The sequence below is a fragment of the Poecilia mexicana genome, unplaced genomic scaffold (assembly GCF_051168715.1).
Source record: "Poecilia mexicana isolate PSO_F unplaced genomic scaffold, ASM5116871v1 scaffold_5, whole genome shotgun sequence".
In the NCBI taxonomy this organism is placed as follows: domain Eukaryota; kingdom Metazoa; phylum Chordata; class Actinopteri; order Cyprinodontiformes; family Poeciliidae; genus Poecilia; species Poecilia mexicana.
The window spans coordinates 33,260,283-33,332,371 of NW_028263374.1; the positions used below are offsets into that span (position 1 = coordinate 33,260,283).

Below are 72,089 nucleotides of genomic sequence, written 5' to 3' on the forward strand. Positions count from 1 at the left end.
TCTGTTCACCTGGAGAAAGTTTTGGCACATCCACACATTTATCTGTTCTAAGCATCTGTTCAGTGATTGGATGGGTTCAGAGTCACCTGGTGACATCGTGATGTAGAGCTGTGTTTCTTTCATGATTTCTTTGGGGGGGACAATTCTAGACTTTTCCAAGATTGGGGGGGGGGTCTATTATCGCCTATGGCTTCATGGGCAGTTGCTCTTGGTGGCATAGACATGAATATGTAGATGCCTCACTGAGTGCTGAGTCCTACGTTACATCACCGCCATCTTGTATGTGGCAGCAGAGCGGTCTGAGCTCCTTAAGTTCTGGGCTGTGTGGACTTGTTTCAACCTTTTTACAATACAAACTGGATTCATTGGCATTACCTTTCACAGGTAAGGATGAAAAAAAATATTAACGTAATTTAATATTACTTGACTTCTCAGACAGAAACTTGCTTCTAAACAACCGAGAAATATTTCCTATGAAGCTAATTTGGCCCCAAGTAACCACTGATTGTTAGCGTAGCAGCTAACGTTTTCACACTGTTTTCTAATGAGAGAGAGAACTGATGAGAAACCGCTGTTAGAGGAGAAGTTAATTAAAAACCAGAGGATTTAGTGAGGAAAGATCAGTCAGGATCAGAGCTGGAGCTGCTGTTCTTCAGTCTGTTTCCAGCTCAGCTTCACCATGTCGGTATTTAGCTATAAAGATGCTACGAGTCAGAGCCCAACATGCTGAAAATGTATTATGAATGTGAAGGAAACATATTTTCTATTACACTTTTGGATAATTTCTCTTTTATCCTTGGCTTTAGCCTGTGAACCAGGACGTCTCAGAAGTCATTGAGTTCTCCCAGTGAGACCAGCAGACTGAAGCCCTGCCTGTGACCAGTGTTCCCAGTATAATAAATGTTTTATTCTTTCACTTCTTGTGTATTTTTAATTATCTCAATCTGAAGTATTAGTGTATTAATACAGCTTACATAATTAAATAAAAATAATTTACTCTGTTAGAATTATTTTCACTCTTTGCTGTCAATAGCAGAGTTGACATAATGTAATAAAAAAAAATTCTGGAAAAAAAAGTAAGAAAAAATGTAATTTAATGTTTGACAATGACTGATTTATGAATCAAAAGTCATTTATCAATAATGTATAAAAAATAGAAGATTTTCTTTTTCTTGTCTTGAAATGTTAAATTATGGCAATGGTTTCCAAACATTTTCTGCGCCCCCCCTATGGATTACTAATGGCTGTCTGGTTGAAACGACGCGTGTGAGGGGGGGGCATCGACTTTTTTGGGGGCAAAATGAATGTACGTAGCTGAAAATAGACACCAACATTGGTAGCCTACAAGGTACTTGTTAAGCTTAAGGTTCTGTATTGATATTAGCTAGTCATCTTTTAGCTAACATTACCTGCATCCAACAGCTTTACTCAACTCAGTCGGTTAGTTTGGAGGGAAAAACTGTGAAAAGTTCTTTGCGTTTTGCTGGTTTGCTGCCGTGATTCTAACTCAAACCTACGTAGCTCCGCCCAGCAGCAGCAGGTCTCCTTCACAGGTGGAAACCCAGCGCGAGCGTCGTAGCGCTCATGTTGCGTTTAAAGGCGGCTCGGAAAAACAGGTTACAACATGTTAACGGATTAAACAGTTTTAACTGCTGATAAAAGTGACAGAGGACACAAATATGGGAAGTGTGGAAACCTCTACTGTATCCAATTGACATAGGAATAACAGAGAGTTGCCCATTGTAAGGTAAAAACCCAGCGCATACAGTGTTCATGTTTTGTTTTGTTTTTTTCATCCAGACGGCTTCCCGCGCCCCTCCCCCCCCTAGGGGGCGCGCCCCACAGTATGTTCTTTAATGAAACACCGTAAAAGTGTGTCTGTTCATCAATGCCAATATAAAAATTATCAGAATAATTTCAATTAAAACATTGTGCTCTTTATTTACAATTAAATAATCACATCAAAAGTTAGAAACTCTGTCTTTAGTCATTTCTTTGATAACCAAATATATTAATGTGTGTGAGAAAATGTGTCAATGACAGGTATTAACTTCAAATACTTTGTAGAACGGCACTTTATCAAGTTTGGTCCATTTACTTGTATTAGCTTACTGGCACATATTCCACATTCACAGCGGATGCTGTTATGTATCGCAGCAACAGGCCGACCCGCTCCATGAGGGTTCTATGTATTCATGTCTATGCTTGGCGGTATCATAAAAGGGTTGGGCATCCAAGAACTAGAAAATAAATAGATCTAATCAAATAATTCTTAGTTGGTTCCTGAACAAGTTTGGTACCATTTGTATGCATGTGTAGTAGATTTCTCTTAGTTGCTATTGAATATGGGAGACTACAAATGCAAGATAATTGCTTGGATTTTAAATTGTTGGCATGCAGCAACGGGGTTTGCACAGCTGTGTGCATATTTATATTTCAAGCTTAAAAAAATTAGGCATAGTGATTAATTGTGATTAATCAGCCAGTGCCAGATTCTGCTATGGGTGACATGGGTAACCGCCCAGGGTGGCATCTCGTGGGAGGTGACAAGACTGACCCCTCACCCCTCTCACCGCCCCAGATACTCCAACTGTCTGTGTCTCACTGTAACTTCCATCCTTCTGTCTATAAACGGATGGATGGAAAACATTGTGAGATATTGCCACCTCACTGTATCTGCCATCCTTAGGTCTACAGATGGAGGCACAGGTGTCTCTGTCTGCAAGCATAGTATATGGATAGAGTCAGAGGAATGTATCTGTCTATGGAAATGTCTCTCTGTACCTGAGTATTAAGTTAAAATTAAAACTAATATCACTGAACATTGTTTTCAGGAAACGGCATCAAGGGCACAAGCGGGCAGCGCCTTTTGCAACCTAAAGTATTTTTTCATAGGTGAGTGAGAACTATGAGAACTATTTCAGTAATGCCTTTGGTAGATCACAGTCATCTAATCTAAAAATGTAATATGTACTGAAAAAACAAAAGGGTCATTTTAAACAGTCTCCCATCTGTTTCTAGGCGATTCATAGGCCTCAACCCAGAAAGAAGAACAAAAGCTGCAAAAGGAAAAGTAACATCAAAAACAATAGGACGACTTATGCAAAACACAGCAGTGAACCCGTGTGTCTCCATTCTCCTCCTTCATGGACTACCAGTGGAACTTTTAAAATGGTAAAATTACACATTTACACACAATCTTACTCCATCTTTCTCCCTGTCTGTCTTTTACCGACATAAATCCAATTTAATGTGCCGTTAATCTCGTGTATTAAAACATGTTTTTCTTTCTTTATCTTCTAGCAACCCTTTGATGATTTCTGGAGAAGTTCAGGACTGAGTCCAACTCAGAACTCATCCATGTTGGTTTTGCTTGGCTGTTCACTAAGTCTTAAACTTGCCCAAATGTTTAAGATGTGCTGTTGGGGTTCCAATAAAGTTTTGAAAAATATGTAATTTCAATATTTGACATTGCTGGATCCCTTCCTTCCTTCGAAGGAAGAAAACGACAAACATTTAAAATTTTGGCTGCAAGTTTTACATGAAAAGCTGGTAAAGCATTGTTTTATGACTTTGACATGCAGTTTGCTTGGAAACTGACATCTGGGAACTTTTGTTTTAGTAAAGATTATTTAATTCATTGTATTCAATGTAATGTTACCATGAGGGTAAATGTATCAGTTTTGTTTTTAGATCAGAGTATTTTCACTTTGGTTGCAATACTTTGATTTCTATGTAAGAAGCTGTTGCAAATTCACATTTAAACTTTTAAAGTATGCAGTTTTATGAACTACTGTAAAATGACAACTTTTTGTAATTCTACTACATGACTGTTGTGATTTTATTATGAGAGAAATGTGATGAAATCACAGTAACCATGTTATATAATCACTGTGGTATTTTAAAGAAATTACAGTAACATAAATCAAATTACAGTAAAACTGCAATAAAACTACAGTAAAATTGTAACAAACTTACAGTAACCTTGCAATAGAATTCCAGCAAGGCTACTGTAAAGTTACCGTAACCCTGCTGCCAGTAAGTTACTGTATATTCTACAGTAACTTTTTTTACAGTATATATATGTGTGTGTAGAGAGAGAGAGAGAGCAATTATTGCAAAAGTGATTAAATAAAGAAGTCAATCATATGCTAATTGTGGCTGAAATGGTTCTCCACATGTAACGACTCAAAACGTATTAAAAACGTACCTATTTTCTTCTATTTCACCGTATCGAAGAACATACGGTCCCATAAACTCCTATTATAAATCTACAGAATAAGTAAGACTTAAAAACAAATATAACAAAAGAAATAAACGCGCACTGCTTTTAAATGAAGGAACCTGCAAAATAAGAAAAACTATTTGTCGGTGAAAATGGTTAAAAAAAAAAAAAACTCCTGCAACGCGCATTAGGTCGCCATGATGAAGTGTAATTTAACAGCGTGTGCGTGTGTGTGTGTGTGTGTGTGAGAGAGAGAGAGAGATGGCAGCGGGGAGGCCTGCGGCGGCCGGCCACACGCGCGCGCCCCGCAGCGCGGGGAAGGTTAGCGAGCGAGACTAAAGAGATCCATTGACCTCGTCACTAGTCGCAGCCTCGGCAGGAAGCTGCTCCTGCTTCAATTTATCATGACCCGCAGCGAGTCGGCGCAAACAATCTGCAACAAGTTCCAGAAAAAAAGAAGCTCGCTTTACCAGGTTGCGTTGTTCTCCACACCCCGTTCTCCTTGTGTTTGCTGTAAATATCCCCTCTCCGCCGCTCCCACCCTTCCTTCCCAAGATCCACACTCGGATTCTTTTGCCAGAGGATTATTGGACGTTAATTACATTAGCATTTTCTCACTTTACAACAAGGTGGCTTTTTATCTGCGATCTTCAAACTGCGACTGGGAACTATTGATCCGGGGCCGTGTTGTCATTCAGATGATAATTAGGGGCACGTGAAGGGGTCACCTCCCAGTCCCTTTGAACACCTGGATGAGAGTTCCTCAAGGACAATGGGATCGGCCGCTCCGCCGAACCCCGCTTGTCTTTATGTGCCGGAGTCCATTACACAAATGGTCTAATTAATTTACACATTCCAGAACAGTGGGGGCCGCAATCAACGAGAGGACGAGCCCACTGTTGCAGATACAACCAACGTACAAAGTATTCACATTCAAACTGTTTTTCCCCGTGTTTTGCCACTTTACAACCCTAAAATACAACTTTTCTTTTTCTTTTTTTTTTTGATTGAAGTATTAAAAAAGTGCCGTGGAGTGAAATGAAAATGGAAGATCTGAAAGGTGTTGCGTGTCCGTTTACTTTGATACCCTTAAATAAAATCCAATTGAAAATGTGAGGCAAGACTTGAAAATTGTTCATGGAAGCTCACGATGCAACTTAACTGTATTTTCAACGTAATTTTGTGAACTGGTTTATCACATAAAATCCTAGCAAAAACACAGTTCTGCAGTTGGGCTGCATTTACTTTTCTGTTTTTTCGAGGCACTGTGACTGACATCCTTTGCAAAAACACACGTGATGTGAATCTCCTGCAAGGTGCCACTGTTCCATGTCATTCCTAAATAGCATTTTAAGGATAAATAACAGACACTACACCTCACAATTCTCCGCGCAGTACAGGGACAGAAACGAAAAAGAACCGTTTTACAGACAGTTTTCTTAAAAATAAAATAAAATAAAAAAGTAGTTCAACATATTCTTTCCCGTGTGTAAATAAAGGTAATCTCAACTGATGCATTAATTTCTGTCGCGGCTGCAGTTATCATTAATGCGGTGAATAATGCCATTTTGCACGCCGCTAAACAGCGCTTACAGCAGAACTTTGGAAGGATCAATTAAACAGAGAGAAACAATTTTTCTCCTTAAAAGCCGAGGAGATCTACATCACGCACGACCAATTAAAATAATGGCTCAAAGATAAACGGCAGAGATAAAGCAGTGCGTGTTTTTTAAAGTGTGTGTGGAGGCTTTTCTGACTTCTTTTTGGCCAAAAACTGTGGTCCATTCGGAGTGTGTGAGCTGGGTGTCTGTTAACATGCTGCAATCTAAATGAACAGCTGCACTCTACTCGGTACAAATGTGTTAATGCAAAACATAAATGTAAATCAGAAGTTTCATCAGAGGTGTGTGTGTGTGTGTGTGTGTGCGTGTGTGTGTGTGTGTGTGCGCGCGTGCGTGTCCGTGTGTGCCTGGGGAGGATGCACACAAACAATGTAAATAGTGCCCCCTTGTGGTTTCATTTCTTTCATGCCTTTTAATATCGAAGGCAGAAAGAAAAGGATTTATTTCTTTTTTCTCTTTCTTTTTATTTTTAAAGAGAGAGACAAATATGCTGAAAGTTTGAATAACATAACGATCCAAGTCAGTGTCTCCTCTGTCATTAGAGCAAAGGAAATTTCAATGTCACTAAAGTCGCAGCTGTAATTTATTGGCTCCTCGGCGGTGACGGACAAAGGTCAGGAGCGGCACCGTGAGACTTTCTATCAGCTTTACTTTATCGGCGCAGGTCGTTAACCTTCACCTGCACTCCGGTCCAAGAAGGTGGCTCTTCCACCCTCCCCCCTCCCCACTGCCCCTGTCCTGCGCGCCCCCAAGAAGTTTCTCCAGCCGGCGACAGGAGCAGGAGGGCTAATTTCAAAAAGAAGAAAGAAAGAAAAAAAAAACTCGCCTTAATTGTCATGTGGCAGCCAACACCACTTTCTTAATTGATCTGACCTTTCGCGGCGCTTTCTAATTTTCAATCCCGCTTTCATTGTTCCATCTGGCACTTTTGAGGCGACATCTGCTTGACTGTACTTCAGCCGGTGATCTTTTGCACACATATTATTTAAACTTAATGTATGCCTCAACAGATGTTGGTTTTAATAGGTGAGTGTGGAGCCGGACTGCTCCCTCTCCGACCCTCTGCAACAATTCACCAGACATTACAGTAGAAAAAGAGGGGGAATCAATGTTGGTGAGTATCAGATGTTATAGATTAAAGTCAAACATATTATTTCAAACATTTGATCATAAATAATGAATATGTTTTGTGTTTTCCATTCTGCCAAAACAATTTCAGTAGCGTGATCTTATTTCTTCTGTACTGTCCAGGTTTTGGTGTGATAATGTATTATGGGTCCCAGGATCTGTACTACAGTAACAAAATAAGTCTAACTATACAGAAAAACTGCAACAGTGAACACAATGTGTAGCATTTGTCATCCAGTGTGCGTCACTTTATTTTGCAAAAACTTATTTTATACACACATTTCCCTGAGCTCAGTCTCTAATAACTGAATCATGAGTTCTTTAAAATGTCCAGACATTCCAGAGTCTTCAAATAAACCTATTCATAACATCCCAATCTGTAGTATCTTGTACCACATTCTCTCCAATAGAGCTTTAATATCAATTGAACACTGAAAATATAAGAAATTAGACTGCTATGTTGACAGATCAAATTAGAGTAGACTTAGGCTGTATTCAATTTTAACAATTGACTCAAATGTAATGTTTAAGGACTTTAGCACTTAAATCTTGGTTTTATTTTCACTCTGGGAATAAAAAAATAATCTGCAAACTTTAAATAATTAACCTTAGACAAATGAACATGCTTTGCAAATATACTTTACCTTAACACTTATTTCTTTGCAATTAGTTATCACACTGAATAAAACACTAAATATAGCTTCACAAACTTCTGCAAGTCTGGGCCTCAATATCCTTTATTAATTGATTGGTAATAATCAAATATGACGGATCACTGTCGGTCAAATGACGGACAACAAAAACATCTAGCACGACCTCTGACACAGACAAAAATGTACTGAATTACAAATTTATTTGATAACTCTGAGCCAATACAGCACATTTAAATCTACAAATAGTTTCACAAGCAAACTTTTAATGCAAAGTTGGCTTTTCATAGACTTTCAATGTAAGTTTTAATTCAACTTTACATAAAAATGTCACTATTTACCGAATAATGATTTGTTGCATTAAAAGTTGACATTTTTAATGCAGCTTTTACAAATCATGATAATAGTGTATTAACAAATGATGTTAATTGTGTATTAACATGTTAATACACATATTAATAGTGTATTAGCATGATTTGTATGTATGTCTTTTTTAAATAAAGTGAAAAATATTATCATTCTAGAGCAATTGCTTGAGGTAGAGTTGAGAAACTACAATACAAAATTATAATATAATTTCAAGATGGAATCTGAAACTAAAGTATCAATCTTAGTATGCTACTATCGATTCAGTATCAACTTTATTATGATTTCAATATTTTTGGATGCTCACCTCTACTTTATTACTGTCCTGTTCTCTATATTATTCTGACTTAGAATAAAAAACTGGTAGAGTCGGTGCCTCATCTATGAAGGTTATTTTTTCCTCGATTCTGATTTCCAGTATTTGTTATTTTACTGGAAGTCATTTTGAACCACCTCATTAGGCTTTACTGAAGAGAATAAATAAATATTGTAATATTAATAATGTTAATGTCATTAACATTGATAGTAGCATTGTGTTCTTGAACATGTTTCATATTTGACAATGAGTTAAGAAAACTTTAGCTTTTTACCAGCTAATTGGCTAACATAAATAATGCTAGCGATGTTCATTCTGACTAAAGAACTTTTTTTTAAAAATCACTAAAATAAGTTAAATTATGACTAAATTTTATTTTTGAAGTTCAATTGTTTAATAAATCAGATTTTATTAATAATAATCTTTATTGTCATTATAGAAACCAAGTAATGAAAGTATTTAGCATTTAGTTCATGGTGAGATGTTCACAGTAAGGATTTTTTTTTTATTGATTTTAGTTGCCTATGCGATGTACTCTGTGCGTAAGGTTTAAAATATTTAAAATATGTGTGCACTTGTGCACCAGTCAGGGGTTTGAATTATAACTTGTCAAAATGATGGAATTCAAAATTTTCAGTTGTTTTTTTTTTTTTTTAAGATTAAATATGGAAAATATTTTGTTAATGCAACGTGCTGTTTTTCTGTATCAGGTTCTTATCAACACATACTAAACCTCAGATATCAGTATCAGAAGTGAAAAAAGTGGATCAGTGCATCCCTACTGTATAGTGGATTGAAATTTGACATCTGATTAAGATACTTGGAACTTGCAAAACATTACTTGTGAACATCTTTGAATAGTAGAATATCACTATGCAACACATTTTGTTCATTCAAGATTCTGAAAATGACTTGGATTGCTTGTTCCGAGCAGTCAAGCTAATATACTTACATCTATGATTAAATGCTTTGTGTTTTTACAATTTCAGTCCATCCGAGTTGCAAATAGGGCAGTGTGTGGTAGTCCCTCCCCCTCCGATCTTGGGGATGCAAGGATTGACATGTGGTGGGCTCAAGGTCAGAGTCTCCTGCCACTGATAGACATGTCTTCCTCTTAAGTTGCGTTGGAGCGAATGCACAGCAGAACATCTGTTCACAAACGGCCCTGATGGAGCCGTACTGACACCGAGCGTTTGCCCGCTACCTAATTCCCCGGCCGAGGCCAGATGGCACCCCCCACTCTCCATCCCTCCAACCTGGGCAAATCAGGAGGAAGGAAGGCCCGCAGGTACTGCCCCAGGCATGGCTCCGCTGTTCACCACTGACCACCCTCTGGTGGCTTCCAATGTTTCCTCCTGTCAAAAGACAAATTGTCCAACAGACTCCTCTTTTATGAATTCACCCTGCGGTCCATTTCTCAAAAAAGGTTAAGGAAAATCCTTGGCTTTGATCTGCTCAACTTTGAGACTTAAAAGTTAAGAGCTAAGCAATAAAAGCCAGAGTACCCCAATCCCCACATTCTCTTTGCCTTGCTGTTTTTAACCCTGACTTAACATACTCTGTTGCAATCAAAAACTTGAACAGAGGCGAAGAATAAGAGAAAATGGAGAAGATCATTTTCTTCTGAAAGTACCAGTTTAAAAACACCCAGGAAACCAGAATACAGGCCATTCATTTTCCCCTGAGTGGTGTTTACACAGTGTCTGTTGTGGGAAGTTGTGAGGATTTTAAACATAAAAAATGTTGTGTTTTTCTTTTCTTAGTCCACAGAAGGCTCACAGCTACACACATCAGTCACAATAAACGTCCAATATGGCCTTGCTAATGTCTAAAACTATTGAATATTGACTTCTGACTTTCTTTCTTCAGTGCTAATTTAATTTAATTTTTTAAGGGATAAGCTGGCCTCTTGCCAGTTTGATTTTTTGTTGTTGTTTTGTTTTGCAAAAATAAAACACAGTACATAATTCTGATGGCTATCAGTTTTTACACAGCATTTCATTCAGCAAAGAGGCGTGGAAAACGATACATGGTATACATCTAATATATACCATTAGATGGTATGGTAATACATACCATCAAAAACAGGGATTTTTTTCCTTTTTTTGATGAGTTTGTTATGGTTTCCTAGACATTGCAAATTGTAAGCAAACAGAGTTGGGTCATTTTACTTGGATTAAAGTAAAGGTAAAAAAATTATATTTCTCTGCCTTGGATATATGTTAATCAGTCATGGCTTAGTGAGGGAGAACAACATCACATTAGCATCATTTGTCTAAGAAACTTCACTGAAGAACACTAATGTTAGGATCTGGGTTGTTTAAGTTGGATTGTGGGTTTTGTCATTTTTTTGTGTTCCTTACTTTTTTTTACTAGTTCCTTCTTGTTTCATTTCAACTTTAGTTCTTCCTTAGTGATTCTAGTTGATTATGTTTATTTCTCATATCTAGATGTTCTCTCTCTACCAGCTCCTGTCTGCGTTTTGATTCTTTCTCCAAGACACACATCATGACAACCAATTCTGGTTGAATATGAGACTGTCCGCATTTAGAGTGAATTGTAAGAGAATTCACTCTGCTTCAACTTTGTTTTATTAAAACCACACCTTTCATCATACTTTATATAATAAAAACTATGTAATGAGTAGTTTATGAAGTAGAATCAAAGTAAGACATTGTTTTAAAAATCTGATTAATTAAAATCTAAAAAGTACCCTTTCAACCCCCTTTATTTTCTACTCTAACATTCCAGTTGCCCTCTGCTGCCAAGCAGATACTTTATGGAACCACCTAAGTTGCAATAAAGTCAGTAACAATGGTTCCGGCCAGAACCTTTGTAATCATGCGTTTCTGGTACACCCGTAATTCTGACGCACAAGTAAAATATGTTCTCTCAGCCTTCTTGGGGTTCATTTTTGCTTCAAAAAAACAATCTGATAGGACTTGACGTCCCTATTGCTAATGTCACCATCAACATTCCACATTTCTATAGAAGTTCCTTTAATGATCAGGGCTTCCTGAAACACTGGAAAGCTCAATGTAATCTGATGCTTATAAACAGCTTAAAAATAATAAATATCTTGTTGTGCATATATGTCTATTTATTTGATAATCAGCAAAAAGGGGTTTTCTTTTTTTATTATATCTTTATTGATTCTCGAGAAAGTATCATTTACATGACATTAGGCATCACCAAACTAACTTCCACATTTGAAATAAGATTCACATGTAGACCATTGCCTTATAACAGTCAAATCAAAAATATAACTACACTTCTCTGAGAAAGATTATAAAGTGATCATAAAGAAAAGAAAGTGTGAAAGAAGAAACTAAGGAAAAGAAAAGAGAAAAAATAATTAAAAAAGAAAAGGAAATACAGTAACAAAAAATATAATATAAAATAACTATAAGGTATGGCTATCATAGGAGAGTGAATTGTCCAGGAGATTTAATAAGTTTGGTCTTTAAAGATGAAATCAGGTCTTTTAGGTTTTACATAATCTACCCAAATCCTCCAACACTGATCAAATTGTTCAGTCCTGTGATTGAGAGAGGCTGTTATTTTTCCCATTTCATATATGTTAAATGTTATGTTAATCCAGTCATCTAATGTTGGTTTGTCATGTGACAACCATTTTCTTGTAATGTTTTTCCTACTTGCCATTAATAAAATAGTCATCAGATATTTGTTTCTTTTTGTGGCGTCTTGAGGAATTATGCCTAAATACATAAGCTTGAACTCAAAAGGAATGTTTTGCATAAAAATATCTTGTAAGGCACTATTTATCTCTTTCCAATAATATTTTATAATTGGGCAGTCCCAGAAGACATGATAATGGTTTGCATTTTAATTTCTACATTTTCTCCAACATGCGGGACGATTTCCATCATAGTGACATTTCTGAGCAGGTGTGATAAAGAATCTTACCAGATTTTTCCATCCATATTCTTGCCAATGTAGTGATTTATTGTATGTCCATTGATAGTTCCGTATTATTGTCCATTCCTCCTCTGTTATCGTCAAATTGCCCCCTCTCTCCCATCTTGCTTTGATATGTAGGGTTGAATTGTTTTTTAGATCTATTAGGGTTTTATAGATAAGGGAGATAATTTTCCCTTTAATTTTTGATTTATAGGCATTAATAAAAATTTCCAGTAATGTTATATTCTTGTCAGTAATTGGTTTAAATTTTAAGTTAACAAAATTCCTTATTTGCAAATATCGATAAAAGTCTTGTTTGTCCAAAGAGTATTTTCTCTTGAGTGTTTCGAAATCATTTAAGATGTTGTTGTTCATTATTGTGCACAGAGCAGTGATTCCCTTGGATGTCCAGTCCTTAAACCTGGCGTCCAGTATGTTTGGTGTGAAGTCTGAATCATATGCGATCCATTTTATGATTGTCAAATCGTTCTCAAGTGCATTTTCTTTAACAATAGTTTTCCAAGCTCTAAGGGTTGTTTTCATCCACCGGTTATCTATGTTATTTATGAAACCTTGTAGATTTGCATCTGCCAGAATTGCCTGTACAGGAATGGGTGTCGCCTTTGTTTCAATGGTTTTCCATTGAGCATCATATGTTGGGTTGCAACAGTATATCAATGTTCTTGTTTGTGCTGCTAAATAATAATCTCTTAGGGAAGGCAATCCCCAACCTCCCATTTTCTTTTCCAGTTGTAATACCTTATATCCAATTCTAGGTCTTTTACCTTGCTAAATATATCTTGATAATAGTTTGTCCCATTCATGAAAAACTTTTTGATTTATTTCAATTAGCAAAGTTTGGAATAAATATAACAATCTGGGCAGTATGTTCATCTTTATCGAGTTAAGTCTTGAGCTAAAACTTAGAAAAGGAGTGAGATTCCATCTTGTGATATCCTCTAATTCTTTTCTGAATGGGAACATAATTATATTCGAATAGTTTTTCGAGGTCCTTTGGTATAGTAATGCCTAGATATTTAAAGTGGTCAGTGTGCCAGGTTAGGGGGTACCTGTTTTGGATTTCCTGAGTTGGAGTATAATTATAAGACAGCAACTGAGTTTTGTTAATATTAATTTTGTATCCTGATAGTTGACCAAATTGTTTGAATAATTGCAGCAAAGCTGGGAGGGAGTGGGTCGGTTGTTCCATATAAATTAATATATCGTCCGCATAACAAGCCAATTTATGTTCTAACCCTTGGATAATTATTCCTTTGATGTCCTTATTTTGTCTTATCGATTGGGCTAATGGCTCTAAATATAAAGCAAAAAGTAACGAGACCATGCACACCCTTGTCTTGACCCTCTTTCTAAAGTAATTCTGTCTGATAAATGACCATTAACTTTAATTCTCGTTGTGGGATTCTCGTATAACGCCTGTATTGTTTTTATTATTGTATTATCTAGTCCAAATCTATGTAAAACCCTGAAGAGAAAATTCCAGTCCACTGAATCGAATGCTTTTTCCGCATCTATGCTGATAACAATGGCTTCTAGTTTATTTTTTTGTATGTGATCTATAACATGTAGTGTCCTTCTTATATTGTCCTGTGTTTGACGTTGTCGTATGAAACCAGTTTGATCGTTATGTATTACGGAAGGGAGAAATTCTTCCAATCGTCTGGCCATTATAGAAGTAAAAAGTCGATAATCAATATTTAAAACAGATATCGGTCGGTATGATCCACAATCCAGTTTATCTTTGCCCTCTTTATGTATTACCGAGATTATTGCCTCCTTCCAGCTTGGTGGTGTTTGAGCTTTTTTCAGAATCCAATTTAGTGAAGGGAGGAGGATTGGAATCAACTCTTTCTGAAATTCCTTATAAAATTCTGCTGTGTATCCATCTGACCCAGGTGATTTACAAGGTTTTAATCTACTTACTGTGTTTTTTAATTCTTTTTCTGTAATGTCTGATGTCATTATACTATTCTGTTCCTCGTTCATAACAAGTAGCTCTAGTGAGTTCAAATATTCATCAATTTCTTCTATAGTTCCTCCAGAGATTTTTGAATATAAGGTTTTGTAAAATATTTCAAATGCTTCCAGGATGTCATTTAATTTGTTCTTTAACAATTTTGATTCGGGGTTTCTGATTCTATGGATCGTATTTTCTGCTGTTTTCTTTTTTAGTTTCCATGCTAGGACCCTCATAGATTTTGATCCGCCTTCATAGTGTCTTTGTTTAAGAATCATGAGGTTTCTCATAATTTCCAGTGTTGCTATATCATTTATTTCGTTTCTAATTCTTTTTAAATCTTCCAGTATATCTGGTGTACAGTTTTGTTTATATTTTTGTTCTAGATCTTCCAATTTTTTATGTAATTCCTCTGCTCTTTTTTTCTTAGTTTTTTTTTAGGTGCGATGACATTGCTATAATTTTTCCCCTCAGAACAGCTTTAAGAGTGTCCCATAATATTGGAGGAGATACTTCTCCATTGTCATTGAGATCTAAGAAAGAACTAATTTCCTTCCGTATCTCCTGTTTGAACCATTGGTTATTAAGCAAACCTGAATTTAGTTTCCATATATTATTTCTTTTTTGTAGGCCAAGGTCCACTGTTAGGTATACAGGTGAGTGGTCACTCACATCTATTGTTCCAATCTCACATCTGTCCATTTTGTCCCTGTCTTTTGTAAATGTCAAAAAATAACCAATTCTTGTGTATACTGAATGAGTGGCTGAATAGTGTGTATAGTCCTTTTTATTGGGGTAAAAGTCTCTCCATATGTCTATCAGGCCAACTTCCTTAAATAGTATATTTATTTTTTTGTATTGTTGTTCTTTCTGGTAGGCTTTCTCCCTGGAAAAATCCATCTTTGGTTGCAAACGAATGTTTAAGTCTCCTCCACAAATCAGAACACCTTGTGTTTCTTTTACCATTATATTAGTTATTTTCTTGAAAAAATCAATATCGCTCCCTAGAGGAGCATATATATTAAATAATGTAACCGGGTTTCCCCCTACATTGCCTCTCACAAGCACAAACCTGCCTTCTTTATCCGCCAGTTCGTATAATTTTTCAAAATGTATCTTGTTTGAGATAAGAGTAGCTACTCCCCTTCTATGTCCTGACTTGTATGAAGAGAAGAACAATTGGTTGAAACCCATTCTTCTTAGTTTTTCATGTTCACTTTTGTTTAGGTGGGTTTCTTGTAAGTACACTATGTGGGCATGTTCCTTCTTCATTTTTGACAGGATTTTGCTTCGTTTAATTGGAGTGAGTAGACCATTAGCATTAAAAGTAATTATATTTATCTTGTTGTTAGCCATGTCTGATTGTCTTGTTGATCATTTTTAGACGTCTGATATCAAAGCTTAACCAATCCACTCTCCGTGCAAATGTAAACAATAACTTAACCATAAAGAAAAGAAAACAAACTTGAGATTCCAAGGTTGGGGTCCTGAACAAATGATCCTGAACTTGGCTAGGAAAACCATCTAGCCCTGGGGGAAGACCTCCCTTGGAAAAGAGGGGAGGGCCCCCCACTACTCTAACGCTGTTTCTGTCCATTTTCTTTGCATTCCTCCTCGGTACATTTATTATTTTTCGTCTAGGTTGGGGCTAAGGAATATATTCAATACCACAACGATAAAGTCCGTAATACAGAACAGTTGAACAAACTGAGATACATTGTCCTCATAGTTTATATCCCATTGATTACTCGGTGATTATTTAGCTTATCGATTATTAATGCATCTCTTCAGAGCTCCTCTTGGAGAGAACTAGTTTATCTTCTGAACTCACTCAGTCTTTCTCTGATGCTCATCTCTCGCTCTTCTCCTGACACTCGTTGTTTCGAGCCGATTTTCTTCCAAGCGGTGCGGGACAGCTGCTCTGCCAGGCTCTCCTTTGGCTTGATCAGGGGGACAGGCAAACCACGCTTCTTCATGTCCTTCGTCGCCTCTGCCGCTGTCTGGTAAAGCCGTGTTTCCCCCTCATAAAAAATTCGTAGTTTAGCGGGGAAAGGAGATTGGAATCGGATCTTTTTCTGCTTCAGGAACCGTTTAGCCTCCGAGTATTCTTTGCGTTTCTGCAGCACTGTGGGAGGATAATCATGATCAAAATATATCGGTTTGCCGTGTAGAAGCACACCTTTCTTCCCCCACGCTTTCCGTAAAATCTCTTACTTGGTTCTGCTGCGGAGAAACTTAACAACAATGGATCTTGGCCTGTTGTTTCTGTCCCCAGCAGGTGGCGGAGCCAGCGCTCGGTGGGCTCTCTCAATGTCCAATTCCATACTTGCTTCGATCTCTAGGGTGTCCTTAAGTAATTTATCCACAAAATCTCTCACCGATGATCCTTCTGCTCCCTCTGGCACGTTGTATATCCGAATGTTTTCTCTTCGTGATCTCCCTTCCTGGTCGAGCAGTTTTTCTTGTTGCTGGCTAATTAGTTCGGCCATCTTGCTCAATATCTGCTCCATGTTCAGTGCCCGCTCCTCCATCGAATCAACTCGGTCCTCCGTCTCCTTAATTTTTCCGTGTACGTTGATGAGTTCTGACTTAATGTCATCAAACTGTTGTTTCATATCTTTTCGGAAGTCCCGTAACTCCCCCAGAATTTGCGTTAGTCCTGTCGCGTCAGTGGAAAGCGGATTAGCATTAGCTTCGTCGAGGTGCTGATGAGTTGGTGAGCTAGCTGCTCACCAACTCATCTTTCTTTCTTGTGCTAAGTCTTCATTCGTGGTTTTCCTGTTCCCGTCCCTTTTCCCCATTCTAGACCCCCTTACAGACTCAATTTTACTCATTTTTCGTTATATTTGGCAAATAATGGGGGTCGAATTAAGATTTACCGGAGGAGTAGTCAGCTCAAGCAGCCATCTCGGAAGGTGACGTCACCGGAACCCAAAAAGGGGTTTTCAATAGAAAATGTTGCTTTTATTGATATTTTTTTTTTTTTGATTAAGATGTGATAAATTATAGACCCTGTACTAGATGAAAAAAAAATCCCACCTCTACTTACAATACAAAAATGTTGAAAATGAAAAAAATAAAATTAACTCAAGTCCCGGTACAAAAACAGCTGGTTGGCCATATGAAGTTCTGATTCTGAGATGAACTCAGATCTTATCATAAAATGACCCAACTTTGCTTTCTATGCTGCATCCCAGACCGAACATGTTCAGAAGCATTTGGACTTGCTATTTATACCAATTAATAACTTCCATAAACATTGAATACAAACTGAAATACCCCTGAAAACAGCTTCATAAGTGCAGATGATACATCATTTGAATGACTCATCATTTTTATATAAAACTGAATACTGGATGTTTTCTGAGAAACACCATGGGGCAGTCCGGACAAACCATGAAATCATGCACTTGACCAGTGAGGAAGAAAACATATCAAACTGAGAAAGCAGCGGAAATTACGCTGCCATTTTTCTCAAAGATTCAGTGAATTAAAAATGGTCTTCATGGAAGAGATGATGGAAAGGAGTTCTTGGAAGATTGTATTACTTGAAAAACTCAACAGTTAACAGTGCAAAATATTTGCACTCGACAAAGTTCAGGTAAGCATGACAGTGTATTAGATCCATTCTAGACAGGGAAAAAAGACGGGTAAATATTCACCCAAAAACTCAGACATTTTCTGGGACAAAAATAAATACATTTCTGAGCTCCAAAAGTCAAATATTTGCTAGGCAAAAGTATTTGTAGTTGACAAAATACAGGTAAGCATGACCTCAGATTAATCTCAGAAATTGCATAGAAAAAACATGAAAATATGAATCACAACGGTAAAAAAAAAATCCACTTTCCAAACTCAGAAATTTCCAAGTATTTTCTAGAACATTTTTGATATTGATCTCAAAATATTTGAGTTTTTGTCTAGCAAATTTTTCTAGCCTTGGGAGCTCAGAAACATCTTTATCTTTTCTAGAAAATTTCTAAGATTAATCCCAAAAATTTACTTTTTTTTCTACCCACCCATCTCTTGTAGCTAAGCTCCAGAATCTGTCTCGACTGAGCGAAATGGCAATGTAGTAGTCCAGTACAGGTGTTTACACTGCACTTTGGCTCTTTGACCTTTATATACTCTGCGTCTTTTGACGTGCACTCTGTTTTGCATTCCAGTTGGAGAAAAGTGGAATGTTTGTCTAAAGTTTTAAATGGAAGCTTTAGACAAAGCTGTTTCCATTTAAAAATTTCCGCTTATGCCCCTCTCCGCTCACACCGGAGCCAGATGGCGCTCCAGGGCCACTCCTTTGCCTCCAGCTCACATGATCTCACTGCTCCTGAAGACTATATCAGGCAAAAGCAGTGTCATAATTAAATGCCCATGCTGCAAATCTATTTAATTATTTGCCTTCCTCCCTTGCCTTTTAATGAGAGGAGTAGCCACAGATAATGTGGGTAATTGGACAATGGGATTCACTCATTCATTTACTGACCATTGAATCTGCTCAGGAGTTGAAGGGTAATTCTGTTTTTCAGTTCTGGCTCAGCATCCTACATCCTGATGAGAGGGGAAAAAAGGTGAAAAAAGTTGCTTCTTGGGTTTCATTGAATGAATCTCTGGGCTCTATTGAAAAAGCATACTGCACTGGAAGTTGTTTGAACCATAAATGGGTTAGATCTAAATACTGCTTGTCATGCCAAGCCATACAACCTTCGAAGGCGACCCACAGTATGCAATGTTGGACTTTCAAAACTCCAGACTGCTGTTTTCGTTTTTGTGTGCTGATGGATTAGGTTTTTGTTTTAAAGCTACTCAGGCAGTGTTCATACAGCCAAATGCAGTGACTTCTAAGCTTTGGTTCTAAGCCACTCCATTATGTTGGAGTGGCTCTGTGACTTTAGTTCTGATTTGATTTTGTTCATAATTTTTTGGTTGAGGTGCAGCTGGATGAATTTTTTCCTGTAACTTTTCTGGTTTTGAACAACTGCGTGACCTTGGGACAAGGTAATAAAGCAGGACCAAAGAGCAGAGAAAGAAAGAGGAAGTTCAAACCATCTCTTCCATTGACCATAATGGACAAGGGTCATATCCCCAACACCAATATCTCTCTGCCCAGATTTCTAACAGAGATTTAAAGAGGAGTGGAAAAAGCAAAATGAGACGTATTAGCAGAGCTTACCAACGACTGATATGTCATCCAGGGCATGTTGCTGTGAAATATCGCCCCCTGATACTAAGCTAGCATTACACGAGACTGTCGTACCACAACAATTTTCAGTCAGAGGATTGACTCTGATGACAACCAAAGATTCCACTTTACCACTGGATCACCATCCACAACTCTTTGAACATACTTGGATGAGTTACAACATTTATTTTCCTACTGGGATGAATAAACATTTTTTAAACTGAACTGAAAAATGAAAAGTAGAAATAAAAGATGGCAACAAACATAGTTCAATCTTCAATTTGAAGACTTGGCTCAGATTGAACTATGTTTGCTCCATCTCTTATTTCCACTTTTCATTATTCAATGTCAAGTTAGCCTATAAAGTAGCTATTGAAGTCATTGTAGTTGTACAACTACATTCTATAAACAACAATGTAGTTTGTATTTTCCCTTAAAGCAGATGTGTTTTACTTGTGTTTCGCTTCCTGTCTCACTTCCTGTCAAATTACTGCATAATTCCGACCAGTGGTGAAAGTAGATTTAAATTCTTGCAGTTACTATGACGATAATAGTTGTACAAACCAAAACAAATAAAATCATAAATATTTTCCTGTACTATAGGTTACCTGTATGGATAACGCCGAAGTAGAAGCACTACTAACTACTCCATCAAAATGTGGAAAAAGTATATATATTGGTTCTGCCATACGGGGTGGAAAGTAATTAGTTACACTTACATTTATTGATGTAATTACAATTTGCCTTAGTTTTGTTTGCCAAGCTCAACCAGGTCACATGTTCAGGTTTTAATGTATTTTTGCTGGCATTACACAAAATACTTCCAGCTTGGAGAGGAAAACAAATCAAAATAAACACAAAAAAAAAGTAGAAAAAAATGTAAGCAAGTTGAGAAAATTTCCCACCGGAAGGCAAAATACAAACCCCAACAAAAAGCCAGAGAGAGGAGGAGAAATCCCTCCACTGATCATCCAATTTGGCAGATAGCAGAGAGCAGTGAGAGGAACAAAAGGAAGAAAACAGTGAGAGGAAGGAGGAAAAAACAAATCTCCCAGGAATCTTCCATCAACCTGCTCCTTTAAAGCGACCCAGAGCATTAATCATGAGCAGACAAGCAGCATATTGTGTCTGTTGGTAATTGTGACTCTCAACCACACTTAGCCTATAGCTACTCTCAACATGAGCTGATAAACCACTCTATTACAGCAGCATAATGTAGGACACTTTGAGTCAGTGGCAGCCAGAGAGAGCAGAGCTTCCTGCAGCAATAACACAAAAGACCGTTTATCAGTGTTCAGTAATGGAGTAACACATGTTCTGCTGAGCCGGGGCTGGGAGATTTTCTGCTAACACCAACCTCATTAGAAAGAAACCAGTAGAAACAAAAGTTTACACTGGGAAGACAAAGGGGAAAAAAGCTAACAAAAGTAGTTTTGTTAGCTTCCCAGCGTAGCACTGGTGCTAACATTGTTTTGTGTTAGTAATGTTTGGTGTGGAACTCACACCTCCAGCTAGTCATTATCACAATTATTCCCAAATACCATCACTCAAATTTTAATTGCAACACTATTAATTTCCACTCTGAATGATTCCCTTGTACAGACAATTTCACTTCTAAATTGATATCCCCACTCAAATGATTTCCCATAAACATACAGATAAAAAATATCTCAAGGGCTAAGTATGCAAAAAAAAAAAAAAGAAGTCAGGGGGGCTTTGTGAGTGAAATCATTTGAATATGGTTGCAGAGGCAGGCAAATTGGATCTGTTACTCCTCCAAGACTTTAAAACAAATATGCCCTTCAAGTGACGCGTTATCAACTCCGCACGGCAAATAAACTACGCTAAGCTTCTTTTCCATTCCAAGATAAAGGGCCGGTCGTTTGGGAATAATGGTCAGGGCTGGCCGAATGAAATTATAAACCATTCATTAAATCAAGAGCACAAATGGAGATTTCTCTAATAAAAGATTGTCAAAGTTTAATTAATAGTAGTCGTTAGCACTCGTTTAAGACTTATCGATTTAGACATAACAATATGTTAAAATAATGTATCCTGCAACAGTCATCCTCCTCCACAACCCCTCACACACAGCTGTAATCAACAGATTGTTAGACATGCTTTTTCCGGACCACTGACAAAAACTGACGTATGAGGGTCGAGGGGAGTGTTCGTAATACATCCGTCGCCACAATTTATTCTTATTTTAATTGTATACACAAACATTGAGGTGATTTAGGTGACACGGTGGAAAGATGAAATCCGTTTATATTAAAAGGGTTGCGCACCCCCTTAGTCCCACACCGGCAGCTCCTTTCAGTGGCTGCTTTTAACAACACACTTATTGTTTTATTGATCATGCTTTTATAGCTGATTTGACATCTATGTTATGTGTTAATCGAACCACGTATAATTTTGTGACATATTTTAGGAGATAATGACGTTATTAATTTAATAACTATTATATTTTATCTATCTATCTATCTCAAAGCGATTCCAGTCTTAACGAGGATTTTTCCTTTCTTTTTTTTTTTTTTTCAACAGAGTGCTCCATTTGTCTGGGGCCTGTTGTCACCCATCCACTCCACCACGGCGGCAGCGGCGGTGCGCGACTTTAATGGAAGCCGAGGGGAAACGTCCATTCAAGCCGGCATCTGCACTCCCGCAACTCATCGCCAGAGCCGCCATCCTTTTGTTCTACGCAGTGATATCACTATTAAGGAAGCTATTCATAGCCGTGTAATTCCTCTTTTCCTCACTTAAATGCTTCCAGCTTATGGGAAAATTATACGACTCGGCCTTTTTTTTATTGCTTCAAAAGTACTTTGAGGATGTGTCATTTTTCAGGCAGCGTGCGTTTAACCTAGGAGGACAAAAAATATCCATGTTCAGCAAAGTGCAAGAGGATTAATATCTTTTCCTAACACACAAATTATGCAACATTGGCTTTGCACTCCGTAAATCAGCAAAACACAGCCCGACTGCCTGACGCTATGTGGGACACAGGATGTAACATGTCAGACTGGCAACGGCGGCCACTGTTGGTCAGTACCCCTCTAGGTCTTCTCTCATCTCTAAGAAGTGCACATCTGCTGAAAACGGCACAATTTATCTATCATAAGATTTATTAATAATAGTTCATCTCGTCCCGTGTTATTGAGGACAGTTGTGGAACGCTATTAGCTCTGATAATAAAGAGTGCGATACCTCCCGCCCACCTGAGCACATGGGAACACTGCTTCGCTTCTTTGTGGCCTTGTCAGCAAATGTATTCTTTTTGTTCTTTTTTTCCCTACAAAGCGGTAGTTAACAACTGATAGGTTTGTCAAACCAATTTCATTCTTTTTAAGTCTTCATAGCAATTATCTTTTTGCATAATCTGTTTCAGGACCTTGGAGGGTCTACTGGGTCCCTTAAAGTCTGTTAAAAATAATTGTTCTGATAATAATTTCAAGCTTTGTGGAAATTGCTTAATAATCAGATTCCAAAGTCAATATTGGAAGTTGTAGGCTGTGAAGACTTTATGGTTGGGCTCCTGAAAAAAAAAATAGGTCCAGCTAAAAATAAAATGTAGGCTGTCTGTGCCAACTTCACTTGACAAATATAGATTGACACATATAGATGTGTAGATATTCTGATCCTTGAGCTTCTTGCATTTGTGGCGTGGCACTTAAAAATCAGCACAGTGGATCCCCACATATGTTTATTTTTTTTGTGGAACATAATTTCAGATTATTTGTGGAAAACTCTGCTATTCAAATAAGCTTATCTAAAATTTCAAAAGAAAATGCAGCTTGGGAAACTGAAATGCCTAGAGGCCATACTCCTTCATATAGTTTGGCTGGCAGCCAAAGCAGCCAATCAAGGAGCTCCATTCATTTTCCTTGGCACTGATTGGCTGTGCCATCAAGACTGAAGATGGAAGTCTTATTACTGCCATTTCTTTTTATAAAGACTTGGCTACAAGGCCAAAATGTGAATTAAAAGATCTATTCAAACTGTTGTTAATTCCCCCATCTCAGCACACATTAAAAAAAGAAACACAAAGTCAGAGTAACATCATTGGGAATATAGATCCATTATCTTGAAATATTCACAGCTGTTGTAGACCAAACATCTACTTTGAGCATTTGAAAGATTTCCAACTTAAAGGCAAGGGGGATGGATTTCATGTTTGTCCCAATTACCCTTGTAATGATATGTATCCCAGGCTGTGGTAATGACAGTAATGAGAAACATAAAATGACAATGTGTAAAAACAGAGTTGGAATATCAATGGCTTGCCAGGCAGAGCTCTATGTCCGATGCAGGCAGTTACAAAGGAAGCACAAGATCCATGATCCCCAACAGCAGGAAAGAGTAAATGAAAATACAGGTCTAACATGGTGCTACTCTCAACTCCTTAAGTATATATGAATCACATCACCTATTATTACTTTGACACAAAAAGGAACTTTGCTTTATGAATGCTATTTGAAGAGGACCTCATAATGTGCACTGACTAAACCCAATCATAATCTGTCTTGGCCAATAACAACAAGACAATGAGAAAAGGCTTGATGTCATCTAGTCATTACGCTAATAGAAAGCAACTGGGTCACCCAATTAGTCATTTTTGAAATGCTTATTGGTGAGAAAGCATCGCAGATCAATTCACGCATTTGGCCTTGTGGGACTGGGTTTGAGTCACTGCCAACACTGACCATATGACGGAGCAAACTGGTGCAAAATAATGGCCATTTTTTAAAAACTCTGGGTTGAATAACACTGATGTCACATATTGTTGTAAAATAATTTAAAAAATTACCGGTACACGTGAATAATGACTGGGCCAAATGTTACTAGAAACACAAGACAACATGCCATAGTACCACAATGTGCTACCATTTCTGCTGTCGCAGACAGACAGACAGTACAATTTAGAAATACCAATTAACCTATGAATCAAGTTTTCAGATTGTTTGAGAAAGGTAAAGTATCCAGTGAGAAACCATACATTCATGGGGACAATAGTAGGCACCATTAGCTAAAGAGTTAGTTACGCTGTCGTTAGAGTATGACACCAATGTAGTATTTAGCAGAAGCTAATGCTATACACCGTTGGGCTTCAGGAAGCAATTATTGGGAACAAACCTTTCAATCATGGTTCCAGTTTTATAGTTCTTGAGTATTGCTAACTCTGACTAATTGCTGATTAAGCCTAATTGACCATGGTAGGACTTTAGTCAGAATGCACGCAGGACATCAGAAGATATTAAACTGTTTACTCTAGTTCTACAGCGACGCACTCTGGATCTCTTCCCAGAAGTGTAGCGTCATTCGCTACACTTCATCATGGGTGGAGAATGTGAGGAGAGGCAAACAGAAATCATATCCGCTTACTTCAAAATAAGAGCATTAACATTAATGTCTAACTACTTGAAAAATTCTTAACCAAAACTTCAACACAGATGTCAAACTTTATTCAGCTGAAAGTTTACAAAAAAAAGTTATTTAATTAGTGCTTATAATTTATCTGAAAAGGTTATTTTAGGAGAAGCTAAGTATGCTACAAATTTGCAAAACGACTAAATGAAAAATTCCATGGGGAAAACATGTCAGCTAAAAAGACAAATCATTTGAACTCAGGAGCTTCTTATGGATAGCTAACAGTGCTACCAACTGTGCCATTGTGAAGCCTTGTTAGTTGAAAGTTGTTAGTTAAATAAATAATTTTATTTTTACATATTAATCATCTTCAATGTAGTCCTGTGTATTTTAGATCTGTGTTTTAGACAGTTTACTAAAATAACACAAATCACCAAAAGATTAAACATTGGGATACCAAATGTCTCTCCAGGCAAAAGTGTCAAAGGACTGACACTTGGGTGTTCCCTGAACTATGTTCGCAAAATATAAGTGAAGATTTATGAAGATAAAATTTCCACAAGGACTGCTGTCCACATTTTTGAAGTGGCAAGACTCGCAGATTTAGATAGGTGAAAATGTTGCTTGAAATTCCTGTGAATTTCAGGCAACATTGACCAGCAGAGATTTTAAACTAAGTTTCACTATGTTCTAATTTAGCAGTGTAATATTTTCCTCAGAAGAAAACTTGTTACATATCTAAACGTGGCACTCATTTTAATCCAAGATTTAGTTTTCTATCAATTCATGTTTTGGAATATGTGGTTAATTTTTCCAAACAATTCATAATTATGTGAGAATCATTCACATTGAGGAGGATGAGCGCTCAGACATTAAATTAAATAAAGAATATATACTGGTTAAAATAAAATAGATTAGTGGAAAGTGCTATGGAGGCCTTGAAATCAGAGCAATACAGTCTGTTAATAGAAAAAAAATCTATTTAGCCTTTTAGTGGGTTGAATAACTTCAAGGCTTTCCTGAGCACCCCATGGATCATCAAAAAAATCCCAGGTGGGACTATTGCCTTAGGAAATGCTCTCTTCCTCCACTGCGGAGAAAATCCCCAGTTGGTTTAAGTCATATACTGTTAGACGCTAAAGAATCCAATTTACTTCCAATCTCATACTTCTTTGATTTCCTTTACTTTGTAAGGTCATTTATCTGAAATCTTAATTTGCAAACTGTGATTTCTTCCCTCTGCGATGAGCAGCAGGAGTGCCTCCCCCCATCCTACTCAACAGTCATAAAAGCAAGCAGGTGTCTTAAACATCTTGAAGGGTGGAAAAACCCCAGAAGATAAGACATTTGCAATTAGAGCAAAATGATCTTGAAACTGAATTATTGTGCTCTTAATGGATTGAGCAGAAAACACTCCCCAGAGTACGTAAGGTGAACTCTGTTTTAAGTTACAGCAATTTATGGTAAGTAGAACAGAACCATCTCACTGTAATCTGCTTCACAGTAATCAGTAAAAGTCTTTGCTAACCCTAATTTCTTTTAACTACAAAGGTCTTTAAAGTTTTCCTTATTCTATTAACCTTCTATGTTCAAAGAGGTTTTTGTTGTGTTGGTCAGAGACTACTCTAAGAAAAATACTCTGCTCTACTTTAAAAGAAAATTGAGGTAACAATTTGCATATTTTTTTTATGCTGATCAAGCAAGACTGTTATTTGTTTAAACTACTTATTTCTTTACATTAAAAATTGTGGTGATCTGTGTTTCTGTGTATTTATTTCTTGGTTTTTCTGTGTCCTGTTCCCCAACATTACCGACCCTTTGAGTCTCTGTGATGTCCTGTCCTCCCTATTGATTGATCCTAGCTGTGTCTAGTTTCCTGATTACCCTCCTGTAAACCCACCTGTTGTCTTTGTCTCTTGTCGGATCCTCGTCTAATGTACGTCTGCCTGTCGCTGCACGTTTTGTTCCTCGTTGCTCCCTGTATTACTGGATTCTGTTACCCTGGATTATCATTAAACACCTTGTAAATGTCTGCCTGGGCCTATGAGCGTCTCTCTCACTGACAACACCACCAAGTGAACTTAATTTTGTCAAGAAAATTATGCACAACTAAACTTTGTAAAAATTACTCAACTTTTTTAATGTGGTAAAATTAAATTTACAAGTACACTGTAAATTCTAATTAGTTCAAATGACATAAAATTATGGCAACTCATTGCCTAAAAAAATCTGGTTTTTAAAACTTAAAAATGTTAGTATGTGCAAGTTGCATATCTTAAGTTTACACAATTTAACTAACTTGATAATTTTGAGTTGCATTAACTTGTTCAACTTTGGTGACCATAACTTAAAATAATTCAATGTTGTAATTAACAATCAAAGCTTAGTTTTTTGAGCAACAAACTACATGTATCAAAATAAAATACTTGATTAAAACAGTTCCTGGCTCCTGTTTATCTATTACTCTGCTCAAACTTTGACAGAAATTACAGAGATAGATTTTATTTTCTTTAGAAATGGTTTATTGATACCCAGACATTAAAAGCATGGCATTGCAAGAACATACAGATTTATTTTCTTTTCTTTTACATTACCACTTTTTTTTTCTAATAAAAACATTTGTTATTTAAATTAAACTAAAAGAAGAAAAGAAAAGGACATGTAAATTGTTCTGTATATTTAAAAGTTGTAAAGGACCGGGGTGACTCCTTGTGGAGGTTCCTCCACCTTTTCCTCAGTGTTAGTATTTATTTAAATGTTTTCATATAATATATTTAGATTTTCACTTTTTCTTTGGTGGTGGTTATGGCATTAGGTTGTTTACTAATTTGGGTGCACACATTTAGTAAACGCCTTATGTTTTTTTAAGATCATTAACTATTTTGTTTGCTGAGTTTAAGGACTGGCTGGCTGAAAGGAACACCAGGAAGTGGAACAGTCCATCAGGCTGCTGGAAGCAGGGGACTTGATGTGGAAAAAATCTGCCTCTCTCCACTAATGGCATAATTGCTAAAACCTTTTGGTGTTAGGTTATTTTGGTTTTTATAGTGGTGTTTAAGTCAAAATGTTTTAGTTTAAATTAGTCATTTATGTTTATACATTATTTGTCTTTGTCTCCTTCCCTACCCCTCCTCGTTTGTACAGGCTAGCCTGTTTGTATAAATCCTCCTGTGTGTTCATTGTGTGAGGTCAGTTTTTGGTTTGTTATCTTAAGTTATGTTTGCCTTAGTTGATTTCTTTTGGGCCCATTTTGTTATATTTTTTAGATTTGTTGTTGAAACCTTTTGTTAAGATGTTTTTTGGAAAAAATAAATAGAAGATATTTTTTTATATATGCCTTTGTCCTTGTCCTTGACTGGTCGGACCATCACACTCCTTATGAAGTTCAGAGCCATTCAGTTCCTCCAAACAGTGCCAGTGCTCAGAGGGGATTCCCGCCCTGATGCTCCTTCCTGCCGGCCTCATCTGGAGAGCCAGGTAGCTGCTGCTGGCACCTCTGGCTATGGAATGCCGGCTCCTCTGTCCAAATGGGCGCAGAGGCTATGCTTCTTTGTGGCTAAATCCCTGGCGCAGTACCTGCAGCCAGGGTATATGCAGTATATTGTTCTTGTTGATACCACCATCTGGATAACAGCCTTGTTTCTGGAGGGCCATATGGCATCTTTGATGGTGACTAGAGTGAGCCACATCTCCACAAAATCCTTCTCTGCTAGTTTTTGGTGGCTCACCCCGTTCAGCACTAGCTGTGCGTTGAGGACTTCTCCTGCTGGTAAGTATGGGAATTTCAAGAAACCGATCTTTACCAACAGGTCCACAGCAGCGCTGGACTCCCACAGCAGGTGTCCCACAACTGGGTCGGAGGCAGATGGCCATTGCTGACATGCCATCTGCCTCCGACGTCATGCAGTTCCAGGACTGCATGAGGTCTCCGACTGGGAGGATCCCATGAGCCACCATCCATGACAGGTTTTGGAGTCTGGTGGCACTCGCAAACATTGAGATGTCAGACTGGAAACTGGAAAAACCTTGAGGTCAAACGTGAGTTCAGAGTAAACCAAAATGGCCGACTAGGAAGAAGCTATGGCGTTCTTCCAAGCGGACTAGCTCGTCTTTCAGTCATCTACGGAATGGAAAGTTCAACTGGAAGCCAACTTCAGCTCCATTTCATACAGCATGTTTTTCCTTGGTGTCACATTATGACAAACCGCTTACTGTACAGAGTATCACGCATGTAAGATCCCACCTCCATCTCAATGCTGGAGAGCAAAAAGCTGCTGGCTTTTAAGTCTGTGTTTTACCTGTTAAATTATCAATATAACACGCTAAGTCCTAAATGTGGTATTTAAATTAGCAAATCAGCCACTGGAATATTAGATTAGCTAATAGCAGCAGTAGCTAATCTACCATGGGAGCACTTATTAATGATCATAAAATAAACATCAAGCCTAAAAACATACTATAACAGGCTGAATTTTCTGTTCTTTGTGTGGGAAATGTTTGAGTGATTTTTGGTGTAGAATGTTATCAGTGGCTATCCTAAATAGTCTGTGTATGATGTAGCCAATAGGCTGTGAGGAAAAAAGTAGTTTTGAGTTGTTATTCAACGGTTTTCTGTGTGTTTTCCTCCCCTTTGTTGTGGTGCATAGCACTATTTGAATCATATCTACATCTCCAGGTTTCATTTAGTTAACAGAATTGTTCTTTCGCGGCAGTGGAACGTGAAAGAATAGACATTTTGCCATCCTATGTGGTGCGCATGCCCCTATCACAAGAGGGATAGGGGCATGACACTTGCACAGAACTTGTTGCACTATTTTCCTCTTTTCCTCTGCCCACACTTTCAGAGATCCCCCTGTTCATGCCCGGATTTCCCATAAACTCACCTACTTGGTCCACTGTTCAAGCTGAATCCTTTCCTGTTTGTAAAGATGGCAGTTTCCCTCCACACCGAAACATAGCAACAGTAGCCGCCACCATTCCGCCAACATTGCCGACCCTTGCAGGAACTATTAAAATATTAAAATAATAAAATAAAATCTGAGGCTGTGTAATTGATAAGGAGTTATAATTTTTTAATTGGTACAAGCATGTTGTTAGTATACTTCATATGTATTTATAGGTAGTACACTTAATACTTAGTATTCTTAAAATATACTTTCACAAATGTAAGTATGTTTGAAATGTACTAAAGTTTACTTTTTTTAACCAGGGGTGGTTTTCTCTGAGCGGCAGAAGATGTCTGTGTAATAGTCAGCAATAGAATTGCGCTGCTTAAATCATAAGAAATCCGATGGCGACAGCAAAATCAGCAGCGCTTCACTTTCACAGACGGTGGGCGCTACGCGCTTAACTTTTTTCGTCACTTAGAAAAGAAGCTCAAAGAAAGGTAAGCTCCCTTGATGTGATCTTAGCAAAGCTAGTTGTACAGAGACAAATAGGCTTTTGTGATGAAAAAAATTGTAAGTCACTGCGCTGGATTATTGTGCGGAGGTGTTGACTAACGTGTCGCACATATGGGACAACACTGTGTTGAAAAGTCTCCAATACAGTGAAGTGATCCGATTCTTATGAACAGCTCTTTACTAAGAATATTGGACTGGAGCTTCATTGAGAACCGTTCTTTGTTCTCTGCGTACACTGCAGAGCATTACACTGCAGAGCTATTATCATTTTGTTTTATTATATACATTGATATAGCAAATAAATAAAACACAAGAACGAGAGCACGCAGAGCATGCACACTGCTCTTTGATTGTTTTTGTCACCTGTTGTGGCAGAAATTACAGCACTGTGTGCTGCCTGGCTTCATGCAGCGGGAGAGAGGGCTAGAACAGTCACAGAGAGCGCCTTGTGCTTGGTTACTTCTTGCTTGTTGTTCCTTGGTCAGTGTTCAAAGTTGAGCGTTGTTTACAGTTTGTGCATTGCATCAACTGCAATGGCTTATGGTGCAGACAGTGGTGGTTTCTGACATGAATGATATGGGCAAACGCCCAAGGCGTTATGTTTTTAGGATGGCATGAGCCCACAGCAGATTGTAGCGCAGAGATGGAAGCAAAGGAGAACAAAGAGTCTGTTTTGCTTTTAATATTGATTAAATTTATTTCAGCTCTAAGTCTTGGTCTTGACTCTGGACTACTTATAACTACCATCATAACTGTAGAACAAACCCTTTGTACATTGGAATAAAACTAAAGATAACTTGTTCTAAGATAACAGAGGGTTTAACGTCTGGTCTGGTATTGTTACTCTGAAATACTGATTGAAAAACTAAAACAAAATTATTTATTCTGTAACTTAAGAAAATAGGTTCTTTCAACAGTAACACTTGTTGCTTTGATGGTATCAGCCATCTAATTCGTCTTAGCCTTCCTGTAAAGCTCTGAAAACAGGAGATCTTCTTCTTGTCTTCATTTCCTGGAAGCAGCTCTTTGAAGGTGTCCAGAAATGCTCAGAAATTACAGCTGTTCTTGCAATAGTTAATCATGGCGAAAACCTTTTCATGAATTCAAACTTGGTGAATCTCTTCTGGACATTCTCATAGTCGGTGATGACTCAATTCATTGTGGTCACTTAAAAAAAGAACAAGAACAAAAAACAATGTCATCATAATTCAGCATTTATTTAAATACCATTCCAAAAATGTCCCTTGCTGCTCACTGTCAGAATGGTAGACTGGCAGACAAATGTCTAGTTAACATGACTGGTTGTTATAAAGTGCAATACAATAATTTCTTAACACAAGCAGCATAATAACTAAAGCTGAACAAAATTATTCTGATCAAATATTTGTCTGGCAGAAGTTCAGACAGACTGCCACTGTTGTTATTCAGAATTCATCATTTAACATATAGTTTTAGCCACGAGTGTATCTTTTCACTTAATGCCCATTCTAAATTATTTCTAACCAGATACTCTGACTTACTGATGTTTGCAAGAAGTTTATTAATAAATTAATAGATTTAACACCAGTTTTTAGGTGTCTAAAACGTAACTTATTAACTCAGCTGGTGAATGTTGATCCTGCTCCCGCTTACCTGGCCGTCCCACCCCACTTCACCTGGAGAAAATAGTAACACAAAAATGACTTACCTAATTTTCTAGAGGAATATTTCATATTTCATCTGCTTCTTTCTCTTTGGTCAAACAGGAACTTGTTTCTCTGGTGGCTGGTCCTTATTATCATCCACCACACTCGTAGCATGTCTTCATTAGCCAACTTTGTCCCCCCCGCCTCCATGAAGATTTCTTCATGTTTCCTAGGCTAACATGGGTCTTCATGTGGCTAAAGTTGCCAAAGCAAAGAACACAGGAACTGTGTCACATCAGCCAAGTTGCTAAATAATGCACATGTAGCGTACCTCAGTGTTCCCCAACCCCTGGTCTGTGGACCGGTACCGGTCCGTGGACCAATTGGTACCGGGCCGCGCAAGAAATAATTAAATATTTCCATTTTATGTATTATTTGAGTCTGGAGGATCTTTTATTTTGAAAATTCTTTAACCGGATTGTCTCGGTTACTTGCGCGCCAACACTGAGCCCACAAGCAGCAAAATGAGTAAGAAACGGATCAGATGTCTTTGGAAAGTTTCTTTGCGAAGCGGAAAAGGCCCCCCTGATTAATTACACTCTCTGCAGCTCCAGCTGTGAAGCTACCGTATTAACGCGATACTTGCTGGAAAGTGCAACGTCTTCCCTTTCAGAAACGTTGGAATTTTTCAGATAGCGCTACGTGTGGCGGAATTACGGTACTGCAAATTTAGATGTGTCGCCACCGACACGTTCCGGTCTAGAAGGGTTAAAATTTTCACGAAAGTAAAATGTTCGTTTTTGTGGCGCATCTGTATCTTATTTTGAAGGGATATGTAAATGTTACCATAGCGACCAGAGTCAGAGAGCGTTTGGGCAGTGGTCGAGAGGAGATGAGTAGAGCTTGTGAGTCCTAAGTCTGGTTTAGACGGCAAGATTTAAGGATTGTCGGCCGATTCTCCAAACCTCTGTGACCACAGAGCTGATAAAAGTACAACAGGTTCGATCGGTTCATGTTCAGCCACAAGGCAGGAGCAACACGAACCGATTCCAGTCACAAACATCGCGATTCCAGAAGAAAATCCACAAAACTCCCAACATAGCATACGGGAATTTAAAATAACCAAACACGGATGATGATGTAGAAGCAATAGTGATAGTTTGTGGAGTCATTTTAAGAGATAAAAGACATAAAAGACGACAGGAACAGCTGCTCTATTTGCTGCACTATGATTTTGAGGTGACTGTTTTTTTTTTTTTCATAGTTAACATTTTTAACTGAATAAACATATATAATAATGACCTTTATATATAATAATAAACATTTCCACATATCATCTCTGATATCCACCGGACTCACAGTTGCCTGATATGTCAGCTGTTTGGGATTCCCCTCTGTTCTTACGTCACCGCGCTTTCTGATTGGCTACCTGTCACATTCAACAGGTTGTATTCTCGTTCCCAGTCAGGGAAAACCCCACAGGCTGCGATAAAAGGGCCAAGACAACCCAAATTGGGTATATTCAGGATTTAGCGCAGTGGTTCTTAACCTGGGTTTGGTCGAACCCCAGGGGTTCGATGAGTCGGTCTCAGTGGTTCAGTGGAGCCTCTGCCGCGGAGGTAAAGACACACTTGTGTAAAGTCGTTTTGACCCCCCGCTTCGCCATCACTTGCTGCAGAGGATCACGTTACATTGCTCAGCCAATCAGCGCTGCGGAGGAGCACTGACTGAAGGAGTTCCACTCTGAGCATGGATTTGAACTTGTGTCTTTAATTACTTCAGCAAAGCTCATAGTTTTTACCAAATTCTGTAGCTTTCGGTGTACTTCTAAATCTGCTCCTTAGTTGCATCTTTTTGGGGTTGGTACTGCCTCTAATGCCGTGGGGGTGGTAACACAACTAATATAATTACATTACTAAATCAGAATACCGCTAAGACTTTATTATTTATTATAAATTTTTCATTCTAGAGCTAATTAAATTATCTAAACAAGACCTTAAAATGGTTCCAGTTTCTCTCGATGGCCAACCTGTTGAAACTGTGGCAAATTTGGGTCGTTCCTGGACACTCAGCTCAACTTTGCTGAAAACACTGACTTTATTTTGAAGAACTGTTCTCAGGGACTCTACATTTTAAGAAGACTTAGTGATCATGGGGTGACCCAACTAGACTCTAGTTGGGTCACTGAATCTTGGGGGGCGGGGGGGGAAATCATATTTTATTTATCACTACAGAAGTGGGTTCGGTACCTCAAGAAAGGTTAAGAACCACTGATTTAGCAGGAACACCAACAAGTAGAAGCCTTATCTGACGGTCCCCCGACCCCCGACCCCCGGGCCGCAGCAAAACTTCCAAGTCTTGACCGGTCCGCGGTAATAAAAAGGTTGGGGACCACTGGTGTAGCTGATTCTGCTTGTGGGAAATATCAGCCAGACAACAGCTGAGCTGAAGGCACTTTTAATGCTCCTGCATTCAAATAGCAGAAAATAGTAGTCAAAACAGGCTTTTTCTGATCAGTGTTCCACAGCGCCTTCTCACACAGAATCCGAACAGAAAGAGCGCGACGAGAGCGTGGGAAAACCTTTCATGGACTATAATGGTATAATCCGTTAATTTTTCTTTTTAAACCCCGAACTGACACTCAAAACAACAATATATGAACTCAGTATGTTCAACAGTATAGATAATAATTCACATTTTCATTCACAAAAAATCAAATTTGAATGAAAATAATTTTTAAACAGGAAGTTACCCGCTGTCTTACAATGGATCTGTCGTCTTTTCTAAATAAAAGCTTCCCGTGCTAATATGAGTTTCTTACTGGAATAGCTTATCACTTGACAATGTAGTGTAATAATGTCACACTGCTACACATATAAAGGATGCCTTTGACTAACATATTAGCTTTTAATTTGCTAGATTAAAATTGGAGGAACAAACCTATTTGCCTGTCTTTAAAATCTTTAAAATATGTTTAATATTAACGTTACAGTAATGGAGCTTAACAACTTTAGCTAACATTAACTTGCAGCAAGATAGGGGGGCGCTGCTGTGAGGCCTCAGCCAACTATCCCCGGCCCCACCTCCTTGTGTTGTTGCGTGATGATGGTTGTAACTGAAACTGTAATTTTGTTGTCTTTGTGACAATGACAATAAAATTCTTCTGATTCTGATTGGCCTGAATTGCTCATAGCTAACATTATAAAGAAAGAGAACATAGTCAATGCTATTTTCTCAAAAAAATGTAACGCTAATAAGACACATACCTCATATGTATTAGGTGAAAAACTTCGGCTTCTTTGGCCCCACAATATGGAAGATTTCTTCTTCACCAACACAATGCATGCCTGTTCGTGCACTGCTGCCTCTCACTGGTGAAGATGGTGTACTACTTAAAAACGCCCTTAAATAATATTTCAAATGCTAAGTTCATAAGTGCTTTGTAGACATCTTGCTGTAAAACTTTGGGATCAATTAAATTAAGAAATTGAAGACTAAACAACGTGGCAGAGCAATGTAATATTACTACATAAAGCCATTCGTTAAAGTTTAATCGGTAATACTTTTAAAAATTTATGTCAGATCATGATTTTTTGGTTAATGCCAAGTTGTCATAACAAAGACATTTTGAATAATGACACATTTGTATTAAAATTGTCATGATTTACCAAATGACACTTTATGACAACAGTCATAAATATTCATGAAGACTTATTGATGTTCATGACAGGTGTTATGTCATGTTTAAGACAGTCATGTCAGTGTTATTCACACTCCTTCAAATAAAGTGTTACCAAAATTGTATGCGTGATATTTTAGTAGTATATACGTGCAATTTTAGTATTTTGTGTGTGTATGAGTTTTTAGTAGTGTGTGAGAGACAAAACATAGATTTTGTCCTAAACGGCCCCTCATAGCACTGAACGGCACAGGCTCCATCAGAGCCGCTGAAGAGGGGAGCTACTTCTTGGCTATGCAGCACGACTAACAACCCTCCAGTAAGTAAATATGTAAAGCAAAATATATGTAACACCTTTTATTTATGTTCACTGCTCAATAGGAAGAAACAGATTAACAATAAAAATCAGACTGCAGTTCGTTATTTCATTACTTAGGCTGAATCATGATAAACTGCCTTATTATGTCTTAAATCAAAACTGCTATATTTTCATAGCTCCTTTTTCTGTCGAAGATAGCCAATATTTCAATTATATTTAGCTCTCTAACTCTTATTTTAATAAGAAGAGTTTGAAACAGGAGGGAGTGGCTGAGCATTACTATATCCAGGACATGAAAAAACAAAACAACATTTTTGAATTTAAAGCAACTTAATTTATAATTTAAATTACACATAACTTGTATGGAGAACCACTGCAATAAATCAATATTCATGAGAATTTTTACTAAGTGGAGTTACTCATTAAAACTTATTTTAGTCAGAGCCTTAAATTGTTGTAAAGGTGTAGCAGAGACAAGATCAGTGACACTGAACCAAATTCACATCTAAGCGACATTTGAATCTTAGTTTGACTTCTATGACTGTTTGCACACAGTTGCCTCTAAGTCAGGCAAGTGTGTGCAGTTTGTTTTTTACTGAGAAAAAACTTTTTTTTTCCTCAGTGAAAATCTGTTTTTCTCAGTTGTTTACTGAGAAAAACACATTTGATATGCTTTGCTACATACTAGTCATTTTTGGTGGTGCAGCTTGAATGATCTGTCAGACAAGGCTTCTACATGTTGATAACCCTAACCCTACAGCCTAGTTCACATGGCACAATTTTAAATTTTTTGCCCCAATGTTCCCCTTACGAGAATCTTAGAACATTCCATCCATCCATCCATCCATTTTCTTTCGCTTCATCCGGGATCGGGTCACGGGGGTAGCAGCTTCAGAAGGGAAACCCAGACGTCCTTCTCCCCAGCCACTTGGGCCAGCTGGCTGAGCGTTCCCAGCCAGCTGAGGAACATAGTCCCTCCACTGTGTCCTGGGTCTTCCCCGGGGCCTCCTCCCAGTGGGACGTGCCCGGAACACCTCACCAGGGAGGCGTCCAGGAGGCATCCTGACCAGATGCCTGAGCCACCTCAACTTGCTCTTCTCAACGTGAAGGAGCAGAGGCTCTACTCTGAGTCCCTCCTGGATAACCGAGTTTCTCACCCTATCTCTAAAGGAGAGCCCAAACACCCTACGGAGAAAACCCGTTTCAGCTGTTTGTATCCAGGACCTCGTTCTTTCAGTCACGACCCAAAGATCATGACCATAGATGAGGGTAGGAACGTAGATCAACCGGTAAATTGAGAGCTTCGCTTTTTGACTCATCTCTCTCTTCACCACGACGGACCGGTACAGCGCCCGCTTCACTGCAGACACTGTGCCAATCCACCTGTTGATATCCTGCTCTCTTCTTCCCTCATTCTTGAACAAGATCCCGATATACTCAAACTCCTCCACTTTGGGCAGGACAACCCTCCCGACCCGGAGAAGGTATTCTACCCTTTTCCTGCTCAAGACCATGGCCTCGGATTTGGAGCCACTGATCCTCATCCCGGCCGCTTCACACTTAGCTGCGAACTGCTCCAGCGAGAGCTGCAGATCACGACTTGATGAAGTCAATAGGACAAAATCATCCGCAAAAAGCAGAGATGTGATCCTAAGGCCTCCAAAACGGATCCCCTCAACACCTTGGCTGCGCCTTGAAATTCTGTCCATGAAAAGTAATGAACAGAATCGGTGACAAACGGCAGCCCTGACAGAGTCCAACTCTCACCAGAAATAAGCCCAACGTACTTCCGGCAATGCAGACCAGACTCTGACACCGGTCATACAGGGACCTGACAGCCCGTATCAAAAGGCCCGCTACCCAGTGGCGCAAAAAGTAGGTATGCAGCGCATGCAGGGCATAGGGGCGCTGCACCAGAGGGGGCGTCAAAACCCCGTCTGGAGGGGGCGGCGCGCCGATGATGCCTTCACATACACTTCACCGCGCCCTTATGCTCCTTCACATGTAAATGTAAATGTAGCGAGTTTTACCTTTCACGTGTCTTTGTGTCGGGGGCGTAATAGAGGTATGTTTTCTACGCTCCTTCCATCTTACATACCTTCCTTCGGTGGGGGCGCAGGGGGGGGCACCGATTTATGTTTTCGCATCCAACCAACTGAATAAGATGTAGTTGCGCCCCTGCCGCTACCCCATACGCCTGGAGGACCCCCAACAGGGTTCCCCTAGGGATACAGTCAAATGCCTTCTCCAAGTCCACAAAACACATGTAGACTGGTTGGGTGAACTCCCAGAACCCTCCAGGACTCTGCTGAGGGTGTAGAGCTGGTCCAGCGTTCCACAGCCAGGACGAAAACCACACTGCTCTTCCTGAATCCGAGGTTCGACTAGTCGATGGACCCTCCTCTCCAGGACCCCTGAATAGACCTTACGAGGGAGGCTTAAGTGTGTGACCCCACTGTAATTGGAGCACACCCTACGGTCCCTCTTTTTGAACAGGGGGACCACTACTGCCCCTGATGTACATTTTGCAGAGTTGTGTCAGCCAACACAACCCCACAGACCCAGAGGATCGGGAGGGTTGTCCAGGTGTGCTGGATCCAGGTGTGGATCCAGTAAGATCAGTGAGCTATCTCATCATCTGCAAGGAGTATATGAGGAGGAGGCTGCCGGCACTTCAGCGCCAGAGTGTTTTGCCTGTTACGGTACTGTAGTCCCCTGAGTTAGCTCTCAGTAATCTCTCCTAAGACAATTCTTAGTCATATTTCCTTGTTGACTCCTCCTCAGGTGAAACCTTGGACCAAACCCCCATGAAGCCTGGATTTGCTGGCCTTCTGGATCACCTCCCTCATGACACCGTGAATGTTACCCACTGGTTTCCCGAGTTCCCTCTTCATCTCTGCAGTCAACCATTCTGTTCTTGGATTTCCCAGCCGGCAGCCCATCTTGCTCTTCGCCACCTCCGCTCCAGTACTTACCTGTCCGCCCTCCACCACAGCTTCCACTACCCTCAAGGGACCCTCTCCATCTAGACACAGCCCGGGTAACTGCAGTATTATTTCCTCCCTCCAGACAGGACCAATCTTCACCTCAAGTAAGATCAGTCAGTTTATTCTTGCAATTGCAATCTCCGACAACCTCGAACTCACCATCTCTCTCTCCTTGCACTCTGACGACCTCAGTTGCCACCCCACCCCTCCCCCCAACAATCAGTCACACTCACATTCTTTGTTTAAACAAACTTTATTTATCTAATTCCGGTTGTCCAAGTGGTGTTCTGCATGTGGGATAGAAAACTAGAAACCAACATGACATATTCAACATGTTGGATTGTCTTGGCCCAGCGTGTGGGGTTTTCCCTGACTGGGAGCGCTGTTGAATGTGACAGGTAGCCAATCAGAAAGCACGGTGACGTAAGCACAGAGGGGAATCCCAAACAGTTGACATGGATTCAACCGAGAGTCCGGAGGAAACAGCATGAATTCAGCATTTCGTACAAGAAATATCAACAGAAATGATAATGAGAGGAACTGGAACGAAACTGGTACCACAGTTGATAAACCCAATAACTTTTCAGCTATCCATCATTAATGTGACAAAATTAGGTTATAAGGCTGTTCATTCAGTCGGGGCTTGACGCTGACATTAGCTCGCTTAAAATGAGTCTACAAACTATCACTATTGCTTCTACGTCGTCATACATGTTTGTTTATTCTAATTTCACATATGTTGGGGTTTTACAGGATTTTCTTCTAGAACTGGGATATTTGTGACTAGAATCGGTTCATGTGTGGTGAGTTGCTCCTGCCGTGTGGATGGACACACGAACCGATCAAACTTGTTTTATCGTGTGGTCACGGGTTAGGAAAATTGGCCAACAATTCTTAAACATGTCTTGTGAAACACACCTAAGACTCAAAAGCTTACTCCTCTCGTTTACTGCCCTAACGCTCTCTGACTCCGGTCGCTATGGTAACGTTTACACATCCCTTTAAAATAAGCCACAAAAACGAACATTTTGGCTCACGATAACGACAAATCAGTGGGAGCCCTGAGCTTGTTTCTCTGTAACGAGACGGTCCTATCTGGGAAACAATGATATCTGAAGTGTTGCTTATGCACAGTGTGCTTGGTCTCTAAGTAGCAAAGCAGTTTGAAGAATCATTGCCTCATTAGTGAGCCGGTTGCCGCACATCATGCAGAGCAGACTTGGAATGTGGTGTGATGTTTGCATGCTTTTAAAGAAATACACTGGATTGGAGTTGATGTCGCTTTACTAGTCAAGTCATACGAAATGATTTTCATACATGGTGACAATCCGTCTCTGGATGTTATCTGTTCTCTACAACTCACGTGTGCCCTTGCATCTCAGTCTTTTCTCTGGTGCGCTCACTGACAGTTTGTAACATAAATGTGTAAGCACCGCTGTATATATTACATGTGGGAATAACCTACCTTTCCCCCTTCCCAAAGAAACTTTCCAAAGACATCTGATCTGTTTCTTACTCATTTTCTGCTTTTGGGCACAATGTGGGTGTGCAAGACCTAATCAAGATAATCCGGTTAAAGAATTTTCAAAATAAAAGATCCTCCAGACTCAGATAATATATGAAACGGAAATATTTAATTATCTCTTTTGCGGCCCGGCACCAATTGGTCCACGGACCGGTACCGGTCCACAGCCTGACCGGGATGACTGTTGTAAATTATCACAACGTTGTGACAGTAAACTCCAAATGTATGTTGCCATCTATTTTTGTTGATAAACTTTCCTTTAAAGAAGAAAATTCAAGTCACATATTTCCTGTCAGGCATCCTAGTTGCCAGCATTTCCAATCCTAAAACATAGGAAGAAGGGAATTGAGTGGATGACTGGCCTAGTCCTGGTAGTCATCACCAGCTTCTCGAAAGATATCGTAAGTGAGTAGTCTCCTTGTCATTTGCCAACACTGGCCCCTGTTACCGATAGGAGCCTGTCATTAAACAGATCAGTTGCTATTGTTGTAGTATAGTTGTTAAATATTGGAGTTATGTGTAAGAGACACCGAATGTTGGGAACCAGGGTTTGTTGCTGCTTTGTGGGGGGAGGGGGGTTCTCTGTTTGCCTGCTGCTTCCAACTTCATCCACTAGATGGTGACTGGAGGCTGCACACCGTGGAGGGTGTGCCTGCTGACTCAGCTGGCGTACCTGTGATCTATTAGATCAGAGGTTCCTAAACTGTGGGGCGCGTCCCCTAGGGGGGGCGCCGTGTCATTGCAGGGGGGCGCGGGAAGCCGTCTGGATGAAAAAAAAAAAAAAACATGAACACTGTATGCGCTGGGTTTTTACCTTAGAATGGCCAACTCTGTTATTCCTATGTCGATTTGATACAGTAGAGGTTTCCACACTTCCCATATTTGTGTCCTCTGTCACTTTTATCAGCTGTTAAAACTGTTTAATCCGTTATTAACATGTTGTAACCTGTTTTTCCGAGCCGCCTTTAAACGCAACATGAGCGCTACGACGCTCGCGCTGGGTTTACATCTGTGAAGGAGACCTGCTGCTGCTACGTAGGTTTGTGTTAGGATCATGGCAGCAAACCAGCAAAACGCAAAGAACTTTTCAGTTTTTCCCTCCAAACTAACCGACTGAGTTGAGTAAAGCTGTTGGATGCAGGTAATGTTAGCTAAAAGATGACTAGCTAATATCAATACAGAACCTTAAGCTTAACAAGTACCTTGTAGGCTACCGATGTTGGTGACTATTTTCAGCTACGTACATTCATTTTGCCCCCAAAAAAGTCGATGCCCCCCCACCTCACACGCGTTGTTTCAATCAGACAGCCATTTGTAATCCATAGGGGGGGCGCAGAAAATGTTTGGAAACCACTGGGGGGGCGCAGAAGAAAAAGTTTGGGAACCACTGTATTAGACAATCATCCTGGAGTATATGAGGATCAGGCTACCAGCACATCAACGCCCGAGTGTTTGCCAGTTATAGTACTCTGCGCCCCTCTGAACTAGCTCTCTGTGTTTTCTCTGATATTACTTCCAGATATTACTTCTAGTAATGTATCCTTGCTGCCTCTCTCTCAGGTGTTTCCTTGTGATGCCTTGGAAATTACCCTGTGAAGCCTGAGACCTGGCTTTCTGGGTCCTCCCCCACCACCCCTTATGACGCCGTGGCTGTTATCCACTGGCTGCCCGAGTACCTCCTTCGCTCCTGCTGATCTTCAGTAAACCGTTCCTGGATTCCCAGCTGGCAGTCAGTTTGCTCCTCTTCTCCTCTGCACCTGAACTTACCTGTCCGCCCTCCACACCACCAACAAAGAACTCACTCTGTCAAGACTTCACACTGGAACCCAGACCACTTCAAGGGCACCCACAAAGGGACCACACCCTGGAAACCACTGTACTGCAGAAATCTATCTTTACATCAAATAAGATCAGTCTAATTCTCCTCGAAGTTCCAATTTCTGACGACCTCAAACTCACCATCTCTCTCACTGCTCTTCAGCGTACAGACAACCCGGTTGCCAACCCAAGGGACCAGACTCACACAATCTCACTTTTCATCATTGTTAAAATAAACCTTATTGATCTGATTATCTGTTCTCCTGGTGGTGTTCTGTATGTGGGTAAAGAAACTGGAACCCAACATAACTCCGAATTTATTACAGTAATATCACATATGAATATACCAGTGTTGTGTTCAAGACCACCTAATCCGAGACCAAGACAAGACCAAGACCAGAGTGTATTGAGACCGAGACAAGACCAAGACTTTTAGGGTCCGAGACCGAGTCAAGACCAAGACTAGCGGCCCGCGCTCCATGACACAATGAAATGTAAAATATGATCGAAATTGCTCCTCAAAATAATTTGAAAGATCCATATTCCCATAAAAACACCTTGTCGAGAAAAAGTCGAGCTCATCCCACTTCCCCATGCTGGAGATTTTAGTTTAATAATAACAATAAATAAAGTTATCTTTAAAACTGATTACTCAGGTGACATCAAGACCCAACAGTAGAGTCAGATGGTAATAAAATTAATCTGGTTGTGTGTGTTGTTATTGTGTGCTGCTTTAATTCTACTTTTTTCTATATAATCATAAAAAATCATAGTCAGGCAGAAAGAGAGTCATGCAACAGGAAAAGCAGGTTTCCTGGAAAAAGAGGAAGTTTCCAGCCTGCAGTGATTAAAAATAGTTCAGACTGCTCATTTTGAGCTCTAAAGGTTTAAGGAATAAAATCTAGACATTTTGAGTAATTGGATAAAACCCAGAGTAAAATATTTGAATTAATAATGATAACTTATAATTAAGTTAATAATCAATATTGGTTTAACCGGTGGTTGATGTTGGTTTGATTATAAGAATATTTACACTTAGTCTTATACTTAAAGGTGAAACAAGTAACTGTAACATGGTGTCAAATAATTAGAAAAATGAATTATTATTGGTTTCTTTTCAGAAATGTCTGTAATAACACATTATGATTATAAGAGTAACTAATAAGATATGGTTATTATAATATTATAAGTGAATGCTAAACCAGAGAAACTAAGGGGTTATAAATGTGATTTTGACATTGAACTTGAAATGGTGTGAAATGTGTAACTGTAACTAAAGGTCACTGATGTTGTGTTGGAGGTAGATGGTAGGTGAAAGGTCAGGGGAAAGAGGAACTGATGGGAGAGCGGAGGTGTCCAACGCCTTATTGCTAAACTTCAACTTACCTAAGAGAAGGTTAGACACAAGAGGGCTGTTGAGCAACTCGGGGACATTAGAACAGACATCAGGTCATGTCCAAAGATGGTGATGGATATGAGATTATCGGTCCAAGCAGTCAGCCAATGAAACAGGCACAGTAACAAAGCTAGCCAATGCAAATGCACCAAAAGGGTGGATAAATCCTATATAAGGTGAGTGCAAAAGAGGAATCTTTGGTTGGATCCTTCAGGCAGCTTCGAGCCAAGATCGAGATGGACAAAGAACTCTGAAGCTGAAGAAGAGCCGGAGCCACAGAGCCGAAGACTGTTCTGCACATGGGGACCAACTCATTAGCCCCGCAACATGTGGCTTCAAATTGCACTTTTCTCAGCTGGGTTCGAGACCCCAAAGACAAAGACCAAGGCAAAGATGAAGATAAAGACAAAGGCAAAGAACAAAGGCAAAGAGGAAGAACTGGTGTGTTCCTTCCATGAGACCAGCCCTTCTACATCTCGAGAGACCAGAAAGATCGTGAGACGAGGAGAAAGGAGCTACAGAGCTGCAAGACACGAAGGAGAGGGCCGCTATGCGCATGAGAAAGTCACCCTGAGGCCCGAGATCTGCCGCTCTGACTCAGTACTCTTCCTGTACTGGGAGCCTCCTGCTGCTGCAACACCTTTTTCATCATCAGGCCAGTTCTGGGGTTCAAAATGCCAAACTCCGTCCCTCTCTCAAAGTTTTTCTTTTTTAGTTCACAGTGTCAGCATTAGAGAAAGATAGGCTAGATTATTGATTTTACTTATTTGATTATTTCTGCTACTGATTTAAGCTGTACTGACCCTTGCAAAATTGCCTTACTAATAAAATAATTAGCATTAAGAAAATCTAAAAGATGTTGTGGACATTCAGTTAATGAGTCACCTTAAAGTTCTTTGATGGTTGTAAAATAGCTATGAAGTTTGATTCTGGGAGGAGAAGGTGGAAAATGTTTTATAGGTTGCTTTTAGCCAAAACTAAAACAACACCCTTGGGACTCGCCCGAGTCACTAAAACCAACCTGGTTCAATAACAAGTGCAAGTTGTAATAAGAGAAAGAGCGACCGTTAACAGGTGTGCTCTGTGAAACTAGCTGATTCTGGGCTGCTCAATCTGGCTCATTCACAGGGTGAAAAAGGGTGGGACATCTGGATGGAGGTCGTTAGAAACCAGGCTAGTCTTTCTCGCACCCAGCTTAAACAGAGTTTACTTCAGTTCTGGGTAGGGTAAATCTCGGCAGATTTAGGAAACTCAATTCACCCGTTAGACGGAGAGCTGGGAGCAACATCTCCCTCCTCTCAGAAGAGGAAGTAGAGAGAGAGAAGGGGTGGGGGAGGTGTTGTGCAACAACAACCTAGAAATTAAATACTTAATACATTTTACCAATATTAAATATTCCATTTCTGTGCTAAAATGTGTGATGGTCTCGTGCCATCCCTAAAAACATAACACCCTGGGCAATTGCCCATATTGCTCATATAAGAATCCACCACTGTTGCACCATTAAACATAGCAATTGAGGCAATGCCCTGACGGTAAATAACGCTCAACTATAAACACTGACCAAGGAGCAACAAGCAAGAAGTAACCAAGCACAAGGCGCTCATCGTGACTGTTTTCACTCTCTATCCCAGTACATGAAGCCAGGTAGTCTGACTCCATGGCAGACATTACAGCTGCCACTTTGAACAAAAACAATCAAAGAGCAATGTGCATGCTCTGTGTGCTCTTTCGTTCTTGTGTTTTAGTTATTTGTTCATTTAAATATCAACGTACATAATTAAATTAAATAATGATGCAGTGTACACAGAGCATTACAAGAACAAAGAACGGGTGTTCTGTCAGGTCAGATCGTCATACGCTTAGCACGAACTCACGGTGTTCTGTCAGATCAGCATACGTTGTCAGATAGTCATACGCTTAGCTCAGACATGCATACGCTGTCATTACCATATGATTTTACTTAATCAGCAACATAGAATCATAACGTAGATCATTATTAACAGTTATTAACAGTTGTATGGCATCCAGCTGCAACCAGACCTGCTTTAAACACACTTTGAACCCACAACGCATGTATATCTATCTAGTTATCATGTTATGTCATATTATAAACAATTTAATGACTTATTTTCATCATAACTTGTTGCGTATGCTGAACTGACAACTCCACTGACTGTCGGACTTCTTAATGCGCATGCGCGGGCATGGTACTCACTGCATGTATGCTATCCTGACAGCGTATGGCTATCTGATAGAACACCGGCAATATCTGTCATTACCATATGATTTCATTTAATCAGCAACACAGAATCATGACGTAGATCGTCATACACTTTGTTATTAACAGTTGTATGGCATCCTGACTTAGCGGTTAAGTGAGTTTTACACGGGCGTGTGTTGTAGTTGACTCCAGCTGCAGCCAGACCTGCTTTAAATACACTTTGAAACCATGACAACACATGTATATCTATATAGTTATCATTGAAAACAATTTAATGACTTATTTTCGTCATAACTTGCTGCGTATGGTGAACTGACAACTCCTCTGATGGTCGGACTTCTTAATGCGCATGCGCAGGCATGGTACTCACTGCATGTATGCTATTCTGACAGCGTATGGTAATCTGATAGAACAACGGCTCTCAGCGACACTCCAGTCCTATCTAATAAGTAAAGAGACGAGCAGATGAATCGTACTGTTCCTGAATGTCACATCACTATATTGCAGACTTTTGGACACAGCGCCGTTGTCCCCATATATGCGACAAGTCAGTCAACACCTCCGCACAATGATTCAGTGCAGTGAGTGACAACTTTTTTTCATCACAATGCTTATGTGTGTCTATACAGCTAGCTTTGCTAACATCACGTCAACAGATCTTACCTTCTTTGAGCTATTTTTATAAGTGACGAAAAAAGTTAGACGTTGTCTCCACCGTCTGTGAAAGTGAAGCGCTGCTGAGTTAGCTGTGGCCATCGGATTTCTTATGATTTATGCAGCGATATTCCATTACTGACGATTAGACAAACATTTTCTGCCACTGAGAGAAAATCACTGCGCATGTCCTGGAGCGCAGCACGCGAGTGAAGGTGGGGAGGGGGGAGAAACACGTAGTTGCTTGGATTTTAATCGGTGCGTTTTGCATCCACTGAAAACAAAGATGTTAACAAATAAACTGGACAGTATGCTGTACGTTTAGTGGTATTTTCACAGTTGCGGTCTCGACTGGTCTTGAAATAAAATGCCAAGTCCTTAGCGCCTGAGACCAAGACAAGACCGAGACCAAATGCGTCGAGTCCGAGACGAGACCAAGACCATCAAAAAATGGTCTTAAGACCGGTATCGAGACTAAGACCAATTTCGAGTACCACAACACTGGAATATACTGTTACTGTTTATGTGTTATTGTTCACAGGTACCTTACCCAATTTGTTCTGTTTATTATAATAATTTAATTTTTCATTGTAGTTTGTTAGTTTGTCAGAACCTAGTTTTTATGTCTATCTCCTGCCTTTAATCAGCAGTTCTAATATTTCCTAGATGTCATTAAATGCTACTGTTTACGTGTGTTCCTTGAACGGGCCTTTTTGCAGTCAGTGCACTGCTTCGTTCTATTGAGGAGCGTTTGGCACTGAGTGAGACAACTTGAGTTATTTGAGTCAGGGTAAGTAAAACCTGTGCCTGATTCCAGCAACACATGGCATAGTGTCAGAATCGAATACTGTTATTGTTAGTAATAGTATTAATAATTTTCATCTTCACATCACATTCTGTATTTCTTTGTTTTCTTTATCTGTGGACAGTGACATCTACCTTTCACTGTAGCTGCAGTGTAACCCTTTTTTGTTACAAGAGGACAGATATGACACCAAGTTCTGTCTTTTCTTTGTCAGCTGGCCTCAAGGTGACATGGGAGTGTGCTCTCATCACCGGAGCCAACTGTGACATGTACTCTCCATGGAACTCATTAAGGGGGTAAAAGGGTGCTCTGTTCCAGCAGAATGTTCAATAAAATAATGCATTTTACTAAAAACCAGTCACCTTTTCCTTGAAACACCTGCTGGGGCCACACACATGCTCTGAGTAAATGTTGGACTGTTATTCCAAGGTGATTCGGGCAGGGGACAAAAACTTTAATTCAATGCAGCTAAAATTGGATTGTGAGAAAAAAAATACAATAATGGTAATGCCTTTATAATGGCAGTGGTAATAATCAAGTGAGACCAGGTTCAGACAATGGATTGAGTCATTAAACCAAAATTTGGTTGCAGATCAGTAATACTTCAACAACAAAGTCTAAGAGGGAAACAATCATATCCACCAATACTGAAAATCTCTCTAAAAATGCTTATGACTGCCCATTTTAGAGTTCAAATATTCAAGTAAGTATAACAATACTTCAGCATGTTTTTACTCCAGTAAAAGTAAAAAGTATACATCCAAGAAATCACTCAAGTAAGAGTAAAAACGTACTTGACAAAAGTTACTCAAGTAATGAATAACTGATCAAAACTGTCATGTTGAAGAGTTGAAGGTGGACCTAATAGCAGCAGGCAGGAGACTTGTAGTGTGATGAAGATGAATTTAATCTAGAACAAACACCCCACATATAAAACAAAAAACAAAAAATACAAAGTCCAGGTAGCAAAATTCCAAAAACCAACCGACCAAACATGGGACACGAGGAGGACACAGGAGCAGAAATAGGAGGTAAGAATGAACTGGCAATTAGTGACAGAGTAAGAGGGAGTTAAATACTGGGAAGTAGTGGTGAGAAACAATGGAGCAGAGTTGATGAGCTAATTGACCAGGAGTTAGACCAAGAGTCAGCTAAAGCCAGAGAAGAAGGTGGTACAGGGAATCTGGGAAGATACATAGGGGGACACCAGTAATGATCAATTACTGAATGTTTGGTGTCTCAGTGACTTTTTTGTGTAGGGGATATACTGTAACAGTTTTGTGTTTCATAGCCAGATGTCAAACTTTGAGGTCTGGCCATCCCCCTTCAGCATGCACGGAAACTCACTGATTTGATAACTTTGACTCAGCCATGCCTCATGAACAAAGTGACCAAGTTTGAACCTGAGTTTGATCAAAATCCCTAGGAGGAGTTTGATCAAATATGGAAGTTGTAAACGGCCAAAATGCCGTGAAAATTAGAACTTCAATCCAAAATAGCTGACTTCCTCTCTAGAAGTCAGCTGTTTGGAAATAGCTATTCGCTATTTCAGCTATTTCATATTTGCGTAGTTTGGTGGGTTTTTTAATATGTTGCCCTCCGAAAAGGCAATTCATTTTGATTGATTATTTTTCCGTCAAACAATAACATGTCAATTTACGGACAAAGACACGTCAAGGCTCAAACAACAATGTAGGACAGACTGACTTTTAACTAAAACAAAACCAAACTGCCACAAGGGCGTACTAAATCAACAGGAGATTTTTATCACAATACAATAAGGAAAAATGAATAACAATTCTAATGAAGCTTAAATTGGTTATTTTCACGGTAAGCAATCAGTCAACAATTAAACGTGTCATTATTTGTGCATCTTTGGTACTAAAATAATATTCTGCATATGGCTGTCTAAAAGTTAAGGTTATCTTTTTCAGCACATTTAAGTTCAACTGTAATTAAAACCCCTAATTTATCTTTATATTGGCCCTGTGGGCTGGCTCCTGTATGAGCAGAACACTCCAGGAATGCAGAGCTACTGAGCCCTGCACTACCATTTATACGCTTTGAATCTCCCTAAGAAATATCATGGAATAACTAGATTTTATTTCTGTTTTATGTGATAGACCAACACAAACTAGCAAATTGTGTGAAAAAGTAAGAAACCAATAAATGGTATTCAACATTTAAAAGTTTTAAAGAAACATAGTGCCTTCATATTCAGCTCCCCTCTGTGTTTCAGTCACAGCTGCAGGTGTTTTCTTTCTCTAGTTTCTAGTGTAAATATCTAAGTACACTTGAAATAAAACAAAATTAACTTGCAAGCAACTTTTCAGCAACGCATAGGAGTTTGTTTTAAGTCAATAATTCTTTAATATATATGTAAATATTGTAGTTTCACTGGCAGATTATTTCACCTATAACAAGAGGGAATGTCTTGTTATAAGTGAAATAATCTTCCAGTAGAACTTGTACTTTTTCACCATTATTAATAATTATTATTGGGTGGAATATTGGGCCATTCACCTGGTTCTCTTCTATGATTCATCCATCTTCTTTAACCACCCTGCTAAAGAAAGATCTTCTGAATAAGGTGCAAAACATCCCATATCTTCTTTCAATTTTTTATCAAAACTGAAAGAAAAAAGCACAAACAGTACAGAAAATAATGTAATCAGTGTATTGCGCTGTAACACAATATAAAACTAAGAGTAGTGACTTATCCTTCAAAGTTCTACTTACACTGATCGTAGCAACAAATATTCTCATATCTTCATTTTTCAATTAGCATGGCTCTTGTTCTTGGAGCATATGCAAGCACAGCGGGGCGTCTATTAAAATGCAACTCAAGTGATGAACATAATTAGAGAAAATTAGATGGCTTTTTGGTGTGTGCTCTCTGTTCCTCGCATTTTGCTCATGCAAATAATCCAAGCATCCCACTTTTTATCATTCACATACACAAAGTGGCCAAAAGAGATGGCTCTCAATTCTGCTGATAAACTCGTCTTTGATGCCAATTGGTGTTCCTGGCTTCCACAGTGTTACTAAAACATAATCAAGTCTCTTGATGGTTCGTCCCAACTGCTCAATAATGCATTTGAAAAGGGAATTAGAGGCAGAATACACCATTTCCTTCCATTTAGAGCTACTTTGCTTTTGCCTTTGGCTTCATCATCACTTCGCAGTAGGAAATCACTCAAACTAATAAAACGCAGCTGACGTGATGTTCGGATAGGAATGGATCTGAAGTATTCCTTTTTCCCCCAACATCACTGGAACATTAGAGAAGCGCTCACAGTACCAGCGGGCAGTGGGCCAAATGGACCCTTTGACAACGCAAAGGATAATTTTTCCTAGAGGCTCGCTTCTGACGAAGAAAGCAAACTGCTCCCACACCCAGGACGAGAATACAATGTTTACACCCTGACTCCACGTAGGAACTGTACTTTTTTTTTTTTATTATTATAATTTTTTTGTAAACATTAAGTCACTTTGACCTCCAGTTGTGAGTTGTTGCGTTTATATTTCTTGAGAAAATCAGGTTTGTCAGACCCGGTGCGTTCTTTTGCATGTGATGCAATGGAGCAGATGGCAGCTGAAACCACTCTGAAAGCTGAAATGGAAGACAAAGGAGTAGCGAACTTAAAGGAGGACAACCCTGCGTGGGCTAGAGAAGGTAAGAATCATGTCTGAGGTGTGTAAAAAATATCTGAATGTTGCCTGTAGATGTTTATTACGGTAGCTAAAGTTAGTGTCATATTCCTTTATTAAAGTCATGTTATCATGATCAAAATGATAATATTGTTGTTTCGAGACCATTTTCAAGTAATACATTGCTAATGGTAATATATAACTTTTTTGATATTTGGGAGTTTATCCTCTTAAAGCTTAATAAACTTATGTTTATTGTTTTTGGTTGTGTTTAATTTGGATATTTAAATGTCTTCCTGTTCCAGTGTTCTGTACAAAAATCTAACAGAAATAAAAAAGAAAAACACACACTACTGAAAGAATAAATAAAATGGTTTAAGAAGTCTCTGTAAGCAAAATTAGTTAAAACATATTGATAATCAGAATTTAAAAAGTTGTTAATCTAATTTTTCAATTAATTGATTAATTGCTTATAGTTGGAGCTTCATGTTTTTTTCTGGTTTGTACCTGCAAAATAGGTGCAAGTCAGTCAGACTGGACAGAAGATCAATTTAAATCTTGCGGTGAATTCTCAATTGGATTTGAGTCTGGACTTGGACTGGGCCAATATAGCACAGTTTCTTTTTTTTTTCCAGCATATACCTTTCGTTCGTATTTTTTTCTGTGTTTAGCTCCTTCAATACTCCCCACAGCATGATGTTGCCACCACCATGTTTCCCTCTCAAATGTTCCTCATAGGGTGATGTACATTATTTTTCAGTCATATATTTCCTGTGTTCCTTAGCCTTTAAGATGCTCTTTGTTCATTAATGTTCTCTAACAAATCTCAAAGGCCTTCAAAGGACAAGGACTTTACTAAATTACACACCAAGGATCTAATTAGATGAGTGGTGTTCACACTTTTTGCAAAAGAGCGCAGAATCCCAAAGATGAAAGTAATAAGGGGACATTCTATTTTTCCAACTTGAAAATAATTTTCTTGGGATTCTTTTTTCATCTGCTCAGCAGTATATTCATCCATCCCTTTTCTTTACACCCTTGTCCCTCGGTGTCGGGAGGGTTGCTGGTGCCTATTTCCAGCTATCATTCCAGGTGATGGGTGGGGTCACCCTGGACGGGTCGCCAATCTGTTGCAGGGTTAGGGAGAACATGCAAGCTCCATGCAGAAGGACTGGGGCTGGGAATCGAGCCCAGAGCCTTCTTGCTGCAAGGCAACAGCTCTACCAACTGCACCACCGTGGAGCCCCAGCATTATATTCAATGTGCAATATTTCTTAATGAAACCAAGTGGCATTTTTAGTTTTGTCAAAAGGCAGAGTTTCCTAACTTTGTAGGTAATTTTTTTCTGTTTTTTTTTACTCTAGAAAATCCTTTTGTCCATTTCCACTAAGAAGACCAACAATTTTCTTTTAAAAACAAAATCTTCTTATATTAAACAAGTTTAACCCTTGTGTTTACAAATGGGATCCAACTGACCCCACACTTGTAAAACTTGTATCATTTACCTCAGTCCTCCACGTTTGCCTCAGTCCTTGAATGCACGAGGGTTAATAAATGGATGTTGCGGGATGTTTATAACTCTACTTAAAATAAAAAGAAAAATATTTGTGCCTATAATTTTCCATTAAAGAATTAAATTTGTCATTGAAATTCTCACAGAATTTCAGATCATAGTGCCTCACACACGGGACACTATTTGTGGCCACCAAAATCCACCAATGGCCCACACTTTGGACACCCCTGAATTAATGGATATCTTAAGACAATTGGATTTTATTTAGCGGTTTCAAAGTAAAAGAGGCTGGGTAAAATGCTGCTACACTTATTTGTAAATAATAATGAGAACCAAATATTTTCCTTCATTTCATGAAAAAAGTGTAATTGTACCATGTACTTAAAATAAAACATGTTAAGGTTTTTTCTTTTAGCCTACAATGAGTTATGCAAGTTATTTAAGTACTGTTGTGCTTTCATAACTAATGTAAATGGAGTGAGTTCTGAACTTCTGACCATAAATAATACAAAGAAATATTTTTTTCCTATTTTTTTGACAGAAAGATTCCGAAATGTGAATGCCTCTGCAGAAGACAAACAAGGAGAAACCAGTGGAGATCCTAAGCGGCGAGGTGATGGCCTTTTCCCTCTAAACGAGAGCCAAAGGAAATCTTTGTCTCCTTCATCTGGCACAACAAATGATCTGACTTCCCCTCCTAAGAGCACCATGGGAGGTGAGTGAAGGCAGCAAGCAGGGCATTCTGTACTTCACTTAGACTTTGTTTTATAAACTTCTGGATAGACAGACTCACATTTCTGTAGCAAGTGCTCTGCTTTAATGTAATAAACTGTTGTTAATCCGGACTCTAATATTTCTGCAAAGTGAATAACATATATTGTTTATCCCTCGATGCTGTGAAAATGCTTCAATATATTTCACTCTTTATTTTGAATCTTTCAAGATCAGACACATAAAATACCAATAAACGTTTCTGGTTGTGACATGACAAAATGTGGAAAGGTTTTAAGTATATCCATCCAAATTCTAAAAAAATACAAAAATTTTATTCTAAAACACCAGCCCAGCAAATGAGGTTATGATAGCCTAACAGGAACCAACTGGTAGTAGCCCCTCTGGATGTAGGCCGTTCTTAGGCTCCTAAAACATTACATAAGTATTAATGGAAAGCTTCATGTTAATCCTCACTTGAAATAACTCACAACAAGGACGTGTTACACGTGATCTACTAAGATTGTGAGCGCAATTGATTGCATGTCCAAAAGTGGTGCAGACCTCCCTATTTAAATGAGGATTTTACACGCTCCACGAGGCTTTCCTCATGGAGCGTCGGAGACCGAAGAGACCCTAAAAACGTTTTGAAGGCATCATGCCTGTCAAGTCCCATGTTTTGGCCAGGAAACTATCATGTTTTACATCTCTTTCCCACTGTCCTCTACGATTAGTAATTTGCCATAAATTTCTCATATTATAATAATTAAAATATGTATATTTAAGTTCCTCTCCAAACTGAATTCTGTTACTAGCTTCATGGTAACCTTATGTCAGCTGCTGCAGCTGCTTACAGTGGTAACAAATCAGGTGTTGTGCCAAAAAGTGATGGTCTGTCAAAAACTTATCAAGTGAGATTGTGTGTGGCCGAGGACCACATTCTGATTGAATGTCTTGATGAATGGTTTCGAACGACTTTGTCCATCGTTTAGTTCTTTTAGAAAAATTACGTTAACACCAATAGCATATATAGTTTTATGTCCAAGGTTGCAACAAAAAATCATCTTGGTTATTCTTTGCTGCCCAATGAAATGTAATTTCTGCCTGAAATGACTTTTTCACTCAAAGGGATCATGTCATAGATATGGTCTCTATAATAAGAATTACAGCGTTTCACTGTCAACAAAGGCAGGCCTATCAGATTCTGAGCACGTGACTGTAGTTTGCATGTGGTGGACAGGTAGCAATTTCAGACTTCTTGTACATCTGTCAAGGGACACTGGACATAGGTTGGGCTGGTGGGATGGCTCACATTGGGCGGTGGAAAATTTCCCTTATTTTAAAATCCAAAACTTGACAGGTATGGAAGGCATGGATTTGGAGGTATAATAATACATTTAATTTAAATGAGCATCTCAAAATGACACAAAAACATTGAAAAAAATGTATCAAAAACAAAGCTCTAAACAGTTGCATTTAACTCAACTCTGCAAATTAGTGTTCCAGTTTCCACCTGCTTTTAAAACGTGCAAACTACAAATGCAAAAACCACACCTGTAATCTGGTTCAGATTTAATTCTCTTCAGCATCATCAGCATCAGCAGACGTTTTATATATTCATAAAGGCAGACACTCTATGCCGGTCATTTTGTGGACACAGTCCTGTCTGCTCAGGATTCTTCCTGAGCTTAACCTTTATTGGAAAAGAAAATGTTAAATAAAATATCTGTCTATAGGACGCTGATAGAGACACATCCCAAAAGGTCTGCAGCAGTAACTACCAAAAGGCACTTCCACAAGGTCTCAACTCAAGAAGAACACAATCCAAAAGCATGCCATGTTTTTCATATTTTTATTTACCAAAAAAATGGAAGCCATGTATCATCTTCCTTACACTTTCCTATCACGCTCTGCTCTGCTTATCTATAACATGAAGTCTCAATTAAACACATTGTTGCTGTAACAGCAAATTGCAGCATACTTGCACAACACTGCACATTGCCTAGGCATTGTCTGCAAAATGTAATTTGATTGTAATCAGTTCTTAAAAGCCAGCTCAATTAGAAAGACAATATACCATCAGCTTAGAGGTGAGGCCTCTCTAAAAGCTCTGCAGCACGAGTTGGGAGGATTTTCCTGTGACATTGTCTTCTGTGAGTCACTGGTTCCTCATGGTCAGCGTTTGATGATCTCACACTTTATAGCTCCCAGGGGGGAAGCTTTAAAGCTTGCCCCCACTGGCAAAGGAGGCTCGAAAGCTTTGTTTCAGTTCAAGCACATTGAAAAAACTCCTGACAAAGTGTACAACAGACTGCTGGTAATTGATGATGTCTCTGAGCAGCTTTCTTGCCCCTCTCTCTATAAAAGAGGAAGGCATGATTTCCTAAATTATGCATGGGAACGGGAGGAAAAGAAGCTTTTAAACTGTTAAGACATGAGCAAAGACCAGCAACTGGGGGCTGAGTTGATTTACATGGCATAGCGAGTATTTGTGCTCTTCGAGGTTTTACGAAGAGCACGTTAAAAACTCGAAGAGCTTTTACGCTTTCAATAAAAGCTCGAAGAGCACTGTTGTAGAAAGCAATGTGCGTTTCAAATATTGTAAAAAAAATCTGAAAAACATGAGTTATTATTAGTAATAATACATTTATAACTTTAATCCCCCTGACTACGACTTTACTCATTATTTCAACTTAATTCTCTGAATTTTATGATTATTCTCATGAACTACAGCTTTATTCTCACATTATTTCGACTTTATTCTCATACTACTGTGATTTTATGCTCATAATGTTTATTTTTGTAATTTTATGATTTTATTCTCATAATTTTATTTATTTTTTATTTTCTTCTTGTGTGGCCCTAGAACTCTGAGGTACAAACAGGAAAAATAAAAGTTTGAATTTCAGAATGGAAAATCATTTTACCCTGAGTAACCTCATTTCTCAGGCTATGAATACACGGAAATACTCTGGATGGAAGAAACACCAGGGAAAACAGCTAGAAAAAAAGACAAACTAGAACAAACCAAGGTTTAATGAGCAGTTTTTCTCTGTTTGTGTCCCTCAGTTGACTGTGCTGACATTGTCCTGAACTGCCTCTTCTGCCGGTTTCACGACATGACCCCCATCCTGCCTGATTGCTGCCAGGGACTCACCAGTCATTGTTGGCCAAGCTACAGGCATGTCGACCACACTGGAGAGTCTTTGCACAGTGACGACGATGACTCTTGTGTGGAACTGGATTGTGGTTTGTTTGGGAACTGCCACGATGCGAGCGACTGTCTGGAACTGGCTATGGAGGTTTCTGAAATATGCTACCATTAGGGGGAACCCCAAAGTCTGTGAGAAAGAGCAACGACTCAGGACTAAAATTATCAGGGAATAATAAGGGGAAGTTAGATGTTTATATAGATCTATGTATTTGTGCTCAGATGGTTGTCATGAGATTGTATTAAACTTCTTTAATAAACTACCTACTATCATTGTTTTTTGTTATGATGTGATCAAATGTGCACACAATTCAGTTGTAATAGACAAGCCTTTTAATACAAATTTATGGAAAATGTTCCCGATTAATGCTACTGAATTATCTTACCTGGTTTTTGAAGGTACTTGCAATTTGATACACTAATCTCTGCTGAAGTCATTTCTAATCTCTGTCACATTGTTTCTCATCTTGCCATATATTGAAATCACATACCATGTGGGTCTTTGAATTATGTCTTCTGGTGCACTTCTATTCTAAATGGGGTGTGTATACTGGAACCAAGGATGTGGACATCACAGTGTTCTGCAATAGCAAGATAAGGTGAGTTACTTTGGCTGTATATGTTACGACCCAGCTTGGCCAGGGGAAAGGGAAGTAACATTAAAGAAACCTAGGTGGTAAGGTTTTAACAATTTAGAGGTTTATTGTTTGGGTTCAACAAAATAAAGAGGGTAAAAATTAACAATAGTCAAAATGTAGGGACTTACAACAAAAAGGTACTAAACAAAACAAATTCCACAGAACAATCAGCTGTAAATCAAAGAACTTAACCAAACAAAAATAGACTTTCAGAACATGGTACGCAAAACAAACAACAAATCTCTAACAGAGATTCAAAGATCCCTCACAGGGACAAAGTGAGTGACACAAGCTAACAAAGGTTGTCAGAGCTAGCAAAACAAGTTTACAGCAGTCAAACACCTAACAAAGTGGCAAGCTGTCTAAACAAAGAAACAGCCGCACCTTCTCCCAGGATGTCCTTGGTTCTTAAAGGGGAGGCCTCAACAGTGATTGGTGGAGCCGGCAATTGATGACCCAATCACGGTAGGCCTCAGGATGTGGCACAGGACAAGCAGGGCAGCACCCACTTCCAGGTGGAGTCAATCTGATTAGCCACTGAAAACAACAAACAAACACAGAAAAGGCCACTGGCCGTAACAATATATATACATATATATATAAAAAATTCCCTTCTCACCCTCCGCGGGTGATCTCTCTCTCTCTCTCTCTCTCTCTCTCTCTCTTTCATCCTCTGAGCTCGGGTCCTCTACCAGAGGCCTGGGAGCTTGAGGTTCTCCTCCAGTATCTTGGCTGTGCCTAGAACTGCACATTTCTGGACTGAGATGTCTGATGTTGTTCCTGGGATCTGTTTGACCCACTGTCCAGTTTGGGGGTGACTGCCCCGAGGGCCCCGATGACCACAGGCACCACTGTGGTCTTCACCTTCCAGGCCTTCTCCAGTTCCTCTCTGAGGCCCTGGTATTTCTCCAGTTTCTCCTTTTTCCTGATGTTGTGGTCACTTGGTATTGCTACATCCACCACAACGGCTTTCCTCTGTTCACCACAATGTCCGGTTGGTTCACCAATGTCTAAGAATTACTTTTCAATTCTCAATGGTTAAGTAGCCAAGTTAATCAGAAATTAATGCAAGATACCAGTTTAAATTTCAAGTATCTAGCATATTCATGAGTGATTCTTGATCTGCTCCATTGCAACACTTATGGAGCAAAATTTTAGTGATGTAGAAGACTCATGGCCAGTTGAGTCGCAAATCTTTTTTTTAATATAAATTTTATTTTAAGTTTTCAATGTTTAGAACATACAGCAGGGCCGTGCAGAGACCACTAAAAGGGCAGGTGCTCAAAAAAAAAGGGCACATCTAACCGCATTCTAGGACAGAATATTAACAAAGTCACACAGCTTTCAGAGTTTAATAAACAATGATAAATTACAAAATTGTGAAATATACAATCAAAGCTAAGGTAAATCTCTATACAGAGCATACACCTATGCATATGTAAGATATTTTATTAGTAATTGCTTTCTGCAGGTCTATTTTGTTATAGGTAACAAATATACGATTGCAATATTCAAACCCGCAATTTAGCAAGATATGTAAATCAGAGCTGGTGGTTTAGTTCTGATTTACATATTTTGTCTTTACAGAATTACACTATTAAAAATATAAACAAGGGCACAACGCAACCTTTTAGTGACTGTAATCTATAAAACAGAGCTGCCTGTTTGCTGCAGTGGAGATGAAGATGGTCCATTCAGGAAAGCAGAGCTGCATCAAACTTTAAGGTGGAACTGCAGAAAAAAGAAAAAAACAAAAGCAAAAATTGAATTGTTAATATATGTCACTATGAGAAAAGCCTGCTGAATTTTGCTTACAACTTTTTTAAACATTTAAATCACACATTTGTCTCATGAAGTGAATTTTTTTGCAAAACAAACTTATTTGCGCATGTCAGAAATATTTTCTTGATATTCAAAGTTTTTGTTTGACTCAAAGTTTTGCTTGTGATTCTCACATGACGTCATGGGCAGGACCCAAAATCGCAACAAAAGATTTCTGACGTGTGCAAATAAAAGTTTATGTTTGGCAAATAACTTCTTAAGTTCACAAGACAAAAATTAGTTATTTAATTTAAAAAAAAGTATTTTAAACAAAAGAATTTGTTTTAAAAAAAGAAATCATTACAATTCCAAAAGTTTTGATTACAATTTTATTTTACTTAACTGAGGTTAGTTTATTTTTTCCCATTGAATAATTGGGGAAAAAATTTAACTTCATACTCTGCGAACCAGACCCTAAACTTAAAGTCTGGGTTGAGTTTTTTCCCCTTCATTAATGACATACATTATATCTATCATGGTAATTCAGGGTGAGTTATTTTTAATTCTAAATGAATATCCTTGTTGGACTTTTATTTAAGTGCTATTTTCTTTCAAGACACATTTACCTAACGCTAGAATAAATGCAATGTACATTATGCAGCAAAGGAAATTAGAAGATCGGACATTTATCCATTATGGAGATGATAAGTTTTGGACGGGCGATGTGCCTCAAACACGGGGAAGAAGCTTTTTATTTATCTAGCTTTGCTAGCAAAGTCGTTAGCTAGCAGCTAGCTAATAGCACAACAACAACAGCCTAATGTCTGTATGATAAAAATACTGAATCGATAGATAAGAACAGTTTTTCCTCACCTGGCTGTCTCCTCCCGCTCAGCAGTTCTTCAGAGTAAACCAGACGCAGAGGCCTGTCAGTGTCTGTTGTATTTCATTACCTCTCTGCTTAAACCGCGACTCCGTGCTGAAGCAGAAATGATACTTCAACGTTTTCTGTCATCTGACAAGTAGCAAGTCTACTCCACTTTATTCACCAAAAACGTTTTTATATTTATGTATATATATATATATATATATATATATATATATATATATATATATATATATATATATATATATATATATATATATATATATATATATATATAATTCACCAAAAACTGTTCTGTAATCTGGAACGTTTGCTATGCTGAGCTCCAGTTAGCCGCCTTATCTCACTGCGCGAGAGGCAACTGCGTCATGCGTCACGGGCAAAAGGTCAAAGGTAACAAGGTGACCGGAAGGCTTATTATGTTGTACAATAAATAAATAAATAAATAAAATAATTTTAGTACATGTTATTATGTGTCAGAAGAGGGCTTTGAAAATAATAATACCAAAAAAAAAAAAAAAAAAAAAAAAAAAATTGACCGAAAGGGCACTTTGGGGCAAGGAGCAAAAGGGGCAGGTGCTCAAGCACCCCCCCCCCCCCTCCTCTGCACGTGCCTGACATACAGTTAAACAGACAGAAGAAAGCCCAGATGCACAGGTCAAAGCATAAAACATTGAAGTTGACATATATACCCACACAGCACATATACATAGTCACATACAAGGGTACATATACATAGGGGGGCACAGAGGGGAAAGACCATAGAAGGGTTTGATCAACTTAGTCTGGTCTTCGCAAAGTGTTCCAAGAAGGGATTCCAGTAACATGAGAAAGTGTCTTTAGAGCCTTTCCGAAGTCTCTCCATTTGTATCATGTGGACATCATGTCCGTCACCCACAGGTGGAAGGAAGGAGGAACAGAGGACCTCCAGTTTCTTAAGATTAGTCTCTTGGCAATAATCAGTCCCAGATCCAATGGCTGCCACATTACAGCAGGTATAGACCCCGGCACCAGAGGGCATCCAAAGATTATGAGTCCTGGTTCAGGTTGTAAGAGAGTCTTACATGCCTTGGAGTACCAATCAAATATTTTTGATCGAAGACCAGTTAGTGAAGGACAAGACCAAAAAGCATGAGACAGTGTGCCTTCAGACATGTTACACCTGTCACACATTGGAGAGAGAGAGGGCTAAATCTTGTGCAATCTGACCTTTGAGTAGTGTAACCGATGTGTAATTTTAAACTGAATTAACTGATGCCTGCTGTTTATTGATCAAGAACTGATTTTAGAAAGGCACCTGTTCCACAAGGGTTCAGGGATTGTTATCCCCAGCTCCTTTCCCCAGGCCTCCCTCATTTTTGTGGTGTGTGCCACCATTCGGTCACCAAATAGATGTATAATTCTTGTAATGAGATGTCTTGTGTCGGGGGGGGGGGGCTCCCTAGGATGTCAACAAGGCCGTGTTCAATCGGAAGAGTGTCGAAGTTCTGAATCTTTGATTTCACGTAATGCCTGACCTGCAAATATTGGAAGAAGTGTGAATGGGGCAGATTATATTTTTCTTTCAATAGGCTGAATGATGCAAACTTGTTGCCAATATACAAGTCCTTAATTGACACCAACCCCCTTTCTTTCCAGTCATGATAAGCTTTACCCTGCCAAGGAGGCAGAAAACTGTGGTTAAAACATAACGGCGTCTGTACAGATGTATTTGGTAATGCAAGGAAACTTCTGATCTGATTTAGGATTCTGACTTCATGTTTTAACACAAAGCTCAGGTTTCAGTAGGCTTCCAGCTTTTCAAGGCAGGCAAACAACATGGCTGGGAGGGAGGAATTATTCACCAGTTTGGATTCCATCTTGACCCACAAAGGAGAATCAATCGCTGGGTTGTCTGGGAAGTCGCAAATCTTTTTATATTTTTTATTATTTTATCAAACCATCATTTGAAAACTGCATTTTATATTTAGTCAGGTTATCGTTGATGTCAAAATTTGTTCAATGACCTGAAACATTCAGGTGTGAAGAAAGCAGAAATAGAAGAAATCTGTGATGGGAAAGCACTTTTCCCAGCCCTGTGGTTTATTACAGTGTGTATCTACAACCAGTAACCTGTTGGCCTGCACATTCCGCTGCTGTTCTGTTGATACAATGAGACACCAACAAGCACTTCAGCTTCAGCATGATAGTCTTTGTAAAGTGCTGAAAAAATCTTGAAGCCTGTCCCCTTTTGAGTGGGCCAATTTCAGTTCAAGCGCCACTGAAAACTCACAAGTTGTTAGATGTGGAATTTGTAGGACACTTGTCTTTGTCACTCCCCTCAACCCTGGTCCTCAAAGACAATTCTCTCAAGTGTGAGATCACTGTTTAGATCACTTCATTCTGAAATATGTCCTTGTAAAACTACAGTAAATAGACACTGCTCTTTCAGTTAGACAAATGGGTAGATAGAAAACCATTATGTAGGAGCTTCATGTTCAATCTTGGAATGCATATCCACCTACATTTTCTCCAGTCTGGTATTTTTCATATTAATTTGGGATCCATGTCTACATCTTAAACTAGTTTAGTGAAGGCCCAATCCATAACACCATAAACTAGTTCCTGGTGTTGTATACTTTATGCTTAATGTTATTTAATTTAAAATGTATTCTTAATTGTAACAGTTTATCTATGGCTAAATTGCAATCTGACCAACGTTGTTACACCAAGTTAAGAATACTCATAAAACCTGGGATAGAATTTATTTCAGCTTTAGTACTACTAATCAAACCTGCCTGCAATGGGATTTGCATCCCTAAAGCAACATTGTGCAACATTAAAACAATGACATCACACAGCAGTGAATTGTTTACAAAATGAATAATGGATGGAATGGTTTATGGATCGATTTGTTTATTAAACAAGGGGAGCTGACAGTATCGTCACAAAATCATAACAGCTAATAGAAGAACACACAATTAACAGCAATGGCTTTTTGTGGCACACTGACTACAATTCCTGTAGTGAAGTGTGTTTGGGTGTGTAGTTAGCACTATGAGTGGTCTGATTGTGATGTGATGCATTTCACTGACAGACTTCTTTTATAAGTTCAAAATATCATTTTCAGCTATTGTTTATGTCCTCGTATACAGCGTCTGTCATACGGACGGCATTTATGTACACTGCAATGCCTCTTGGGTAGATGATATATGCTCGGTGCTACAGCAATAGCTCTGTCCAAACAGAACAGAATTTACCTTTAAATACCTTAAGATATCAAAGCAATCAAAACTTTACTTATGATTTGTTCACAATTCTAGATTTAATCTAATGGCTAATCTAATGGTCAAAAATTAGGGGGGAGATTGGGGTCCTGTCCCAAATGGATAAGTTTAAGTATCTTGGGATATTGTTCACAAATGAGGGAAAAATTGAGCAGGAGATCAATCGGGAGACTGGTCAACGTCTGCAGTGAAGCGGGCACTCAGCTGGTCTTTTGTGGTGAGAAGGGAGCTGAGTCAAAAAGCAAAGATCTTGTTAATCTGCATTCCTACACTCATCTATGGCCATTAGCTTTGGGTCAAGAACAAGTGACTGAAATGAGTTTTCTCCGTGGGGTGTCTGGGCTCTCCCTTAGAGATGGGGTGAGAAGCTCAGGCATCCAAGAGGGACTCAGCAGAGCCACTGCTCCTTCATGTCTAAAGGAGCCATTTGAGGAGGCTTGGGGATCTAGTTGGGATACCTCCTGCATACTTCCCTGGTGCTGTGTTCTGGACATGTCCCACCTGGAGGAGACCCAGGGAAATACCCAGTATGCACAGGAGGGGCTATGTTTCTTGGCTGGCCTGGGAACACCTTGTAGTTCCCCAGGAGGAGCTGGTCCAAGTGGCTGACAAGAGGAAAGTCTTGGGCCTCCTTGCTTGGACTGCTACCCCTGCAACCCAATTCCGGATAAGTGAAAGAAGATGGATGGATGGGTTATAGACTGCTTTGTGGACTTGGAAATCTGCACAAACAAAAATTTTCTAATAAGAGGCCGACTCTTAACCGTGCAGGTGTGACCCTGTGAAAGTTGCACTGTGGCTCCGGCAGCTCAAGTCAAACAAATAACAGTACATCCTGCTCACACTGTGAAAAATTGTATGGTGCATGTTCCATCTGCAGGGAGCTCTGCTTGTGACCAATTTTCTCATTACCTGTTACAGCACAATTACAGAGCTGAGTGCTCTAGCTGAGACTGCTCCATAAAACCCATCGGAGGTCCTTTGTGTGTGAATTTTTCTCCATCAAACATAAAGCGTGTGTGGATAAACAGATGCCAATATGAAAGTGAAAACATCTGCACATCTTAAACATGCTGGATCTCTTTCAAATTATCTTGTGGCTTTTGGGAGCAGCATAAGCTAGAAGAACTCAGACTGGTTTTAATAACATCCAAATGGCCTGTATTCTTTTTTTTTTACTGCCCCGGTTCAAATGCTATTCTGTCCTTGCCAAACGGAGGTGGACAAGGTTAGATGGCTTTCACTGCTGCGGCACAACACCTGCACAAGCCTTAATAGCTGCTCAGAGGCTCATGATAACCCATTTGCTTTCATTCTGCTCCTCTGGTTCCAGGTTTAATTCAAGATACTTGAAAGGCCGTATAGTTTCTTCAAAAAGGAATGCCTTTTTTTTTCTTAAACTAATCAATTGAAACACCACGCTTGCCGCTTCGCCTGTTGTGACATAATGCACGCATTAAGAGAAGCTAGACAAGCAAGTCGCTTCGCTATGTTTACATGCATCTCCGCATGCTAATCGGATGTGAGCTTTGTTCACAGAGTTCAGGCCCTTTTTGTTTCATTAGTGTGAAGCTGCTCTTCCTCCTGAGCACAAGGCACTAATACCGTCTCCCTTCAGACACAGTGCCGCAGCTCAAAGTGGCCTCCCGAGGAAGCTGCACCATTAAATATTAACTGCATGTGTTTAGAGGCTTTTCCCTGCTCCCTCCTCCCATTTCAAATGGTAGGTTTGTCAGCATCTCATGTAGTGTTTCAAGATAAAGGCTGTGTGAGAAAGGGGCTCTCTGGGATTTTGTGCTGCATTATTCCTTTGAGAAAAAAAAATCAATGCTGTTTTTGTGTTATTAACATTTCGTAAGATTTGCAAACATCAAAGAAATGGAACATATTGTGTATATATATATATATATATATATATACACAATGACACATACACAGACACACAGATGTGCCAGACACACACATCTGGCACATCTGGCTAAAACAGATCCCAGGACAATAGAAGAAATGATAAAAGAATTAGGACAGATGACAAATTTCTTGAAATAAGTTGAATAATTTTTTAACCCTAACCCTACCCAAGCCTCAACGGACGATGTGCTCAGCGAATGTCTGAGACAATGGGGAACAGAGAACGAGGTGCTGGAGGAACCATCTTGGGAGGACAAGCCCCTACATGGGATGTACCACCAACAAATAACTGAAGTGGCTGATATCAGGAAATCCTACCAATGGCTGGAGAAAGCTGGACTCAAGGACAGCACAGAGGCCCTCATCCTGGCTGCACAGGAACAGGCCCTAAACACCAGAGCAATAGAGGCTCAGATCTACCACACCAGACAAGACCCAAGGTGTAGGTTGTGCAAGGAGGCCTCTGAGACAGTCCAGCACATAACAGCAGGGTCCTAGATGCTGGCAGGGAAAGCGTACATGGAACGACATAACCAAGTGGCAGGCGTAGTGTACAGGAACATCTGTGCAGAATATGGACTGGAAGCCCCAAGATCGAAGTGGGGAACACCCCCAAAGGTGGTGGAGAATGACCGAGCTAAGATCCTGTGGGACATCCAGATCCAGACAGACAAGATGGTAATGGCGAACCAACCGGACATTGTGGTGGTGGATAAAGAACAGAGGAAAGCCGTTGTGGTGGATGTAGCAATACCAAGTGACCACAACATCAGGAAAAAGGAGAAACTGGAGAAATACCAGGGCCTCAGAGAGGAACTGGAGAAGGCCTGGAAGGTGAAGACCACAGTGGTGCCTGTGGTCATTGGGGCCCTCGGGGCAGTCCCCCCAAACTGGAGCAGTTGCTCAAACAGATCCCAGGAACAACATCAGACATCTCAGTCCAGAAATGTGCAGTTCTAGGCACAGCCAAGATACTGTGCAGAACCCTCAAGCTCCCAGGCCTCTGGTAGAGGACCCGAGCTCAGAGGATGAAAGAGAGAGAGACCACCCGCGGAGGGTGAGAAGGGAATTTTTATATATATATTCATATATATTCATTGCAAGAATGAAGCAGGATGCATCTAAAATTATTCAACTTCTTTCAAGAAATTTGTCATCTGTCCTAATTCTTTTATCATTTATTCTATTGTCCTAGTTTACATATCAGTTTCACAATTACAATGACCTAACCTAGCTCTCATGTATAGACAGTGGCATATGTGAGCATCTTTCTCAATTAGGTCAGGGACATACTAGTAACATGGGTCATTATATTCAACAACCCTGACTGCCTCGTGTCTATATTTGGGCCACTCATGTGGATTTGTGTCACCCGGCGCTACCCGCCTAATCTCCACCATGAGAAAAATTAAAAGAGAGCTGCAGGCGCATGGGCAGAAATTGTGAAGGCACAAAGGGAACTCCCAGCGGGTGAGTTGGAAAAAAAAAAAAAAAACAGCCAGGGCCTTGGGCTTGTTTTTATGATGCCTTTCAATCAGTGGGTGATTCCCAGCTGAAATGACAGGTGATTTGAGTCTGTCTTCAATTAATGACCTCATTTAAACAATTAAAAGCAGAGGAAGAAGTAAACCCCCTTTGCCTCCCACCAAAAGACACCAATCACGATTTTTTTTTTTACAAATGACAAATGTGACTGGATCTTTGTTATTTCTACGCAGGCAATCCCTCCCTTCTTTAACCAGGTGGTGCCCTTTAGAGGAATGAAGAGGAGGGCATAGGAGGGATAGTAGCAAAGGGGAATGAAGGAGAGCATGAAGCTACTCTTTCTACCACCCCTGTCCACCTTCTCTTACTCCTCCAAGCCCCCCACCAGCATAGAGGAAATTAAAGACCTGTGCAGCAGGAGGAGAAATAGAGAGGAGGATGGTGATTTAGAGTGTGGCACAGGGGAATGGGGATCCAGCGCTTGGGATTTAATTACTGAATAATGAGGAACAATTTATTGTGTTCTTGTTAGAGACATCAAAATGCTGTTGGATCCTGCTTGTGGAGAGAGGAGCAGGCCTCACTTCGCTCCTTGTGCATCAGGGAGAACGAGGTTATTGAAAAACCTTTCATCACCTAACCTTAAAGAATGAGGTTGATACAGTTCTCCCAGAATGAGGAATAAACTTAGGACCTTACCCCAATAAGTGAACTTTTCGCCAAATCTGATGAGCGGAACACTGCAGCTGATTATTACATCTATTCCAGTCCATAAAATTACATTTTCCTGTTATCTAAAATAATAATCCTAAAAGTCATAGGGATGCATTAGTGCTGTTGTTTTGTATAAAGAAGGTCCTGCATGGGTTTACACATACAGGGCTTCCTTCCACACAAGGTTGTCACACTAATGTTCTCCTGGACTCTTTTTGGGAGGGATCATCTTAAATAACCAAGAAAACAGTTAAAATCATCAGTCAAATTTAAAAATAAGTAATAACAAAAGAAAAATAGTTTACCACTACCATGAGTCCATAAGGGACAAATGCAGAGTGGCACAGAACAATATGATTCAATTCCCTTTCTAGGCCTAAGCTACGCCCTAAAGTGGGTGTTCCACTGTGAAGTCATTTTCTTAACATGTACGTGCTTGAATGCAGATATCTCTTTTATCTGCATTCAAGCAGATAAAAGAGATGGAAGAAAGACATGGAATTATATATCCATAGCAATAAGAAATTTCACTAAGCAAATAAATTATTCCAGAATTTATCACGATAAGCAATAACGTTGTTTTGAGACCATTTTTAGGTAACATACTTATAATGAATAGTAATGCAAGCGCTCCCTCTCAAAGATCAATAAACTTTAATTCTTTAAAAACACTTAACACTGCAACTGGAAAATATCTTAAATATACAAAAATAGAATAGAACAGAATAGAATAGCCTTTATTGATCCCCAAGGGGAAATTGATTATTTGTTGAAAGCTACACCATCTTAGATAATAAATACAAAGTTTGTAAAAAAAAAAAAAAAAAAAAAAATATATATATATATATATATATATATATATATATATATATATATATATATATATATACCTAAGAGTGGTGAGTTCAAAATGACTAGATATAAACAAATACATAAATAACATGCAATATATTAATCAATAAATAACCTGTATATGAGTGCATAAAAAATTAGAATCAATTAGCACGGACGTGGGCATTGTAATGACTGATGGCAACAGGCAGAAATGACTGTAGAAACAAGCGAAATGACCAAAAACAATAAATAAAGTGGAACTAAAACCACACACAACCAAAACCATAAATTAAATGGATTATGATGTCTCTGTAAACAAAATCAGAATAGAAATGACCGAGCTTCTTTTAATTTATCATGCAATTACTGAATTATTGCTTATTATGACAGGCTTTCTTCTATACTCCATAAACAAGATTGTTGGGTAAACAATTTACTTCAACTCCTCTATCGCTTGTTTTGCCATCCCATCATGCTTTGTGATGGAATGGCAACCACTCCTGCCTTTTGTACAAACTCTCAGTTATAGACACTAACAAGGATCTTCAAAGAATCTTCAAAGGGAGAATTCCAAAGATGATACTGATGTTCTGAATATAAGAAATATTTATTTTATACTTTTCTATAGATTTTAGGGGTGCACTCATTGCCGTTTTCTAGCTTAACACTGAGTTTTTTTTTTTTTTTTAATTGCTAAATGTAGCGACAAAATCACTGAGTTGACTTTGGGAGTGAACATTAAGGGTGTGAATGCTTCCTTAATGTCATCAATTAAAAAGCTGTCGATGATCATATATATATAAAAATAAGCTTTTTCTTTGTCCAGTTGACTTGGGAAAAAAAGTTGTCTAAATGTTTTTTGCTCCACCATCAGAACTATCACTCACAACTCTGCATTGTGACCTCAAAAATATTGTTTTAACTTTCTCAAAGACTCCCCTCATTAAAAGCAACACAAACCGCTGGATCACAAATCACACTCTGTAAGCTAAGAGAGTCACATGATGTGTCTCTTGTGACACTGAAGGAGAAAGAGAGAAGGTGCTTGCCCAGTGCGTAGCCATGCTGTGTTGCCCAAATAGATGTGTTCCATCTGAGAGCAATGCAGTCTTCCAAATGATCCTCACTAGACAGATGAGTGCTACTTGAATGTTAATGAGGGCCCCCTTTAGACGCGCATAAATTAAATGATTAGATGTCTGCAATCATGCAAGGTCCTTAGGTGTCCCCTATTTATGGCATATGAAACATAGCTGCCTTTATTTACGACACATCTCCCCCTTCCTGCACAGGCTTTGCCACCTGAACAGGCAAAGCGCTTTCAAAAGATGAGTTTTTTAATGACCTCCAAATGAATCACTCTGGCAGACTTGAAGGAGATGCTGAGCCCATCCCTTTGCAAACAGAGTGGAAAATTGTGCCATCCGCCGTGGAAAAGCTTAAGAAGGAAAGGAATTGTGGTAAAAAAAAAGAATTGTTTCACAGCCACCGCTTCCTGAAAGGTCCACTGTTGAGGGGAGAAGTGGGAGACTGGGTTTGGGGCTGGGTTTGTCAAAGGACAAGTCACCTAACAATGCATCCTTTAGCTCCTTGCACCATGCAACCCGTCATTGTCTTCGTCACATTGCACACAACAGTTTTTTCGCCCTCCATTTTCATGATTGCATTAATTACACCATAACGCACATCTCTTGGCTCTTGGTGTTTTCCCTATAGATAACAGCATGTCAAGGTTTCAACAAAGGGAGGGAGCAGTACTCAGCGGACACTTCATTAATCAACATTAAATATAAATCAGGAAGAAAAACAAAAACAAAAAGAAAAACGCTTATCTAACAGAGCCTATGGCTACAATTGGATTGTGTTCACTTTAAATTATTCCTGTTTTTTTCTCATGCAGCAGGGTGGAGAAGATTTTAACTAAGCTCCATTTTGAAAACTGAACTATATTGGAGTTGTCCATAATACCCTGTTTGAGGTGTGAAGTAAAGGTAAACTTAAATAAGTGAACATATTCATCATAACTTACAGATTTTGCACCATGTATACACTTAGGTTTCTACTGCTTCTAAAAACTGCGTCTAATTTGTGTCAACAAATTGATATTTTCTGGTGTCTGGAAGACAAGCCGTTTCAAAAACCAATAGAATCACCAATCAGCAGGCAAGTGCCCCTCACCTAGAAACTCCAACAAAGCTCAGTCTAGCAACCAAATCGGCGCTCCAACACATTTGGTCAGGTGGTTTTACAATGTACAATGTCTGCTGGGAAAGAAAAGCGTTTTTGTCTATATGGTTGACTTACCGTACAAACCACTTGCTACATTCTTGTTGGTTTTGCAGAATGCTCCACTTCAAAGCTGTACAGTTGTATAATTGTGAATCTGTTTTCAGTCATTTCCAATGTGAGTGGAAACATTGAATTGGGGGCTAGTAGCAGCTTATTTGGATTTAGAGTGACCAACGGTGATAGTTTGGTAGACTTGGTTCAGGGAGAATTAAAATTGTAACCTTTGTCATTTGTCAAAGCATAGCCCTTCTGCTGTTTTCCAATATAGGGCGCAGGCTCTGTTCTCAGCTTAAGCTTGCCAGCATTAAGTCTAATATTTCTTTGTCTGTACCTCACAAAAAAAAAAAATCTGAATTTTGTCATGATCCTTATCTGTTTCCTCCTGTGTGTCTCCCTCACCTGTAACCAACAATGTAGCCTGTAGCCATTAGACTTTACAATACCCAAGTTTGAGTAACTTAAGTTTAATTTTATTTACACTCATTTATAGATTAGTATATTATTATTATTATTATTATTATTATTATTAGCATGTGCATGCTGGTCATTATTTATAGTCAGTCATATTGAATTCCTTACATCTAGTTGCAGCCATGCATGTTTTAATGTCATACACCTCAGTTTTATATATATATTGTTCGTTATTACGCAATAGTCAGCCACGCCCTTATCTCACCCCCGACTGACCAGTTCTCTGTCTAGAGTAGCGGTTCTCAACGTGGGCGGTACCGCCCCCAAGGGGGCGTTCAGAGTACGGGAGGGGGCGCTGGCGGACATTTTTACAAGAGAGGGGCGCTGGGATTCCTTTGGAGGGCGTTTGGTCGAAGGTAAACTTTACACTTTAAATGCACAACAATGCCAGTTTAGACTTTGAGCAACTTGGTAAAACTGTATTGTGTAACATTAAACCATGCTTGGCTGCAACAATATACATGGCAGCTCTTCTATTCAGTGTTTGTAGCTTCTGTTAGCTTCTTGGCGCAGCTCCGTTCTCCTGCTACTGGTAGCTAAAATCACGATACCCTCACTGTGTATCCCTCTGAAAAATGAACCCATTTAAATAAAGAAATCTCTCCATAAGTGATACCTCGATAGAGAGCCTTCATTTTATAGCATTAACACCGGAGCTGTAAGTGGTCCGGTATGAGACGGGGGTGATGGAACAACACAGCACTTTTAAATTTCAATAATCAGAATACCGAAATTGTTTCCGTTGCTTTAAAAGGTTTATGTCAGTCTGCCTTTTCCCCATCGATACGCTTCCCGACCGCCCTGCACCTTTAGTGGGTTAAAAAAAAAAAAACGACGCGCACATCGCGCAAAACTCTGAAACAGGAGAAGCGGGACATAAAACGGAGCGACGAACTAGATGTGAATTATGGCATAAAAACAGAGAATCCGACGTTGAACAGGGAAAAATCAACACATGATGTGAAACATGATGATTAGGAGGCGCAGCAGGTGATGAGTGAAGATTACGGATGGTCAATAAATGATAAAATAAATCTAACAACAGGAAAGACACTAAAGTGGACATAGCAATAAACCAGGAGAGGATAATACTAATCAAAGGAAACTACATGGGAATGAATGAATAACAAAATGCAAGAATAAACTAAGAAACTAAAGTAAATACAGAGGAATAAACTGGTATGGCAAGACCGTTCGATCAATAATTAATACATAGGATGTATGGCAAGAATAAACACACTATTTCCAGATAAAAAGTAAAATAATATTCTTGAAATGTCATGGGTTTGTTGAGACCACATCTAGTACTGAGAATAAATATATCTTACAGATCTTAACAGTAAATAACTTATCACTTATTCATGTTTTTAATTAGATTTGATTAAGAACCAGATTTGTTCTTTGTAATTTCTGTCCAGTAAAACTATTAATCTATAAATCAATAGACAGGTCTATATAAAGATATAATCAATGTTTCTGTCTCATATTTCTATGGCATTGAAGGACCTGGAACTTTTGTTTTTCCACTGAAAGTTCTGGTTTGCACACTAAATGCCATGTGG

At 39.1% G+C, this 72,089-nt stretch overlaps 1 protein-coding gene across 1 annotated transcript; it reads left to right on the top strand.

The window, feature by feature from the left end:
• Positions 1–50,090: 50,090 nt before the first annotated feature.
• On the top strand, positions 50,091–56,409 carry mdfic2 (MyoD family inhibitor domain containing 2). The gene is made up of 3 exons (XM_014967658.2): positions 50,091–50,862; positions 52,892–53,065; positions 56,131–56,409. The coding sequence occupies exons 1-3, from the start codon at positions 50,766–50,768 to the stop codon at positions 56,385–56,387; spliced, it is 528 nt and encodes a 175-aa protein (XP_014823144.1). The 5' UTR covers positions 50,091–50,765; the 3' UTR covers positions 56,388–56,409.
• The last annotated feature ends 15,680 nt before the right edge of the window (positions 56,410–72,089 follow it).

Excerpts from the sequence above, each read along its gene's own strand:
- mdfic2 (XM_014967658.2), top strand. The coding sequence starts at position 50,766 with ATGGAGCAGATGGCAGCTGAAACCACTCTGAAAGCTGAAATGGAAGAC. Across the intron at positions 50,863-52,891 it reads CCCTGCGTGGGCTAGAGAAG|AAAGATTCCGAAATGTGAAT; the intron begins GTAAGAATCATG and ends TTTTTTTGACAG. Across the intron at positions 53,066-56,130 it reads TCCTAAGAGCACCATGGGAG|TTGACTGTGCTGACATTGTC; the intron begins GTGAGTGAAGGC and ends TGTGTCCCTCAG.